Source organism: Neopelma chrysocephalum, unplaced genomic scaffold, assembly GCF_003984885.1.
Source record: "Neopelma chrysocephalum unplaced genomic scaffold, ASM398488v2 Primary Assembly neopelma1_26, whole genome shotgun sequence".
In the NCBI taxonomy this organism is placed as follows: Eukaryota; Metazoa; Chordata; class Aves; order Passeriformes; family Pipridae; genus Neopelma; species Neopelma chrysocephalum.
In genome coordinates this window covers 9,862,262-9,934,350 of record NW_020897695.1, presented here as the reverse complement: position 1 = coordinate 9,934,350, position 72,089 = coordinate 9,862,262, and positions in this window count along the sequence as shown.

Genomic DNA, 72,089 nt, shown 5'->3' with positions numbered 1-72,089 from the left:
GATTTGTGCCTTTTAGTATATTTTCCAGTGTTTTTCTAGCCTAGTGCAAAATAACCCAAGATTTCACTGGTTTCCTTAGGAGAGGATTTCATAGTACAAGAAATCTCTCCACAAGGAATGATTTCTCATGCCTTCATCTGAATTTTCATTTGTGCAGTTTCACCCATTTCTCCCCATTATACAGTTCCCAGCCTTGCATGGCCCTGGGGAATCTTCTCACTCCTAGGTGCCCAATCCTTCAAGTCCTTGGAGTCAGCAATTATGTTACCCCAAGATGTCATCTATCTGAGTGATGTGTGTTTAGTTACTTTAATCTTTCCCCATAAATCAGCTTGTTCAACTTTCTCTCTGTTTCTTATTTATGAGTTTTTCCCTCTCTGGCATCTTTCCAGGCATCTATAAGTGAATTTAGCATCATATTTTCAGCCTTGTGGGGGAGGACCATAATTTTCTTGAACAATGAGATGATATTTACTATAGGAGAGGTATTTTCTGAGCTATACGACTCACAAGCATCATACTTCTTTTTATATCCATTATCACAGCTGGGTCTCTCTTTGCAGTACAGATTTCCTATTAATTACCCACCACCAACAACTTCGCTCCTGAAACTGGACAGCAGGTTCTGGAATAGGTACTAAACCACTTTTTTTGTGCCCTACACCAGTCTGAGTATTAGAGAACCATGTGAGCGGAAGTAGAAGATTGTTAGACATCTGCTCTTGGTTTTCTTATGCCTTACTTTGAGGCATCTAACGCCAGGCTTGCCTAGTGTTCCATCTCCAACGAGGTTGAAAAATTTGGCAGTTCCTGTGATCTTAACTGAGATGACTCTTTTCACAGACAAATCCACAGTCTTTTTTTTTTCCAAGCGCAGAACTGAGACTGCAAAAAGGTCCACAGGTCACCATTCCCCTCAGCTACAGACTGCTTGAAATAGATGCTTAGTCTGGAAGAGTCCACCAAAATTCTAATATGTATTCACACAGGACAAGGCTCACTCCATCACTGTGGCAAGCACAAGACTTGTAGCACAGAAGACCAAAAGCTACGCAAATGGCAATATGCTTCAAGTAAAGAGCGATGAAGGACACTACCAATGTCCTAAATCCCCACACCAGCAAGAAATTTGTCAGCTGAAAATGTCCAAATGAAAGATGGATCTACATCCTTACAGTATTTCTAACTGTTCTTCATTGTGTTTTGCCCAGATGACTTCAGTTATTTCATAAATCACTGCAGCTCCACTGAAGACAAGCAAGGCATCAAGACATGCCCTTGTTCTGAGATGAGCAATACTGAGTTGTCACTGTTGGCGCAGAGAAAGAAGAAAAGACTTTTTTGATCCTCTGTTCAAGGTGGGAAGTCTAAACTCATGAACTCAAACCTCCACAAGGGCATCAGAATAAGTGACCTACTCTTACTCTGGTAACACCCCTCTTACTTTGTGACCCCACTTTTTAATGCCCTTATCTAGCAAAGCACATAAACACCTTACACATGAGCACAGAGAAACAGAAGCAGGTTGATAAACATTAATGGTTCAGGGTCTACCTATCAAAATGTGGTTGTAAATTTGCTACGCTCTAATGGACTTCATGTCTGAAGTCTCTGAAATTCTATACAGAGCATCACCATTTTAAGCCAAGTGCTTTACATTTTATAGGTACAAAATAGTTGCAAACAAGTATGATGGAAAACAGATTATAACATGAAATTCTTGGGGCACTGACAAAAATGAAGCCCTTTCTGTGGAAATGTGGAATCATGGCTCACATAGTCATTGTATCATAGTTTAGGTTTCAATAAGCCCAAAGGACATGGAATAACAACTTGTGTCCTCTTTTGCAGAAAGGACTCACTTCTTTCCACAGGAATGCAATCAGTAGAACAATGAAAATAATTCATCAGATTAAAGTACAAATAAATCCTGTCCTGACAATTGGATGTTATCGTGTTCAATTTCAACTTAATTATTTTTGTATTTAATTACAAAATGGTTAATTGCTTCATTTTAATTATGTATCTCTTTTAATTAGATTGAGGCTTAACAACATGATAAGGCTGCTGCCACCCCACAGCCCTTCCATTCCTCATTTTATCTCACACCGTAGGAGGTCCTCTCCCTTGCTTTGCTGTCAGTTTCCTGTGCCAAGTCTCTCTCAAGTCCCATGCTTTGCGTGTACCTTCACTTTGGCAAAGCCCTGGTGTAAAAGCAGTGTGGCAAGTGCAGGAGCCTGCCTGCTAGCCACAGAGACAGCATGCCCATGCTTGCACAGAAGTATGTGTTGGGTACAGGGGCTTTGCTTCTGCTTTCCTCCCACATTTTCTGCTGTTGTGCAAGAAGTTACAGAATGCCTTTTTTTAAGTGTTTGTTCTGGTGGATGGCTGAGAGAAGTGTTGTCCCCCTTTCCCTGATGCCCCCATCAGGAATGTCGCAGACTGACCATCTCACAAGGCTGAAGAGCCCGAAGGAACGCACTGGCCTGACCCCCTCTTCCCACCCTAACCAGTGCCATCTCTGCCTGCCCTGCTCCCAGCCCTTGCATTCCCCACACTGGTCAAAGTTAAGTCAACAGGTCTCTTTGCATCACTACAATAATTAACAGGCCCTTAAAATCAACGGAAATGTTTAGTATAACAGAAGAACTTGGCCTCCCATGCAATTCAACGTGCCATCCACACAGTTCTGGTTGGTACCCAGTGAGTGGAGGTGATTTGATGCAATGCAATTTGATGCATTGTGTTTGTTTGAGTGTTTTTTTAATCTCAGCCCATCTGGGTAATTCTAATATCAGAAGAATTGCTGAAATATTTATGCTATGCTTTTGAAGATATGCACCTTACATTTAGAACTGCTCCAACTGAAGTTTATTCTAACTATTTAAAGTTCCTGGCTTCTTCTTTGGCTTCCTGCTACAGGAAAGGATGAGTTTCAGAGATTTTGCAATCTCCCTGGAAAGTCTCTGATGGTGAATCGTGTGGGTGGATTTGTGGCCATGGGACAGCATCAGCGGTATGCACCTTGTTCCCACCTCTTCCCTATGGTTTCTCCTGTTCTCAACTCCGAGACCAAGCTAAACAGAGGCTGGTCTGGCCTGGCATCCCTGTCTTAGATCTTTCAGCTTAGCAATTAAATCATAGGTGGGGCTGGAGTATTATTTGAGTAAAACTGTACTTCTGCCTCATGTTGGTACTGTCATGACAGCTGTACACATTAGGGGTACCCAAGCAGCAGCCTGATGGATTGGAAGTATATATATATATATATATTTATATGTATGTATGTATGTATGTATATGCAAATACAGTCTCACAATCTTCTTCAAAGGGTAGTGGATGATTATAAAAGCATTCATGGTGGAGAAACCTTCCTTTTCCACTGGACATTCCCCCTTTGCTTTGAAGGTGATAAAATAGTTTTTAGGTTTTAATACGAAAGCCCAAAATACCTGTGGTGTCACCAGTTAAAGCTTTCAAGAAGGCACCCTGGGCTGGGCAGGAGGAAAAGGGGAATTGGGGCAGTAGTGGTGGCAGCACTGGTGGCAGCTCTGCTCCTGGGCTCTGGCAGAGCATCCCTGAGCTCCCAGCATGCACAAATGAAGAACAATAAGCACAAAAGCCAGGCTCGAGCTTAAGCTGTGTTTTTCTCTGCCAATTCCCTACCATCATGCTGGACTAAGCAGAGCGTCTGACTATCCCCTGCTCATCACCACTGTTTTGGGTCAGCCCATCCTGGAGGGGAAGGAAGGAGACAAAGTTCTCAACTCTTGACACATAAGTGCATTAGAATTTCATATTTAAGGGGCCTTCCCTGGTGAATTGACCATCCTCTCTTGTGATATAAACCTTATTGCAACACGCAGCTCAGTACAGGGTTGGGAACTGAGAACCTGGTTTTGGAGATCAGAGGTCATATTAACCCAGAGGGGCTCCTTCCTGAGCGGCTTGAAACTGCCTGTGCACAGGTGGGATGGCATCACAAACAGCTGTAATCCAATTAATTGATGTGACATGGGGGGAAAATGGAGAGAAGGGGGGAATAGGGTGGTGTCATGAGAGTTTGAGTGAAATATTTTTTAGCCACCCCTTCAAAGGGCTCCTATCAAGTGCTTTATTTTTAATGCTTTAATTTGCTTTCCTCTTCTTGATTGTAATACCCTTCTTGAACTTTGCAAATAAAATGTGCTTTCCCTTTTCATTTTTGTCATCATCTCCCTGGCATATTATCAGACTTTTAATTCTAAGCCTCCCTTCCACCCCTCTCTTCACCTAGACTACCAGCAGGGCAAGAAGTTAATAAAGTATTTCTCCTGGATTTCCTGCTCTCCAGTGAATCAGCACTCTGCTCACAGCCCTGGACGAGGTAGGTTAGATCACTTGTACTGCCTCTTCTCTTCAGAAGAAGAGAAATCAGATGTTAACCGAGGTCTGGGACTGGATAATTCTGTTACAATCTGGATTATACTAACCTCTCCTCTGTCAAAAGTCTTCTCCAGCAGAAGCAAGGTTATAACCGAGTGTCTGTTATGCAAAATGTTCCTTTTCCACAGGTATCTCAAATGACTGGAAGGAGAAGAGGTGCCTTTGGAAGAAAATAGGCAGTGTTGAAAACTAACACACAGTCCTTAATGACAACCTACAAGGAAGTCATAAGTGCCTAGATGCTATCTATATAGAAACCACAACCTAAATCAAAACTAAGGACATTATATTCTGGTCACTAAAAAGAATTACAATAAACAAGATGCTCCAGAATAAGACTGGCCAGCAGAGAAACAGAGGCAAACTGTGCAGCTTTTCTCCTGGCCATGGTACAGAGAGGAAAATGGCTCTTCCTCAGGTCTCAGCCACCACGCCTGCCCTGGGCAGGCCCAGCTGTCAGTGAGGATCCCTGCCCAGGGAGCCCCATCAAAGGCGCTTCTGAGCAAGGTTATCCCAAGCACTTAACAAGAGTAAAACAGCCACAGGGTACCGGCAGCTGGGAAGGTCATGTCAGAGATTTAACTCACTTGGTGGTGGTGACACCTGAACGTGATGCTGGGTATGGTACAGGCACCTGGTCCCCACATCTTCTGGGGTCAGCAAGAAATAGGAAATGGTGAAGCCACCACAGCACGTGTCAGTCAGAAAACTCCACGGGACATCAAAGGGAGCAAAGTTGACCCCATCCCCACAGATAGTTTCTATGGGGCCAGGGAAACAAAACTTTTTTCTCAGGAGCATGGAGATATCTGTGAGGGCAGTTAATTGAACCAGTGTCACTGAAAATTATGTGGGTAATGACAGATAGTGTCAGCTCGTGCTGCTGTTTCAGCAGAAGAGGATAGAAATAGAAACAAATGAAAGAGAAATTTCTAACAAAGGTCAGGAAGGGGGTTTTATTTTCATCTCTCCACCTTTCCTCATTCAGATAATAAGCAGCATGTGCCACCAGAAAGACCCTGTCAGATACATAGCATTGGCACTGGTGCTATGCTGAGGTCCTGGAGGTCCTGGCATGGTGTGTTAAACACCCACCATTGCTTTCCCAGAGCCTTCCTCTTCATCCCATACCTAACTGGAGAATGAGCAGATACTGGGCACAGGCTGCCATGGCAGCACCGAGGGATCCCTCAGAGAAGAAGCACCGAGGACTGCCATTGGTATGCTTGCAAAACACTCACATCTAGTGAAGAAAATGAGGTGACATTTGATCTCTGCTGTAACCACTGGGTAAATTTTCTCTGATTTCTGAAGGACCAGGGTTTCACTCTGGGAAAATTGCATTTCCTTGGCTGACAATCATTCCATATGTGTTCATTTGCCAGTTATTTCCATGCCTTGAGAAGTGATGCTGAAGCCCAGGTGTTACCTCCAAATGAAATAGCACAGAGAGATATGAGATAGCACAAACCCCCAAGGACTCTCTCTTGCTCTCATGTGCTGGCTGTGCTGTCCTGGAAGCCAGCTCAAAGGAGACGCAGCCTGGGTAGGAGCAGGATGCTCACAGCATGCTCCTGAGCTGCCTGAGACCAGCAATGGGCACATGTACGGGAACAAGGGAAAAGCTAGCTCTGTCCTGGGTTGGCTTTGCTGTACATGGCAGAGGACAGCCAGATGTCCTTGATGGAACCTGGGCCACAGCACAGCTTGCCCATGGGACCCTGCCCAGATGCTACCACTGAGACAGAACAAGAGAGTGTCGAGAGCATGTGAGTGAAGGACCTCGGTGCTTTCAGTGATGCTGAGGGTTAGCCTATTTCTGGCTCATTCTGTGATAATGCAGCTTGTGTTTTGGATGCTTGCTTGCACTTAAGCCTTTTAATCACTTGTTCATTAAGAAAAGGTTTTCAGGACACCTTGCTGAGAGGCAGCATCTCATACACCTCTGAGGAGAAAAAAAAACCCACTTAGTCAAACACTCAAACCACTCAGATCCTAATGATAGAATAGTAATGAGGTTGAAGGATATTATCAACTTAATGATAAACTAAGAGATTTGTTGCCTGTAACATGGGTTCGCTCTTTAAGCCCCGTAGGTGGTTCCTGAAGGGTATGTGAGATGCAACCGGTAGGGGCTGGAAATTGGGTTTTTTGCTGTTGGGAACTGGGCCAACTAAATTGCATTTTAAGAATGGTTTAGTGATACACTGGAGGAGCGGTGCAAGATGGTAAAAAAACAAGCCTAGACCTTCCTTGTGGTGATTCACGGAATAACAGAATCAGAAATGGAATTTACAGAGGGAAAAATCCTGATGAGATGTATGTTATTTCCTATTTACCCCTGTGCACATCAATCTTGATGTGTAAATTGACATTCCTTAACTCGTGCTGGAAGAAATGATAGTTTCAGTGGCCATGGAAGTGAAGTCAATGACTAACTCCACCTTGTCCACAGTTATCCAGGACTCATACTGTGAGCTGAACCCTTCCTTGAGAAGCCTCCTTTTGCCATTGCTAAATGCCACTACTGGAAAAACTGGCAAAAAAACTCTCATTTGAGGGTCATACCACTGCTGTAATTGCAATAGATACCTTTTTTTTTTTCTTCTGCAAAACCCTCTGAAATCGAATGTATCAGTCTTTGCCTGTTCTGCTTCTGGATCCTCACTACTGAGCAGCCAAGGTGCAAGGTATGAGATTGCCTGTCCTGCACTTACTGCAGACTTTGCTCTAGCTATGGTGAAATGGGGAGAGATGGCCATGACATCACACCTACATGAATATTGCATTTGCTAGGAACTGATGCAGCTTTACATACTTATATATACAAACATATTGATTAGTCAAATATAAAGCACAATCTAATGCAATGCCCACTGAAGCAATTTGCCATTGTTTTAAAGGATCCCTTTCCTGACAGAGTGAATCATTTCTAATCCACATAGACATGGGCCATTTAGTGTGGTTTACCTTAAAGAGAACTCCTCAGCTTAGCCAAAAGACAAACCAGCTCTGCTGCAGGCCCAGGGAGAACACACATGTACCAGCAAATCTTGGTTTCAAAATCTTTATCTCCTCAAATATAGCGCTATTTTTGAGGTGAGGTGATCTCCAGTACTTGGAAGCCTGGCCCAACCATTTCTGAGCCATCCAGGCAAATAACATGCCGTGAAATAACACATAGGAGGAACAGCTGAGGTGGAGAAGCCATATGAGGAGTGCCTGAGGTCACTTGGCTTGTTCATCTTGGAGAACAGAAGACTGAGAGGAGACCTCATTGTAGTCAACAGCTTCCTCACAAGGAGTAGAGGAGGGGCAGGCATTGAACTCTTCTCTCTGGTGACCAGTGAGAGGACCCAAGGAAATGTCCTGAAGTTGTGTCAAGGGAGGTTTAGGCTGGATATTAGGAAAAGGTTCTTCACCTAGAGAGCGTTTGGGCACTGGAACAGGCTCCCCAGGGAAGTCATCACAGCACCAAGGCTGCCAGAGTTCAAGAAGCATTTGGACAACACTCCCAAGCACGTGATGTGATTCTTGGGACTGTCTTGTGCAGGGCCAGGAGTTGGACAAGATGATCCTTGTGGATCCCTTCCAATTCAGGACATTCTATGATTCCATGAAATAAAACCAAGACACGTACTGCACCTTCCTGCATGCACTATGCATGAGTGCATAGGTGGCTGTTGAGGATGGAGAGGGATAGTCAGGAGGGGGTAGGCTCAATTGATTTTGAAACAGACTCCCAGCACGAGTCTAAAATTCTTAGCATAACTCTAAAATGCTCAGAGAACTGCATTTTTTTCCAGAGAGGGTGTTTAATTTTTGCTTGAACTGTGTGGTTTCCAAGCCAAAATAGACATTATGAAATTTCTCTGATTGGGGGAAAAAAGCACATTTCAGTCAAACCCAGCCTCCTGCATCTACAGAGATGGGTGGCTTTGGAGAAGCTAATTTAAAGCTGAGGCTTCACCTCAAGGCCCCTGATTTTTAGTCCCAAAGGAGTAGATATGTAAATATACCCCAACAGATTGTACTAGATTGCATCATGGGGCATCAGCAGTGGCTCTCATCAGGCCCAGGATGGGCCTGATTGCATGGAGAAATGCTGCTGCTTGTGGCAAAGCTCCTGTGGGAGGCCCAGGTACCCAGGAGCATGGCTGGCATCCTCGCTGGGAGATGTCCTGCATGGTACCCGTGTTACTGGAGCACTGCTGGCAGCAGGGGTTGAGCACATCAGTAGCTGTCACACCAATACTTGTCTCCTGAGACATCTTCCCAGAAAAATCATTGATGCCCCACAGCACCCTGTCATCTCTCATCTGTGATCTACATCTTGCAAAAACCTGACCAGTAGCAGAGGGATGATGTGTGTGCACACACTACCAGGTATCACAGGCTTTTCTCCAGGCAGTGAGTGCCTCCTTCTTGGGTGTGCTGTTCCCACCAGCTCCCAGCACTACTTCCTTATCTGAGCTCAGGCAGATACAGTGCTACTACAGCACAGTTCTGGGGCATCTCATCACTTGTTTTCGAGGTTTGGAACAAAATTTGTCAGATAAACACAACATTATTGTCATTAGTAGTAAAAACAATAGACAATAATTTCATTCTTTGAAAATGAAAGGGCACCAGCTTTTACTATGGTCTTTTTTTCCCCCTCTCAATCTCTTGCATGTCTAAATTCAGACCTCTCAAAATCAGCTCTACCTGTTCTGTAAATCACTTCAACAGAAGGCTTAAAAATGCTTCCCACCATCATGATCTATGGGCTAGGGTGCATTTATCTCCTCCACCAATGTTCAGCTTCTGCATACTCTCTGAGGTTCAGAGGTTGGTAACAGCTATAGGCAACATTTTAAAGAAAATACATGTCAATGAGAAGGGTGGGGGTTTTATCAGTTTCTGTCCTATTTGCTCTGTTGTAATTACTGTTATTAAAGACTTTTTAATTGTATGTTGTAGAACTCCTCTTTCTTGTCTAGTGCGGATCTGTCACCCTGAAGGAGCATGAGCCAGCCAAGGCAGTTCTTTCTGTAGTAGTGGGATTGTTATTCCCTGCAGCAACTCTGAGTCAGCTGCCTGAACTGACACTATGCTCTTGCTGCTAACCTGAAAGCATATTTTCCAGTTTAAAAATTTGAATTAAAAATATTAGGTGCTATTACCCAGCCCCTTTGCTGGCTGCAGGGTGTGTGCATGAGAAGAGAAGGACGGGGCACACTGCAGGGGCATGGGGAGCCACTCACACCACCCGCTAGAGCAGTCTCCAGCCTCCAAGTCCCCCCTGTACGAGACCTCCTTCCAAAATCACAGAACATAGAAAACCCACAGTTCAGGTCTGCTTTATGTCTGATGTGTTGCTGCTCTTTCCTTTTACAAATAAATTAGTGGAGCAATAATTAATGAGCAGATAGGAAGACGATTAAATCTGGAGCAAAATCCCAGTTTAACTGAAGCCAGTGGGGTATTTGCTTCCTGTGTAGCAGGAGTCCACATGTCAGCAAGGAAACAAAATAGAGGATGAGGCAGCAGTTAATTATTCTTGTGTTGTTCACTGTTATCAGTGTGCCAGGGACTCCTCTCCTGCCTTTCTCTTTGCATCCATGGTCCTCCCTTGCTGCTGGAGGCTCATCATGCTTACAGACACACAGACAACCCCCTAAGACAGGACCCTGTTGTGGGATGCTGCAGCCTAGCAAGGAGTTTCTTTATGAAACAGATTGCTCAAACGACAGAGGAATTTTTTCCTTCAGAGGCTGCTTTTCCATTTCTGGTCACCAGACATAAGATAACGGGAGAACAAGGGAAGGAAGAACTGCAAGGTAGATGTGCCTGGCACTAGGCACTGCTCTGTGCTCTGAGTGTTGGTGTAGCAGGAGATACCCACAGAGAATTCGTTCCCCCATCTGTTCCTCTGTAGATCACTTTAAAAATTAACTTACTCTATTAAAAAGAAAATGTGATTGTTACAGTTAAGTGGCTGCAGTGCTAGAGATAGTTTGTTCTCCCCCTCTCAAGCTGTATCCAAAAATGCACAATTAATAACACATTAACTTAGTCAGAAATGAATAAGTTAAGATTTTGTGAAAAATGCATTTTATTTTGTGTAATAAACAGGATTTTTTCCTGACCTATAATGTTGCAGAAGAGATAATTCCTCTCTACAGCACATTTCACACTTTCCCAGTTTCAGACAGATTAGCACAAATGACATTTCGTGCTCAACTCATCTGATTTTAGAAAGCGCTCCTCCATCAAATTACACTAAGTTCAGATAATTATTCTATAGAAATATTCTTAAACTAATTGTATGACTGGAGCAAAAATACAGCCACATCAGCCAGACACTCTCTCTATACCTGAAGAAATGCAGAGCACAGGGAGCTGCCAGGGTCCTTCCACTAGTGGAGGGAGTGGACAGCTGACAAGGTCAATATTTATGTACAGTTCACATGAAAGAGAATAATCATTAAAATCAAGGTAATACAAATAAAAATAAGTATTAATGTTTCAAAAAGCTCAAAGGAGACTTATAAATCCATTAATTCTTCATCAAGACTGAATCCATCAGAGCCCAAATCCTTCTTTCTAATAAATTCAGTTGTCAGACTCTGAGTCCTTTACTGCAAATGCTGACAGTGCTCTCTCAGTACCCAGACTAGGCTCTGCTTTGGTAGAATTTTCTTTCGTTTTCTTTAAATTGATCGTGTGATAAAGCCTGCTGCTTGAGCAATGGGTCTTACACCAATTAAACCACCGAGTTTATCTTTCTTTTATTTCACAGTAAAAAATAATAAATGGCTACAGGTAACACTTTGTTGTCTTCAGAGCTAATCTGGGATCAGTTCTCTTATGAGAAAAACACTGCCTGAAATAAGATGTGAGTTCTGCCTTGTTACACTACAGAGCACAGAACAGCATAGTAGTGCTCCGGAGAGCCATTTTCCAAAACAGTTTCCTTGCAAGTATTACAGTGATATCTTGGGCAAAGCAAAATGTAGAAACATCTTTGTGAAGTTATCGGTAAATATGACCTTGGAACACTGAGTTCCTGTCTCAATTTCACCTGATATTTTCAACACCTTTGGGTAAGTCCTACAGGAAGGCCCCCAGTAATGCTTGACCTGGCTGATGTTGTATTAAATCCTTCTCTAAAGATTTTTTTGCAAGATGTCACTGTAGTTCTGTGTTTCTAAATTCTCTGATAGCATCACTTAGATACTGGTAGAAAAGTCACAGACACTAGTCCTGTTGGCATCAATCCTTGTCCTTCATTGGGATTGCAACCTAACTTTCCACAAATTAAAAGAAATAATAGAATCATAGGATGGTTATAAGAGACCTTAAAGACCATTTAGTTCCAGCGTCCCTGCCATAGGCAGGAACACCTCCCACTAGACCAAGCTGCTCAAAGCCCCATCCAACCTGGCCTTGAACACTGCCACAGATAGGGTATGCACAGCTTTTGTTCCCAGGTGGTATCTCACCACCCTTGGAGGGAAGAGTTTCTTTCCAATATCTAATCTAAACCTACTCTGTTAGTTTGAAGACATTCGCCCTTGTCCTGTCATTACATGCCCTTGTAAGAAGTCCCTCTCCAGGTCTCTTTAGGCCTCTTTAGGTACTGACACTGCCATGAGGTGTCCCTAGAGCCTTCTCTTCTCCAGGGTGAACAATACCAGCTCTCTCAGCCTGTCTTCATAGGAGAGGTGCTTCAGCCCTGATCAGCAGCCATTAGCAGTCAGAACAACTTTTCATTCTGCAAGCTGTAAATAGCCGGGAGTTTGTGAGCATTCCTTTTCTGCTTTACGATTGTAGCTCTGTGCCAGTGCATGGGCTGCTATGCTTCACTTGATGGTTCATCTTAAATCCGGTTAGCTGTTTAAGATGGTGCAGGACCTGATGGCAGCGGCCTTACTGTAAGCAGTGTCTGTACTACAGAAAGCTATGCTGGCTCCCTTGTGGCTTCTGTGGAGAAAAACTTAACTTCAGAATCACCTTGGCATTGGTTCAGCTTGGGCAACATCTGAAAGTTCAGTCAGTGAAGATATCTGGCACTGAGTCTTCAGCCCACCCAGTGCAATAGCCAAGCTCAGTTAATTGCCCCAAAGGCACACAGGAGACCTGCGGTGAGACAGGCTTCGACTGCACCTTTTTAAATTTAGAAAAACACATCTCCTGTTAGTCTTAATTTGACTGTTCATGGTGTCTTTTTGCAAAAAACAGCAGAGGCATCTTCACAGATCCACCTCCCTCAAACCCACAGCTCAAAGCAGCCCTAACTCGGATGACCTGGATGGACAGACAGCCCTGTCCTCTCTCTCACCTTCAGCCTCCCTCCAGTGCTTCTCTGTGTTGTCTGGTGGGTCCAGAGGTTCCCAGCTTCCTGTAGCCACCACCATGGCGTTCCCTGTTTCTGCACATGGGTGCAGCCCCCCACCAACCCTCCTCCCAGGCTGTGCAGCATGCAGGCAGCAGCCAGTTTACATATTATATCCCCAGTCATTCAGGCAAGGAGAGTGAAGACTATTGGGGTAATAAATACTGAGATGTGATGTATATGTATATAGTACATTCAAAGCACAAATTACAGGTATTCTAAAGTGTATGTGGAAATTATTATTATTCAGCCTGTTCAGAAAACGTATAGCGAATAACTCTAATAAACGCTATGTCAAATAAAGATGTGAGGGAAAAAAATTCCTGTGAATTTTTAATCTGAGAAATAAAGAACATAGTGTTAATATAGCATAATTGTTTCATTAAATATTTAAAATATACCCTCCATACTAAATTTGTATTTTAACAAATATCTATTCCACTTATAAACTTGTAACATATTTTATGAATATTACATACAGGCAGGAGATGCTTCCTCAATAAAAAGAACTTAATCCTTACATATTCAGTCTCTTGATCAAACATTTCCCTTTTATATCAGGATACATTTGTATAATTCATTATAATTTATAAATTTTCTACTTAGAGATAATGCAATTACAAATGTTTCTTGCAAATCTTTCTTACTGCCCTTACATACCATTTCATTTAAATATCATTCTGTTATTTACAATTGCTTCATTTTAATAAGAAAAGATGCTCACAACCAATTATTTAATTGAATGGTGCTTCTCAACACACTATTCATCTTTTTCAAAACAATTTGCATTTTGTGCATTTGGAGCAGATACTGGAAAACATTATTGTAATTTTCTCAAATCACATTTTTGCAACATGCCACTACTTGGGGCAAGAGCTGATACAACAATGGGAATCAACAGCCTCATCAACCTTACTAGGGTAAGGTAAGGCTGATCCTTTACCAGATGGAATAAATATCTTACTAGACACAACTTCAGTCAGCAACTACTTTATGCCCCTGAAAACTAAGTAGACAATGTTAATTTGCATGGGGCTTATACATGTGCCTCATTTTTTCCTGTTCTCAAGAGAGTGGGCAAATCCACCAGAAATTCTTGCTGGGATGGAAAGCTTCTCAGTCCCACCATATGTCAGTAAAGACATCCATACAGTGTTCCTTTTTATTTTTTTTCTCTTTATTTATTTTTTCTTTTTTCCTTTTTTTCATTCATGTTTAATAAAAGTCCAAGTTGTTCAAGGAGAAGAAAAGGAGCTAAACAACGAATGAAAATTGTCTGTAGGCAAACAGTACACCCTCCCACAGAATTTTGGCATGGGTTTTTTTATGGTGTGTTTTAGGGGTTTCCCCATTTCCAAACCATTAAACTATGTTTGAAATAGTAGTTGCAGGAGGCCATCTAGCATTGGCTGGCAGACGTGGTATTTGTGCCTTGATGCTGCTTGAAACACAAGTGTCAGGTTTTCATCTGATATAAAAGATCAACATTGATGCAATCGTATTTTCTCAGACCAAGGGGATGTGCTCAGACCTCACTTCTGCAAATACCAAGGCAATTGGTGAAGGGTATTACACAAGATCTCTTAAATGAGTGCTTAATTTTGCATGGTTGTCTGAGCAATTTTTACCGCTTCCTATGGGCACATGGATTATGAAATGTCTTTAATTAACTCACTATACTACTGAGGTTTTTTTCTACTTGACCCCTCCCTCATTAATTGCTCCTCAAAATCCTGCTTGTCCTCATCATCAATGCATGACTGTATTATTTATTGCACACTGCTCACACCCTGCTCTGAAAGCAGAATTGTTCATGCCTTCCTGGGCTTTGCTGCAGCGTGTGGTATCAGCGTTTCACAAACATTTAACTGACTCTCATGCTGATTCTGGTGAGATCAATTATCAGTGGAGATGGTTCTGCATAGACAACCAAGACACTGAGCAAACAGTCCAAACTACTAAGTCAGGGTGGAAGGTTTGAAATGCCTAAGGCTTATCATTTCATAGTACATCATATTTTCTACAGTACTCTATAGGTTCAGAAAATAGCTTCTATTGATTTGAGATGTGACTGTGCATGCCAAGTACTCCTGCAAGCCTAGTCCGAAGACTTCAAGCTGGGTACCACAACATGCAAATTGCCATCTCTGAAAAGCTTGGTTCTTGTGCCTTTCCACAAACCCTAAGGGATTCTGTGGCAGCAAAAAGGCTAGGGTGAGATCCTAGGCAGGGATTTGGCTGTACCTTAGCACAGGCTTTTCCCTGCCCACGGCGCCGTGTCCCAGGTGCAATCCATGTTCAGCCTACGTAAGAAATGAGATGCAGAGAACTGCTTATCTTGCTTCACAGCTCTGATCAGGTCCAGAAGCAAACCCACGGTGTGCAAAATGCCAATACATTGTATTCCACAACCCAGTTGTCCTTTAGAGAACACAGTTTGGCCATAAGACACTGTAGATGTACCACAGGCAAATGAAAGTTGTCTGGACTGTCTTAGTTTGGGCAGCTTTCAATGTTTGAGGCATTTCCTTTATTAGCTTTAAGACACTGGCTTTTTCACGCAGTCTTCTGCATTATTTTTCTAAGAAAGATATTAAAAAATTAATCCCATCATTTAGCATCAGATAACATCCTTGCGGTCCATTTACATTAGTGAGAACTTCTACATTCACAACTTAAACCTGCAACACTGGAACCAGCCAAGTAACTGATAACAGTGACAAGATTTTGTGGACCCAAAGTAGGAGAGGTGAGACAGGTGAGGTTTACAGATGACGAACATAGCCAGAGAACCGCAGAAGTCATGCTTTGGGAATACATTGCAAGCTCTGGATGCCTTAGGGGCCAGCTACAGGAGCAAAGCTACTGAGAGCACTGCAGAAAGACACTTCCCCCTTTTTGCCCCATTTATATAGGCACTCCAGGTAAGTGTCAGACAAAGTCCATCACCACCAATGTCCCTGGGCTTGGGAACACTCAGGTGCTCAGTCACGAAAGTCCAGAAGATGGGAGGCGGCACTGCAACATGATGTGTGAAGTTTGTCCCTGGGAAGATTTTTAGCTGTTCAGTGGGACAAGCAGTTAATCAGCAGATGCATCCCACAATGGAGGGTTTTTTACATATTCTTGTTCTTTAAACAAGTCTGGAATGGGGATGGTAAAAAGCATGTCCTTGACACAAGGTCTTGCCTGCAAAAAAATTGTCAACCCTCATCTTGAAACTTTCAAATTTCAGCTGAGAGATGTGTTTTTCCCCAGCTTCATTCTGAGGAAAAAAAAAAGTGAGCTGTAAACCTACAGCACAGAAAACTGTAATGCAAATGCTTAAAACTTTTTTGTGTACAGAAAGGAATGTTTTATCACAGAAAATACCAGGTCTTTTCAGTAAAAGGTAATGACCCCAGTGCCTTCTGTAATTAGAATAACTTCTAAAGTACCAAATACTTATTTTAAATAATAATATTTTCCAAGTAATTTTGATTGATTAAATAATGAGCAACAAGCAGGAATCTAGAAAGACCAATGAATTAGTGGTAAGCTATTTGATATGCAATCCTAAGACTGTGAGCAGGTGAGTGTGGCCCTGTTTTGGAGCATGAGGCCAATGCCATCCAGAAGCATCACCTCCAAGTGAAATCTGTCACTGAAATCCTTTTAATCTAATATTTCATCTTATACTTTTCTTTATGGCCATGGTTCTCTGACCAACATGAAGCTGGATTTCCTGTAGACACACAGCACAGACAGATGCTGGTGTCATCGACATGATCTGTCTTCCCTTCCTGGTCCCCTATTTTCATGCAGATTTGTGGGACATGCCTGCAAAACCTCTGGCAGATTTTGCTAGTAAAAGTTCAAAAGTTAAGCAGAGAGTGCAAATTGACATGAGAAGGTCATATACACTTTTATTAAGGAGATGGAGCTTGGAGGGTGTGTGCATACATGATCACAATGTGCAGAAGGGCACTGTATACAGAACACAGCTGGAACAGCTGGAGCCACGCCAGTTGACACGAGCAGAAGATTTGGCACATAATTTGTGTGGCGTGCAGAGAGCCCAAATGGTTTGCTTTTCTTAAAGCAGTGCAACACTTGAAGTAGATTTCTAGGGCGTAATTGCTGTAGCTACTCCATGTATTTATTATCTTTGCACAATAACTGACTCCAAGGCTTAATAGAATGGGATATCATTTCTTGCACAATAGTGATGTCTTGTTAAATTATTCACATTATTTATTTGACAGATACTAATCACCGTTATTTGGTATTCAAGAGAGAGACAAAAATGGCTATTTGTTACATTCCTCCATTATCTAATATTCATAAAACATATGTGATGTAAAATGTCTTTCTGATGGATGGCCGTCTAGGATGTGTTTACATGTTCTGTTTTATTAAGAGAGAAAACAGCTACTGAAACTTATTTACAACTGTCTCCCTGTGCTCAGGCAAGAAAACTTGATTTCTATTCACTGAGCCTCCTTCTTCCACATTCAGAAAATATCCTGATTTGGACCATGTCCCACTCCCACAGTACTCTTTGGCCTTTCCCTGTGTGGCTGCCAGCCTGATCTCACGTCTGCTAAAATGTGGGCATTGGATTCATGCTGTGACCCCTCTACAGAGGGCTGAGATCCCTCAGGAGGTCTCACTTATCCCAGAGGTAAATTGATGCTGACATTTGCCTTCAGAGAAGAAAACCTATTATATGAACATTGGCTGTGTTTTCCACCCCAGCCGATAGCCCACCAAGAAACCACACCACACATAGGCTCAATTCATATGACAGAATGGGCTGCAGGCAGGATTTATTTTCCCATTGTCAGTTCCCATTGAGGCAAGGGGTATTTACATGTGTTAATAGACATTAGTCATGTAAATCCCCAGTTCATCAATAGGAAAAAAGGACTCTGAAAATTGTTAAATCTGATTTTCCAGAAGATTAGAAACAAGCCACGCTTAATAGGATGCTGCTATCACTATTCCTTTTTTTGTTTTTAAGAATGTTATTCTGATTATTCAGCTATAATGACCCAAATATATTCAGTTATGCAGAACAATGAAGGGAAATCAAGTGTCCTTGATTCCCTGACGTGCTCCTATGGAAATAACTGATTAAATCTTTCAAAGCAACATATTTTCTCATCCTCCATTTTAATCATCACATTATATACACTATATATATTTAAAGGTAAAACCAAAAATTTAGTTTTAAATGCACATCCAGCAGCTTCCTTGTTTGATTTAATCTTTTAAACCCTGCAAACAAGTTATCAGCTGAACCTACAACCTTGAGCAATGGGCTCTCACTCTAATTAGCAAACAGGAGCAAACAAATCCTGAAAAAGAAGAACCAGTCCAAGTTTCCTTGCCAGTGCAGTCCATTCAGGGCAAAGCAGCCAGGCTGTCAGGTCAAAAATTGGAAATCCTCATATTTTCGTTAATAACTTAGATATTTATTTTACTTGCAGATAAGCCCAAACTAAATGCGTTTACAAGTTGGCTGAAGGTTGAGATTAGAGTTCAAAACTAACTTGGTAACCCCAGGATCTTTTCTTCAGCAGGAGACTCAATCCAATAAATGCAAGAACAAGAAAGGAATAATGCACTGTACAAGCAAAGAGTGGCCAGGCAGCAGTGCTGCAGAGAAGGATGTGGGCTTGAAGGGGTTTTTCAACCCAAATATTAGCCCAGGTGCTGTGCTCTGTAACAGCCAAGACATGAAACCACCCCTCATAGAAGAATCAAATCCAGTCTTAGATATTGTTTCTTAGCTTCTACTGTTTGTTATCTTAAACTACAACATTTACGGGGTTTGTGTTAAAGCTAAGGCAGCTTTAACTAAAGCTGTCAGTGATGAAGATGATGATATTTATGGACTCCACCTCCCCAGTAGGAGTCCCAAGAGATGGTGAGGTTTGCCCAAGTGGGGCATGTGGGAGCCACAGGTCAGGTGACCTTCCTCTTCCCCAGTCCCTACAGAGCTCAGTCCAGCTCACACACAAGGGTGAGAGCAAAGCTCAGAGTATGTCATCAAAACTACTGCTACAGAGACAAATCTGTGTGCTTTCCTGAACACTAAGCAGACAGTTTCGTGAAAGACCTGTCATCACCTTTGGGGAAGCCAAATACGCTGTGTCCAAAGAGTCATCCTCATCCACAGCCATACCGGTTCTTCTAAAGGACTCTAACAGACCTCTAGTACCAATTCAACCTGTCTGTCTGGTCTTTTTTTCATCACACTGCCTGACAATTTACTTGGAATTGAAGGCAGACAGACAAGATTGTGGTTTCCCAAAGCTCTTTATTTTTAAGAGAGTATCCTATTTACCACCCCCATTTCCTGGCACATGACTGATGGAAGGCAGGGCTTACACATCGCAGCCGGTAGTTTGGCAGTCTTGTAATTGAGTCTCCTCAGGAGCCCAGGCTGAACTCTGGCTGGACCAGGTGATTTGTTGCTATTCGTTTCATCAACTTGCTCTAAAACCTCCTCTTCTGACAGTTCAATCTGAGGCTGTTTCTTGCTCATTCCCTGTCAAAAAAAGCTGTGGTGAAGGAGATTTCCTGAGGCTCCTCTCCAGCAAACACCAGCACAGAGGGCTCATCTGCCTCCACTCTTACAGCCCTGTCATCTCTAAGTACTCCCATTACCCCATGGTCATCTCTTGTCCCTATGTGTTTGCTGGCAAGTGGCCTCTGACTGATGTAGTTGAAAATTGTTTTATTATTGGGCTTTTACTACAGGTTTGCTTCTGTTTGCATAGCTTATGCTCTTCTGTTTTCTCTGGTTTGGATACAACCTACGCTTCTTAAGGCTATCTTTGACTGCCTTCTTTATCCAGCTGCTCACTTTCTCCCTGTTTTACTTCCTTTTTAAAACATTTTCTGATAACTGGAAGTACCTTGACTGTGACCTGGTAGTAAGGTGCCTTTTGAGATAATCTTCTCACCACTTGCAAGCATTTTACCCTCTTGGCTGTTGCTTCTAATTTCCTTTTAACAAGCTGCACATCACACTGGTCCCTGTGTGAACTGCACACACTGGTTTCTCTCAAGCACCCAGATGCTCTACAGGTTGCATTGTTGCTGCACCTGGTGGACACCTCCACCAGACATGATAACCCACCTATCTGCTAAACAGTCTGAGGATGGACACCACCACCTTCCCGCTGACCTCCCTCCTTCACTCTGCTGTACCCATAGTCCTTGGAGAAGGGTTTGGGGAAGAAGAGAGAAGACCCTGTTTCTTGTTTCCCTACCCTACTTTAATCCATCTGATATGGACTCTGGAGAGTGAAGAACTCTCCTTTTCTGGAGTTAAGGGATGAAGGCTCCTCTCACCCTTTCATCATTACTTCGTCGCACTCAGCTGAAGCAAGTGAAGTGACCAAGGCTGCCCTACAGTGCTGTCCTGCTCCTCCACAGCTCCACGACACCATGGCCCAACAAAGGAATGAGATGGCAAACTGCACTGCATACAGAAACCAGCCTGCTCCATTGCAAAATCTGTGGTCACAGCAATTACCCCTTCACAGCCTCTAATTTTGACTTCTGTAAAGTCTTTTATGATGCTCACTCACTTAATATTAATCTTCAAAAATGCAATGGCTCATTTCTTAATATGCATGTAACTAGACTCATCCCTGTGTGCAGGAGTGTTCAGTGGCTTCCTGTGCATTTTACAATGCAATAAAAAATCTGCTCCCTGCTCTTAATGACTTTGTGATTTATTGATTTGCCTGTCTTTCCTCACTTCAGCTCACTGAGCTTCATTTATTCCTTTTATACATCAGTTGGGGGAAATAAACAGCACACACTTCCTTTGCAAGCAAACAAATGCATGATGGTGGTACAACAACAACAAAATCATCGTTAAGAAAAGTCCTTCCTTCAAGGTATTCACATTCACTACTTTTTTGGCAGCTTGTATAACCAGGTCTACTAAATACTGAGTAATTAGCCCTGCTTGGGATTTCTCCCTAGTGCCATTATCACTAACAACACTGGCAAAGATTTTGCTTCATGTACAGCCTTCATTGATTGTGTAATCACAAACATATTCATGCAAATTGTGTCCTGGATGTTGGAAGAAATGTCAGTTCTGATCCCAAACCACACTCCCAATTATTTCCCTGAGATCCAAAGACCTAACCATGTCTGAATTCACAAGTCCGACAAAGTCCCTCTAGACTTCTGGGAAACCATGTTTGTTCAAGAAGTGGGCGATGTGGCCATGGTGCAATGCTCTCTGTGCTCGGTTCTGCTCTGGCTACTTATTCATTTTTTGTATGCTAGTTAGTCTCAGGCAGGAGAAAGGGAATTAAAAAAAAAAAGGTGTTAATACACGCCCCCTAGTAACCCTTTTTTTTCAGACTATAACAAATACAAAAAAAAAAAAGACCAACATTAAGTACCAGGACAACTCACTGAAGGGTCTTGCAGGAAAGACTGGGTGAGCCAGCTCCAAAACTGAAGGAAGGATCTGTACCCTGAAAAAGATGTGGCAGCTGCGTGGACAAGCAGTGCAAGGTGAGGTGCAGTGTGATCAGATGGGTGACAGGGCTGATACATCCCCTGGTTAAGTATGAGACAGATGAGAGAGGGCTCTCATTGAGGCTTATGTGCCCATATCCTGGTTTCATCCACGTTTCCCCAGCTGCCCTTGTGTACACCACACTTCACCAAGGACATCAAAATGGTCGGGGGAAAAATAACATGTGGGTACGCATGTGACAGTTCAGATGGCTTGTACTGGAGGGTCCTTTTCAGTAACATGAAACAAACTTAGAAGCAACAAATGCTGGTTGCTTCTAGAAAAGATGTCTGCAGCCTGGAATGGGTCCTTCAGAGAAATCCAAGGACCCCAATGGCCAAGGACAAAAGGGTCACTTTATTAAATGAAAAAAAAAAAGTAACTAAGCATATCTGTATGCAGCATTGGTGAAACCAAACTGGGAATAGTGAGTGTACTTCTGACACCCATGTGACCAGAAGTATTTGGAAAGAGTCAGCAAACATCTAAAGAAGAGAGCCCCAAACCAGCTCAACAACTAGAGAGCTATTCCCTGGTGAAAGGTTGGGAGTTCAATCTGTTTAGCTCATCAGAAAGTTGACTGATGAATGATTTGATAGACAGAAGATAAGCACTCTAAGGGAGGAAAAATATTGGGTATATAAGAGCTCTTTTAACCTCATGGAGGAAAGGGACAGCAAGTATTGAAGACTGGATAGTGAGATCAGACCTGTTTAATAGGAAATATGGCACACACTTTTAGCACTAGGGTTGATTGGCACTGGGAGCAAACTGCCACAGAAAGTTATGGATTTTCTCACCCTTAATTATTTCAATAAATTATTAAAGTCTTTCTGAAATACCTGCTTCAGGCAAACATGAACATCCCGTGCTTCATACAGAGATTAAGTGTGTTACACTGAGGGGCAGAAGAAGCAAGAAGAAATGAGAGTAGCCTTCTGTCTTTGGACACAACCACCAAGACTAACCTCCTTCATGCTCTTAGGGGCTCTGATTGCCCCCTCAGAGGAGGAAGACAAATTTTTCTCGATGGCAGGTGAGACCTGGGGGCCTGTTTACGTCTTATACAGGGGGGCTCTGATAACTTTGCTCCTGGACTTACTTCTGTGCTTGAAGACCTTTGGCAGCACTGCACAAGGCAGGAGACTCATCTTTTTATTTGCATTTGGGGTATTTGCAGAAATGTCTCTTCAACTAGCCTCCCCTTCTGACGTACATCCAGTCAACTGTCACTGATTGAAATACTGCCTTGTGGATTTTATTTCCCTTTTTTTCTATTAAATAATCCACCTTGTGTATCTGGTTCTGTAAAACTAGCACTGTTTTGTAGGACTTTTGCTGGTGTTTGCTTGATTACCCTTTAAAACTTTCCTAACCACCAACATGCCAAAACTGGTGATCCCAGGCTGCAGGTTTCTGTTGGATGGATACACTCAACCAACACTAGCTGGCAGCACTAGGTTTGCTGGATACATTGGCATATTAAGCCTATACAGTTATTCATACCAAAGTGCATTTCTGCTATTCAGTTGAAATCCTATCATCTTTACCCTTGCAAGGCTTTTCTTGGCTGAAGATGCAGTTGTTTTTGTCGTTTCCTTGCCAGACACAAAACAAAGGCCTTATTGACTATTCTTGCTGGAGTGAAGAAAGATACCAAGTACAGTTTTGCTTACCTTGTAGGCTTCAGTGCATAAAAGACTTAGGTTGATACCATTTTCAGCACAGTGGGAGCCAGGGCTGCTGAGAGCCTGGGTTAGTCATATTAATTTTTAATTTTTTGTTATTGCACCTACTACAATTCATCCATTGACAAAAATAATTCTTTGTACACACTTTCAATCCTGTTATTTTCACCTCTGGGCAGCCAGTGTCCACAACTCTGGGAACTTGGAACCACCTCTGGGAAAACAATTTTCCCCTTCCAAAAGGCTGAGAAAGCTGTTCCTCACCAAGCTGAGGAGGACCCTGGCAAAAGGTGTACCTGAGCAGGGGACACAAGGCAGCAGACGCCCCACAGATACTCTTCGGGCTAAAACTCCAGAGAAGACACCTCTTTTGCACAGGGAAGTATGCTCTGCATATCTTGCAAGCTCAGCTGGGGACTCTTGCACTGCCTGGCAGCTGGCATGTGCTGGGGACAACCCCAGCTGCACATCTCTGCTGCCTCTCAGATGTTGTCCTGTACAACCTCCTGATCTATACATAAAATCACCTGGCTGAAGCTGGGTGGCATTTCTGAGCCAGGCTAACTGGTCTGGCCAGGGCATTTGCTTCCAGCTGAGCTGGTAAGTAAGCAGGTCACAAGCACCTGCATTGTGCTGGTCCCTCAACACCAGCACGAGGATGAGTACGAGTTTTCCTGAAGGCAGGAGGGAAGAGGAAAGCTTAACGTGTGGCAGTTGGGTCAATATATGCCAAGTCCTGATCATTTCTTGCCATTTGCTTACCAGGATGTAGCCAAATGAAAATACTCCAACTTGGAACTGGGAACTGCTGAGGTTAGCTCTGAACATGGGGACAGACATAACATGTCAGAGGAAGGTGCACATGGCTAATGGCAGAAGAGCAATGTAGGATAATGCTTCTCCTTTAGACACAACCTCCAGACAGCTCAGAGGATACCTGAGGTTGAGGTGCTGCCTTTATATTTAACAGCCTTTGTGAGGACTTCTTCCCATCAATCTACTTTGGAATCCGTGTAATTTCAGAAACACCATGTCCTAATTCTTCTGCTGGAAGAGGCACTACAGGCATAATTCTTGCTTTGTAGGCAAACCATACCACCAAGATCATAAGCCTACAGCAAGCTTTGGCCCTTCCAACAAATCAGGTGGCAGAGGAAAAGGAAATTGAGACTCGTCTTTGACAACCACCTTTATTCCCTTTGCTGAGCCGCCTCCAGCTTTGGCTGACAGTCAAGCTCTGCAGCACAAAAATTCTGAGACCCGGTACATGTAGCTCATGTGAGCAGCTCTTCCTACAGAAAAAGTCCCTTGCAAGCCAGGGAGCTGGCCCATGAACAGGTTTTCCTTTCATCATAAAAGGTTACAGGTTCAGGCTCTAATTTGTTTGGTAATTTTTTTATTGTGCTGGCCAACATGCTAAGAAGAGATTTATTCATGAAAAGGACAGCGTCAGCATATATTCCTTGTGCAAACAGATGAGAAAAAAAATATCTGTAAACAGCAGAAGTAAGACAGAAAGCACGAAGAGCAGCATACTAAATTACCCCTGCCATGTGGGTCACTTTGGAGCATGTTTTTATTTTATTAAACAACTTCTGCATGAAGTGTGTTTTGCTTGACTAAGGCATCGTACATTGAATATTAAAATGGTGCTGAGGCTCTTAAGTTCTGGGCACAGGGGGAGAGTCGATACACCCCTTTTATTCCTAGAGTTATTGTTTTATAAATAAAGCACTGCAGTGGTTTGATAGGGATGATCTGTAGCTGAAAATCCAGTAATGCAGACAGTAGGTGAGGCAAATGTGCTGAAATGTCAGGATGTGGAATGCTAGAAGAACAACCCTTAAAATAGTTGCACCAAAAATAGCCTCTGTGGACAATAGGAGGGGGGTTTGCCTTCATTTATTTCTATTACCAGTTCCTTGACAGGTCGTCCCTCAAGCACTTCTGGTCACAGACAGAGTAGGAGGCCAGGCAAAGGGTACTCTTGCATCCCACGCGTATGTGCCACTGCTGCAGTTCATGTAGGGATGGGACCACCCACCAAAAGGCAAAGCCCTCCACTCCTGGCATGCTGGGACTGCCACAGCTAGGGGAGGAAACAGTCGCCTTGAGTGTCTGGCAAATATACTAGGTAAAACTGCACCTCCCCAAAAGCTTCAGAGCAGCTCTCTGTAAACAGCAGCAAATTCTCTGACAGAGCCCAGAGGAAATAAATTGAATGGTGCCTGTGAGCTGGCAGGGTCTGCATAAGAGGAGGGGACAAGCAGTGATGGTGCAGCTCTGGTGGGGAAGCAGACTCCCATGCTCCATCATGCTAAGCACACCCCTATTCAATAACCTGAAAAAAATCACCTCTTCTCAGCATATCTTCCCTGCAAATCTAGACCAGCCATTAGGAACTGCAGGTGGTGCCTTCCTTTCTCTGGGAAAGCACTTAGATGGTTTTGGAGGAAAACCCATCACTTAAGGCTAAATCAGCATACAGCTTCAGTGTGACTCCAGAGATGCTGAATGGCACCGGTGTGATCTTAGCAACACTTAAAGGAAAGGACCCAGCAATGTTGTTGAACTTCCAGGTACATGTCTCAGCCATATCTTACAAAATAACGAAACCTAGAGTTCAACTAGATTTCCCCACCCACCTTTGGATTCTGCAGGAGAAAAAGTCCAAAAACCAGGTGTGTAGGTAAGAACCAAGTCACCATGTGTCTCTGAGCATGATGGTATGAAGACTAGTTATGCCAGTCTTAGCTCTTGGTGCACATTACAGGCATGCCCAAGGCAGAGAGGGAAGCCTCCAAGGAAAAGGAAACCATAGGACAAACTCACATTTTGGCATGTGGTGAAATACAGCTACGTCAGCAAAATTCCATTTGCAATACATGCAGAGAACATAGGTGGGAATTCAGTGCCTGGATTTGCAGCCGGCAGCTTACAATTCAGTGTGATGACTCAGGACTTTCAGTTGCTCTGCAGGCAAAGGTTGCTCAGACCTTACTCAGGCAGAATTTCCATTTTTCATGACAAGAGGCCATGTCTTGCTCTCCTAGTTCTTTTCCTGATAAAGCTAATATTGCTAACTCACAGCATTTCAGAGATTTTGTACGCAGTCATCATAGCCCTGAAGAGTTGTAACCATTGTTTTTGATTTTATAGTCACTTTTTCCATGCTTAGAAGTAATTTTGTCACATTCTTTCTTAAACCTACTGATCTGACACTCTATCTGCCAGATCTCCCTGTGATCAGGACATGAAATAGTCACTCCTGCATTCCTCTCCCTCAGGATCAAGTGTTAAAGTGTTACTTCTGTGTAACGTGGCCATGGTGTATTTCCGTATACCCCCTGTGCAGCATCACCCTATGCAAGTCCAAAGGGTTCAACCTCTCCTTGAAGCAGAGGGCATCCAACACCTCTAGTGTTTTGCTTACTTCTAGGTGACAGCGAAGATGGGAGTAAGATTTATGCCTAGGTCAGAGGTAATTAAATAACACAGGATTTGGAATAAATGAAGCATAAACAATTCAAGTGTTGGTAAGGATGATGTGGAAGTAAATCTGAGTGAAACTTTGACTCTTTCTGGAGTTGAGTGAACACAGACATTGCAGCATTTGGGAAGGTATAAGAAGGAGGCAGACTGTAGCCTTCAGAAGCATAAATCATAGACCATATCTATCTTCTCCAGTCATTAGGAAAAAAGAATGAATGACAGAAAAAGAGAAAGGAGAGGAGGTCAACAGAGAAGGGTTAAAGGTTAATTTCCAGATTGCTGGGATATGAGAGGTAATGGCCCCAGATGCCTGTGAATTTCCTTTCAATAGAGGCATCATCATTTAATGCACTCTTTTATTGCCCCTTTCACATCAGCTTCCTTGTGTTCCAAAATACTCTTTTCTTCTGCTATTGAGCATAACATTTCACATACTGTGGTCTCCTGATGGGACTTGACGATTTTGACATGTTAGGTAAGGTCAGTAAATCTACTAGAAACATAACCTACTCCTGCTAAAGGCAATGGGAACTTTGGCACTGATGTCTATGGCGATGCAGAAGGTCCAGTTCTGATGACTAATGGCATTAGTCACATTTTTACTGGAACCTCTTGTTTATGAACAATTCCAAAACGTTTGTTCAAAGAGCTCAGTTTAAATGCAAACATTACAGCTTTTCTTCCATTTTATGATATCATGAGCTCTTGAATTCTGGTTTGTGTCATCTGTAGTCTGGGGGCAGGTAGCATACAAAGGACTTTTTCTTACAAACATTGAACAGTATGGGAAAGCCCAAGAAGCAGTACATGTCTTAAACCAAAGGTTTCATGGTTGAAAGGTTACAAGCTGATGGTGGGAATCCTGGTCCCTCCCTGGTCATTTTCTCCTGCTAAATGAATGGGCAGACTCATTGGTAATGACCAGTATCAACTCCTTAGATTCAGTCAATTCATCTCAAACACCCTATAGGAATAATAAATTAAATTTTTGTATGCCCTTTGCTATGGGCAATGGCCTCAGCTCCATCATTCCCCGATGGAGGGTTAAGGACATGACAGAGGATGTCCCCTGGGCCACTCTGCAGCTGTGTAGCCATATGTGGAAACCTCTCCCAGGGTTTCCCAGGTCCTGCCCCATAGAGGATTGCTGGACTCACATCACACACATGAATGAGAGTCCAAAAAAGGTCCTTTCTGGAGAGAAGTGGAAGTAGGAGGGAAGCAGAGGGCTGTCACCTCCCTAGGCTCCATGGGCAACTAGCAAGCCCATGAATGTCTGAGCTGCAGTCTGCTGCTTTTAGCACTGCTCTTACTTCAAGCATGAGGCCCCACATGGATACTAGATGGGCAAATCATTTGTGCTATGCCTTGACCTCTCAGCTAAGCTCAGGGCCCCATTTTGTATGTGATCAGTTTGTGGTCACAAGTGTCTAGGACCTAAATAGCAGACCAAGACAATGTTACCTCTCTATTGCAGGGGAAAAGGGTTGGTGGTAGACAGAAGAGCAAGGCAATGGTACCCACAGCTCAGGACAAGAATTAAAATTGAAGCTACAAAGTCTTGCCCCCAACACAACCACAGACTTACCCTTCCTCTTTTTAAGGCTTTTCAAGTCAAGCTCCATTGCTCAGAGACAAGAGTCCACAGGACTATAATGAGTAAATGGGGTTTACCAGCTTCTAACTAGAGTAATACAGCACTTACCCTCTTCTCATGTACAGTAAATAAATGAGAGTTCACCTGCTGCTTTTTGGAGAGAAGCTTGAAGTGTCCGGTTAATCAGAAGGCAGCTCTGAACACATTATGAGGGTTGCCCGATGGCCGAACTGCCACATTTGCCTGCCTGCTCCCAAAGGATGTTAAAAGCAGATCCAGTGCATGCAACTTACTTTTGTATCCTCCAACTATGCCAAAGCACTATTTTACACTTCAGCAGAGAGCCAGTCTCTACGTATATAGGCCACTAAACACAATTATGTGGTATTGGCATTTCTCAGAACATCAGACACAGATATTGCCATTTTTCGGGATGTGGGATGTAAAATGAACAGATTTCATACCATGACTTCCAAGCCTCCATACCGCGACTTCTGATCAACTGCCCTATTCACCACAGTTATGGAAGTTATTTATGTTAAATAGATTAAAGGCTGAGCAACTTAGATTTTCTCTGAGTGATGTGTTGTTTCAGCTTCTTTTATGTTAACATCTGTTTGCATTAGTGTGGAAATACCATACTCGCCTTCCCTTGAGATAAAAATTTGCTCATGGATTCAAGTTTACCTATTTCTTGTTAGAGTAGCAATGTCTTCTGGTGAGGGGTCAAATGTGCTGGTTCCTGGTGGACGCTACTTATCAAAGGACTTAGTTCTTTACACACCTTGTAAGGAGATCTCTATGGCAGCAGCAGTGAGAAAGACTCCATCATCTTCCATAAAAATAATTCTAACACATTTTCAGCCCAACTCTTTTCCCACTGAAGTCACTGGCCTAATTCCTAGAAATGTACCTTAATGGCAACTTTATGTGCTGCAAGTTGCAATACTCAAAAGTAACCAACTCTTCCTGTTATTTACAGCTTTGCTATTTGTTGAGATTAAAGTCTGACTCTTTAGAAACACTTTATAGCACTGTTCAATTTTCTGACTTTCAATTTTCTGTTTTATGTAATATTACCACTTGGTAGCTTTTGTTCAAAAATAATTCTGCAAGTATTTTTCTACCATAAGTATAATGGGATGATTCCATCACTACAGAAATTCTGGAAATTTATACAAATATGATGACAAATTTTCTCTGTTTGAATCAGGCTTTCTCTCTGCCTGCCCCGCCTCTTGATTTGTGCTAGTGATGTTCTTATTTTGTTCTTATTTTGGAACAATTACCAAAATTTTTGTAGTCCCTCTTGCAAGAATCTCTGAGGCGGGGGGGGGAAGCTAAAGGTGTATCATACTCAAGCAGGGATGCAGCTCTTGTTCTTCAGGGCCTTTGCCAGGCTATGAAGCACTGTGTCCCCACCATGGGCAAATGTTTCATTCTGCCAGCGATACAGCCTGGCTGGGACCATCTGGCCATGGGATGGGGAGAAGAACTGGCAGATGGGTGTTTCACGTGAAGGTGAGCCAGAAGCTTTACCTGAGTACTGCCAGAAGCAAAGGATAGCAGAGGTTTACATTATACTTTGTAACCTGCTCCTCCTGAGCTGTGCTGCTTCTTAGTAGTGCTAAGGGTTTAGAGTATCTGTGCACCAGAAAGCTTTCCTAAATCAATAGTCTCCTGCAGCTACATAAATAGCTAACTGGAGCAAAGATGTTTATTTTTGAAGTGGGAGATGTTGCTCCTGTGACAATGTTTTATTATAATGATTTTGATCCTCAACCTGCAATCTTTACACTGAGACAAGGCTCCCCTTGATTTCAGTGCAAGCTTTGTCTGACTAAGGATTTCAGAATTAGCTCTTTGCTTTTATTTTTATTGAAAAACAAGCCTGCACCTGACAAGGAAAAACAGTAAGTGGATCATGTCAGGGAGACAAGTTCCTATGAGAAATTTCTAGCAGGAAAAGCACAGCTTTACAATTACATGGCAGTAAGCTGCAAGGTTAAAGCTTTAAGAGTTTTCGAGGAGAAAAAGATGCTAATGCACTAATGTGAAGGTACCTATTCTATCAGGGAAAAAAGGTGTAACCCAGCACATGCCTCTGGTACCTCCCTGTCAGAGACTACACAAATGAGTAAAGGTTGTAGCACTGAAATGAATAAAATACAAATATTAAGAAAATGTTTCCATGAAAATACAAAACATCCATGGAAATAAACACATTTTGATCTAAGGATTTGTTCTGAAGATTACACATCAGTCTAAATATATTTTATGCCACCGAAAGGGCCCTAATCTCAAGGGGGCTATAAGCCTACTCAGGAGTGGCAGCTCTGCACCAGCATGCTTCCCTTCATGAGAACTACCTAAAAACATGCCATTTGCAGGGAGGAGCCTCATGGCAACCAAACCCTGCAAAGATGGGGAGTACATAAAGCTCTACAGCTAATAGTAATTGCAAAGACTCGGAAATGGCAGCAAAGGGACTGGGGTGGGCCTGCCCATCGTGGGCGGCTGTGCCATGCAGACAGACAAGAGGTACTGCGGCAGAGGAACAGGGTCAGGACATCAGGGACACTGGGAATGGGACAGGCAAATGCAGAATTGGGGCTTCACTCACCACTGCTCACCTGCCCCCCTGCCCCCTGGCATCGCTGAACCCAAAAAATAGCCTAGGACAAAATGCCAGCAGGATAGGGGCATCTACTGGCTGATCCATCAAACAGGAGCAAATGAAGTGTTTGGATGGGTTTAGGTTTTGGGTTGGGGGGTTTTCTTGGGGGGGGGGAAGGGGGCAGGAGAGGTGCAGTTTCGGAGTCATGGGGTTTTTTCTCCTTTAAACAAAAAATTCTCACTGAGAGCAGACAGTTGTGAGTGCATTGCTCAGCCCACAGCTGCTTGCTGAGCCCTGGTATGTGTTTCAGTGCCTTGCTGATGTGGGTGGGTGCTCCCAGAAGTTCATCCCAGCCCTCGTTTTACCAAAATCGGGGGATTTTTGTTGCTGCAGGCACAGACACAGCAAGGTGGAATGTGGGGGTGCATTTTCCGGGTGGGTGGGGGTGGTGAGATTCTACAGTAAAGAGCGACAACCCGGTTGCCCGGAAGAGGGGTACAGGGGCCTGAATTAAGTAACTCAGTGTTCTCAGGCAACAGATTTCAAAGGTGGGGAGCAGAGGTGGCCACGTGTCAGCCAAGCCTGCTGCTTTTCCAGCACTCCGCGTGGGCAGCAGGCAGGACACAAGGACCCTGGCAGGGCGGGTGTCCCCCCTGCAGGAGGCTGCACCAAACACCGATCCTCAGAAGCAGAGGTGCACCAGCATCTCCCTGTAAAAGCGAGCTGTCAGCTCATCCTTACCGCAGGCTGACAGTCCCTTTCAATGAGACTGTGCAGCCACGCTGATTCTGCTTTTTAAACAGAGAGAACTCCGGGGTCAGTGTGTTTAATGAAACTCATCCAACCATAGGCGTGGACCGCAGGCACTGTCCCCTGGCCAGCAGAGCGCGCGGTGCGGGGGCACAGGCGGCTCCTCCCGCCGCGCCCCCCCGCACACCCGCAGGACCTCTCTGCCCACTTCAGAACGGCCTGGACATGCCGATTTTTATTTCCCCCCAGCTCTCCCGAGCCGCGGGTACCTCCAACCTCTCACTGCGGTGGCGCTTATCAAGAGATCGGTACCGACCCCCCGGGGGGAGGCAGGGCCAGGCAGGGTCCCCGCGGGAGCGGCACCTCCGACGGTGCGGCCCGGAGGATGCTGCAGGGGGTCCCCCCGCCGGCCAGGCGCGCGTAGGAATGGACGGGGGGGATCAGGGACCCGGCGCTACACAACGGAGCCGCTCCCGGTCCCACCCCCGCTTCCCCCGGCATTCCCGAGCCCCGCACGTCCCGCTCGCGGAGTGGCGTGGCGTGGCGTGGCGTGGCGCGGTGCTCCCCCCGCCGCCTCCCGCGGCCGCCGCCCGGCGGGTCCCGCCCGGCTCCGCAGTGTCGGGGGCTGCCCCGTCACCTGATCGTCGCCGTCGCCGCGCACGCACCGCACCGCACCGCACCGCCTCCCCTCGTCCGTCCCCCCCCCCCCCCCCCCCCCCCGCGAACGGGGGCGGGGGTGCCCAGTATATACGGCCCCGCCGCCCCCGCCCCTGCCTGCCTCCTGCAGTACGGGAGGCTGCGAGCGCCGCCGCCGCGCCGCGCCCCGGCAGGTGGGCGAGCTGTGCCGAGCCGGGGCTGCTGCGGGGTGAGTGCGCGGGCGGTGGGCGCGGGGCTTCGCCCCCCCCCCACCCCATCCCATCCCCTCCCCTCCCCGTGGGGGGCGGGGGAGCGGCGCCGCCGCCGCCGTGGGAAGGTGCCGGGGGGCGGTGGCCGCCGCGGGGCTCGCCCAGGTCGTACCTGTTGCGGGGCTCGGGGGGCTGGGGGCGTGGGCGGCGGCGGGGGTGCGGACCTTGGGGGGGCGGGCGGTGGTAGCTGTACGCGCCTCCGCCGTGCTCGTGGGTAGAGCCCGGCGGACCCGCGGCCGGCCGGGATGCGGAACGAAGCGTCTCGTCCTGCCCGCCCCGGGGTCGCGGTGACGGTGTGGGTGGATGCTCGCCCAGGGCCCGGCACCTGCACTACGGCAGTCCGCGGGCACAGCCCCTGCCCGCCCCGGGCGCTTCCCGGAAAGTTTCTAGAACTCCTCAAAATGGGAAGTGGCATTAACAAAGCCCCGCTCCCGGAGGCCGGGCTGCCGCGCCGATGAGGATACTCGCGTGGGGGGCTCGCCTTGGCGACCTGCCCTTCCCGCACCGCTGGACGCGGGGTGGCGCCGGGGGAGCCGCGCGTGGCCCTGCCTTGGCCGGCTGCGGTGCGGGGCGATGCGGTGGGTGCTGCGGGCACGGCGCAGTCAGGGCTGTACGGCAAGGGGTGGCAGGACCCGTATCCCTGAGAGCAGCTGCGGGTAAAAGGGTACTGCTCTACCTCGGTTGTCGGGGTGGGTGTTTTTGGTTTTGGTTGGGATTTGTTGGTGAGTTGTTTTTTTTTAATTCAAATCCTTCCGAACTTATGCAAGCATCACATTCTAGCCACTATTTACCTCAGGAGAAGCAAGCAAAAGCACAATTAATTACTCTAAGGTTTCGTTGGGAAATACAGTATATGAAAAAACTGATTACTGGTGTGTTGGGAAGAGCAGACACTCTCCAGAAGTGCGCTTTTGCTAGGCAGATTTTGGGATGCAGGCACTGCGTTGGCATGCGCTGGAAGGTTCCAGAACAGCAGCGCTGCTTGTTCCCCCGGCAAGGGAGCGCCCCAGAGTGCCCCACCTCTTCCTAGGGACTGCGCGAGGGGAATGAGCAATCAGGCTCCCACACCGACACGGCACATCTCACTGTCACCCGGGAGGGGGGATGCCAAGGTAAAGCTTGAGCGCTGAGTGTTTGGGATGAGGAGAGCTTGGCTGCCCTCGTGCAGTCGTGGTTTGGTGACCAGGCTGTAGCTCAATGCAGTCACTAACAGGGAACCACCAGGAAACGCCTTTGCTGTGCTACTTCTGCTGAAATGGTTTTGAGAAATCCAGGTTGCTACAACCTGAAAGAAATCTAAAAGGGCAATAGATGGTGATGCTCCCTTTTAGCAAGCCCTCTCCCCCTTCAGTAGGACACTAGCTTTCCTTTTAGCATATGCTGCAGGATGGGTTCTTTTTGCTTTCTCACAAACTAGACCAATTAAAAAAATAAGCTGAGAGGGGTGACCTACTTGGAGGGAGAAGAGGAAAAGGAGTGTTTGAGGATGAGACCTTGATTTCCAACATCACCTTGCATGTCCTACCATTTGTCCTAACCAAGCAGAGTTGTTACCTCTGAAGGTGTGAACAGAATCCTTCAAAGGCTTGATTTTTTAAAATTTTTTTTTCCCTTTTTGCTTCAGCAGAAAGGAAATAGTTACTCATGAAAGTGCATTTCAGGTGTTTCTTAAACATTCAGCTGTAACATCAAGAGGTTAAAATACCTAGAACATTTCTCCTTACCTTGTCTCTCACAATCTGCATTTAAAATTTGAGCAATAGCAAAATCGTAGGTAGCTCTAGGGAAGCGGGGGATATTTTATGGTTGAAAGTCACAAAGCCAACAAATAACATCTTCACAAATACCTGGGTCTTGCAGGTCTTCAACATGGCTGGCACTGAATCTACTACCTTCCTCCATGAGGCTCAGTGCAACGTGTAAGTACAAGAGGTATTTCTCTGAATTTATGTGTGTATGTATTTTGGTAGATTAATGGTTTCTTCCCCTGCTTTAAATAGGCGTGTTGATTGCGACAAATGGGGAACGTAGCATATTGCAGATGTTTTTGGTTGGGAGGCATCATGGGTAATATCCGAAAGGCTCCGCTTTTCATACAAAAAAAAAAATAGTAAGTAGAAAAGAATTTGCCTGTGTTTCCAGTGCTTGCATTATCAGCACCTATCCCCCGTTAAAGAATGAGATATATTTCAATTAATTTGTGACAATGTTATGGCCTTTCTTGAGCCATTAAAATGTTGGAAGGTAGGTACCTCGAGGATTCCATTAATACCACTCAACAGTCAAAGAACAGATGAAAACCGCAAAGCAAAACTAAGTTATGGTAATGAGTACAACTTATTTAATGTAGAAATAATGTTTTTAATGTAATAAGAATAAAAACTGTCTTACCAGCATGAAACATCATTGTATGAAATACCCGTTCAGAAGGGAAGAGTTGACCGCATTTCACCACAGGTTAAGTAATTGTGGGTCAATAGGATTCTGTCAAATACATGTTGAGAAATATTAGTGCAAGAAGTAAGGTTTCTTCTTAATATGCCTGTATTTTACCTTGAAAAGAAGACCACATTTCTGAAAACTCTTGCTACTGCATCTGTGTGTGATGGCCGTCTGGAGATGTAAAATAGGTTTTAAAAAGATGCTGTGGACCAGAGAAATAACATAAGATCAATTTTAGAAATAGAAGGGAGGGAGGAATTGGGCCTTCCCATGAAAACCGTGTCCTACCTGATTATTTTCCCTTTAATCCATCAAGCTAAAAGATGTTCCATTTTGACTTGTGTTGGCATAATATTGTTGTTGGCTAGTCTTAGTCAGGCTTGCATTTTAAAAGATATATGAGGATTTTAGTTAAATCGAGAGTACATAGAGAGACTTGGGAGAATGTTATATTACTGAAAATTGTTTTGAAAACAGAAAATGTTTTCTGTGCCGTAGCAATGTCTTCAATATTCTCTCACAGTGTGTACTTTGTATTTCATGGTAAGGTATGGCTGCTCAAATCACGTAAATAGGGATTAAGTAAATGTGACATTCTTTCCTGATAAACTTGTCATTTACTATTCTTACGAAGGTGGTTAAATTCATTCGTTCATTGAAAATCTCATAACTTGAATTTCGTAAGTATATAGTTTTTAATATCCTTTTCACATAACCGTGCATTTGCGTAGTGTCAATACATATGCATGGTGCAAGGAGAGAAAACGGTGCTATTTACTTCATCTTATTTTAACCATTACATTTAATACATCTTATGCAGATAGAGTGAGGTTGATGCAGCATGTGTGCGTGGAAAAATCCTTGTTCTCAAAATATTTTTAGGATAAAAAATTGACCAATATAGGCTTGCCTGGTTTTGGGGAGGAGTGAGTGCTTTGAAGAAGGGTTGGGTTTTTTCCTTCTGGTAATTAATTTTTAAAGAACTGGTTTCCTAGTTTAAGAAACCAGCAAGGGAGAGAGAGATGCAAGATGTTATTACAAGAAAAGGTCAGTACTATCCTGTTCCTTCATTGTTTCATTCATGGGGATTTTCCTCCTTGTGTCTGACCTGCCAAAAGATTATTTGGGAGGGAGGGAAAGAACAGTGTGTTTTTAAGGTAGACACATGTATCGGAGGGAATGCTTAATTAGGAAATTGTAATACAATCCGATAGCCTAATGGAGTGAGAAGATGACAATTCTCAGCCAGCTGGGTGGGGCACAATGCAGTGCTAACTGTAAGCCTTTTGTCTATAAAAATGTCAGAAATAAAGTGGTTGACTGGCAATCAGCATCTCATTGACTTTTTTTAAAGCCAGGAAAACAAAGTTAATGAATGTGTCTTTCAGTCGACACCCTGTATATCGGGATTTTTGTGCATTACTTGAGAGCCACGACTCTTGCAGCTTTGGTTCTCATTGCAGCATGGCTATTCAGAGTTTGAAAGATGATTTGTGTAATAGTGCCTGTTGAAATTATTAAAGCCTCGAGTAGAAGAAAAGCCCTGTATACAGCTGCTAAACTACTTTGCCTGTTTTAAAGGTTTCTTTTCTTGTCAGTTTAATGAATTAACTTCACCAGAGTTTCACAGGGTTGCTGGAAAATACAAATCTTGCTATTCCTAAGCTGCGCTTTAAGTCTCCTGTATTACCGAATAGTTGGAATTACTAGATAATTACAGAAAACCCAGTGCATTATGTAAGTTAAATGTAGACATTGTTTAAAACCTTATTTTAATGAAGTAAGGCATTCCTAAATGCTCTTGCTAGAAAAATGATTTTGAGCTTTTTTAAAATGCTGAACATAGTGCATGATTATTGAAGAATTTGTAGCATTTTGTAAGCAGGATACTGGCAAGATGCTGTTATTTTTTAATGCTCCAGAATGTAAAATCAAGTCTAATAGTCCCAGATATGTGTAAGTAGCTATTTATGTGTTGCTAAATTTGAAACGGTATGAATTGTATAGCTTGTGCAAGACTCTAGGAAGCCTGAATCTATTGAAAATGGTGTTGTACAGTAGTCTGTTCTGCTGCAGATTATCAGTGTGAGGGGAATTTTATATGGTTGTGAGGTACCTTGGAAACAGAACTAATATTTGTGCTGGTTTGTTAGTACATTAAATGCTTAATTACTTCCTTTGAACACAATTGAGGAGGTTCATTTACAAATTAATACTTGTTTTTAATGCTAGGTGACAGTATCGCCACTGAAATGCAGAATTCTCTGTGGTTTACATTCTCTGTAGAGACAAACAATTTAATTTGCATGAATCAAAAAGAAAATGGTGGCTTCTCATCTCTTGGTGAACACTGAAGAGAAAACTGATGTGGTGATGTCAACATTGGGGCACCATTTTGCAAAGAATAATCTATACGCTGAAAACTGTCATCATAAAATTAGACAAACTTTTTAATGAGCAGTGAACGTTTTGAGATGCAGTTCCTTTCTGCTGCACTTAATGTCTGAATGTTATAATGGATGTCTGTGTTAATAGAACACATTCAGGCTTATGTATTGTGTTATAGATAAAATAGGGAATAGGCTAAAGAGGGGAAAGTACTATACAGGAACTGATTTTTCTTAAGCTTACTGTAGGATATTCAGTTCTAAGATGAAAATGTGTAAGTGGTAAATGGTACATATTTATCATCTGAGCAGTATTGATCTAGATGAAAAGAAAACAAGTAAAAATCAGCATTTTAAATAGAACTTAAAAATGAATCTCTAAGACTTTGAAACCTGTAATCAATGTAAATTGGAGGGGAGGAGAAGGAAGGGCTTGGGGGAACAGTTGCAGGGAGTAGGGCATGTGCTCTACTTCTTCAGCTTTGTCTGAGGAAGTAGGTATCATGATGAAGAAGATAAAGCAACCACCTAAATTTACTGGATTTCAAATCAACTAGTAGCACTTCTGAATTATACGGGGTATTTCTGCAAATCAGTGTGTTGTGTCTGTGCTTTGTTGGAGCAGCAGACCTATTTGCAGAGCTGTTTGTCACACTGTCATTTTTATTATAATAAGGCTTATATGGAAATACTCCTGCAATGCATCTAAAGAAAAGACAAATGGCAGCATTTATAGAAGGTGGCAGATTATACTGCAGTGTGTGTGTAGGGAGGAGGGGGTTGGTGTCATGTTGTCCCAGCCCCGTTACTAAAGAGGGATTGACATTACTTTGTTTAATTACAGGGCACGTTACATTGGACTAATGTAAAGATTAACACAATAGGGCCCTTAACCTGGTTAAGGAGTCAGGGTCCTGCCCCAAGGTAAATAATGAACATGAGTTTGTTTGCCCAGTGGGTCTTACTGGGTGGAAAAATAGCTGGGAGTCTGTTCTTTTTTCTTTTTAAATGTTTGTCTCGCATATAAATCAATTAAAATTGGGGGTGTTTTGGAAAAAGTTTGGCATTTCTAACAAACCAAGAGACTTGGATTTTGTTGTTTTATTTCAACTGAAGGGCCTGATACTATTTTAATATTTTTATACTTAAAGAGCAAAACCATCAATTTCAAGATAAAAAAATAAATGGTGACCCCTTTAGCTGATATAAAGCATCTCCTGTGGACTCATGCTTTTTGTCCTGTGTAGTGAATGTGATCCTTCATAATTCAGCAATATGCTGTTAATTTTTATAAATTTGGAATTTATTTTTCTTAAAGCGTAAGAGGGAAAAACATGAACAAGGAAGATAGAGATGAGAAAAAATGTATTTTCCTCTTTGTGAAAAACTGCTTTCCCTGCTGAATAGATTTAAATTTTTCATCGTTCTTACATGAAGGTATGCAAGTCTTGAAGGAAGATAGAGTCTTAATGTGCAGGAAGGTGCAAAGCTGGACCCTAGTTCCTTAGTGTCCTAATGGGTCACACCTTCCCCCTGTGGACCCCACCTGGGGATGGATAGGTCTGGCTGAGTTTTTGGCTGCTCTTGATTCTGCTGAAAACCAGTGTTTGTCTTGGAGGCTGACAAATAAGTAGTAGGTAATTTTAAGGATTTACTAAAGTGTGAACTTAAATTAGAATGCTTCTGAAAACAGATGTAATCTAGATTTAGAATACCACTGGAAAAAAAAAAGGTTGTAAATTATTATTGTTGTTAACTATCGAAGTATCGATACCGCAGACAGTTTTGGACCATGTTGCAGGAAAATGGCTGCCTTCAGTTTTCTTGGCTGCGTTTACAGCAGTGAGCTCTGCCCCAAGTCATCACTGCTGGCTTGTGGTCCCATTACCCAAGCTGAGATGCACCTTGCACTCCTGGCATCCTTAAACAGCTCTGTTAGCACAAGCTCGGTGTTCTCACTCACATTGCCGGCAGGCTATGGGCTTTCATCCTGAGCTGCTTGACTAATCAAGACCTCTTAAAACAAATATTAGCAAGGCAGAGACAAAAGGCACTGGCATCGCTGCAGCTGGGAGAATGATGCTATTGACTGTAGTTGAGCAGAGTCATTCCCTGCTGGCGGCCACGTAGTGGCTGTGCATCCCCTTCCCCTTGCACGGTGTCCTCCTGAGAGAGTCTGCAAAAGGCACCATGAAAGAGTCTCTTACTGCCTGCTTTCCAATTCAGAGTTAGATAACTTACCAGAACAGGGTTACTCTAGCCTAAAGAAAGAAAAGTCTCTGTCTAGCAGTTAATGACTGATGCCGCATACGTCACACTGGTGCTCATAAGCGATCGTCATCCTCGCTGTTCCAGAGTAGGTACTAGTTCTGCTTGCAAGTCACCATTGGGGGCTTTAGGGTTTACTGGAAGCCAGTGGAAACACTTTTGCATGCTGTGGTAGGTATCATATTGCTGAAGATGCTGGTGACTGTATTTTTAAATCTCTGCTCTTGACTGATGTGCAGGTCCAAGTGAGCCAAGAAAGGACCAGACAGAAAACTGGACAAAACCCAGGCACTTATAGTGTGAGTGATGCCCTGCTTTCCTCCTACCCCAGGTCTGGTGTATTACTGGTTCTGAGAGCCTTTGAGGATGGGCACAGCCTGAGGAGTTTGGAGCTAACACTGGCAGGGTAAAGCTTATTCCCAAAGGGGAGGATGATGTTGCAGCTGATTTCAGAAGTACAACCTCATGAGATCTTCTAATGAGTCTCCAGCTAGGCTGTAAAAAATTTTTTTTTCCCTTCAATGATGCTTCTTTAAAAGTTAGAGGCACTGCTTGGCGTCTCATTCTAGGATTGAAGCCTGGATGTGCAGGGACTTAAGACAGCTCAGTCTGTCACAGATGCCAAACCTGACCTTGGACACATAGAGAGCTTCCCTCTAGCATTGCTTTTTCAGCAAAGAATTTGGTAAGATGGTAGAAATGGTGTTTATTGACTTCTTCCAAGCATGCTGTGAGGTTTAATATTTGCAAAGATGTTTGCGATTCTTTGGGAAGAAGCGCAGTGTGCTTCTGGCTGGCACTCCTGCTTCCTCACCCCCTTTGGTTGGGAGTGAGTTGGGAAGTGTAGTTTGAATCTCCGCTCCTCAAAACCTGCTTACCAAGGGCTCCTTCAGAAAACAGGGACAGCTTTCCTGGATAAAGAGTTTGATCCCCAGAGTGCTTGAATGCATTATCCATCTGCCTGTCAATATCAGAGCTGCTGAAATGGGAAGTGTACAGGGTTGCATGCTGCCTTCTTTTGGAGAAAGGAAGATGCTTTTTTCCTTGTTTTGTGTTTTAAGTGAAAGCAAAGTCTGCTGGCAAGAGGAGACTGGGAAGCTCTGTGTGTTCTGTAGCCAGCAAACGGGGCTTTGACACTGCTTGGAACCAAGAAACTGGAGCGTGGATGGGATTTACTGCTGTGAGTGATGTGCCCTCTTCCCTCCGCAGTGTGCTCAGTGGGAAGGCTCTACATCTGCCTGTGACTTTCGTCCCTGGACAGCATCACTTGCTGGATTATGGAGACTGTCATTTATCATCACTGTCTCTGACTGTAAAAGACAGTCCGGCGCTCCTGACAAAGCGACAGGAGGATTGGGTATGGTCGAGAAACAGCTTGCAGGCTTTTTAAAGTAGGAAAGTGATTTCAAAGGAGGAAAAGGAGCTTGGGAGGGAGGTAAAGACCCCCAAAGACCTGCAGCAACAACTTTACCTTTGTACAGAGAGTTGAAATGTTCATGAAGAAAGAAAAGGGGTATAAATAAGTGTCCCTGAGCACAATTTGAGATGGAGATTATCTAAGAAAATAAAGAGCAGAAGGTTTTGTATTCAGAAAGGTCAGCAGGATTAAGATTCCTTCCAGGGAAAGCCGGTGGGAGGTGAGTAGAGTTTTCTGGGAGGGAAGATGCAGTGTATGTCAGAACAGGGAACTGGTGGGTCACCTGGGTGCTGCAGGGGACTCACTGGGGCTTGTGAGTGCCAGGTACAGGGAACCTGGGAGCATCTTCTTGTTGTCCATGTACCAGGAGGCTGGTATCCAGCTGGGCAACAAATAGCCTGTTAGAGGTTGCAAAGGTTGAATGGTAATGGGATTAACGGCACATTTGTAATCTAAAAACTAACAAGTCCTGGTACTTGTAGTTCAATTCTACTACTCCCATTAAAATCTACTGATTTTTCTTGTTTTGGTTTCAGCAGGTACAACTAATACACTGAAAAAGTCACCTCACAATGGATAAACTGCACAGGTTCAACATTAGCATCTCTTAGAAAGGTGCTGAGTATTCACATACCTCTTTATATTGAGAGCTGTGTTGCTCTGCTTTTATATTTTGGGGCTTGTTATCTATTCATGCAGTGTCAGTACTCTGGAGACCTCTTGGTTTTCCTTCAGATATGTTTTCAGCGACATGAAAGTGACTGTGTAAAGCCCATTTGCCTAAATTTTGAGTGGGGTTGATAATCCAACAGTGGCTCCATACCAATTCAGCAAACACTTCCATTGGAGTGCAAAAGGGCATCTAGCAGGGTGCATTGCATGGATGAGTGCATTGGGAAAGTGCTGCTGCTGTCTGGTGGCTGTACTGCCCCAGTGATACATCCAGCACCTCTGGTCACTACCAACTGTTGGGGAAGAGAAGCTGCTGATTTTGTGCCATGTGTGTCCATTGCATATTAAATCCTCGTGAGGCTTGACTGAAATATGTGGCAACTTGCAGTGGAGCAAGCCTGTGAAGTTGCGGTGTGAGTCCCTCCTCCCGTACTGTGATGCCTTCACTACCAAGGTGCCTTTAAAAGCCACTAATCTGCTGTCTCATGAAAAGTGTGGGGGTTTTCACGTTGGCTGTCAGATCCTGCCCAGTTATATCAGTGTCACATAATCTGCTGCCCGCTTGTTTCTCAGTTGCCATCCCAGTCCTGATGACTTCCCGTCATGGCTCACCTTGTTCTTCCGTGGCTGCTGCTGTGCCTGCAGCAGATCTGGATGCTGTCACAGGCTAGCATCCATCCCCATGCAGTGGTGATGCAAAAACAGATGGCGCAAGAAACTTGTGTCTTCAATGCATCCCAGAAGAAGTGCAGAAGCAAGTTCAGGCTCCTCAGGAGCAGGGATTTCTGAAAACACCTACCCGATTAGCAGCAATGGCGGCAGCAGCAGTAGAAAGCTTTAGTAGGTATCTCCACCCACACCCTATTTCAAAATAGTAACAAGAACATTCAGCAGTTGGCAGTCTAATGTGTCCAGGGATATACAGATTTTTTTTTTATAAAGCTGGCTTTGCTGGTTATTCAAGAATCATGTGATCAAAAGTTAAAAGGATTTTATTTTTCTGCATCTCAAAGGTTAAAGTGGCAACAGTTTCTTTGATTCTGCGTCAAACAGTTTTCTGTTTGACGTAGAATCTAGCCACAGCCCAAGAGCACTGCGGCTTCCCCTTGGTGGTGCGTGGCTGGTGGATGATAACATATCAGATACCAAGGAACAGTTGAACAAAAGCTCTTTTTAAAACAAGAGAGCCCTAGACCAAACCTCACAGACGCCATAGCATTGTTCATTCTTAAACTGTTTTGGCCGGTTGGGCTAGGATTGGGAAGCACATTGGGTGCATGTGCTCTGTCAGGGAAACACTAAAAATGAGTAAACCCTCTACTTACTGCTTGCAAAAGTAATCCAGGCTAAGTCACACCATTCCTTAACTCCACCTGCCCCGAAACTTGGGGAAAAACACCACTGCTGCTAATTTTATTAGGTCAGAAGGTGTAACTTTGACTCAGGAAATGCAGAGGGAAGGGGCTGCCTTGTTGGTGCTAAGGATGCTTAGGGCTTACCTGCTGGTAGGTAGCCACTAAAAACACAGTCGAGCTGTTGCTACACCGCATAAGAAGGTTGTTGAGGGCAGCGTTAGAAGCTGTGGTGTTTGATTGCCTCCAGACTTTTTGGAATAGAAAATTGAGGTGATGGATGAAATTTTTCTGACAGGCGGAAAAACAAACGTGAGTTGCTTTGCAGATACTGATTCTTGCATTGTCTGAATCTTGCTTTACATTGCTTATTTTCTAAGTAGATCAAGTCAGGAGTGTGCCCATTTATACAAATCTGCAAAAAACATGGTAGGTTTCTGGGTGTTGTGTAGCTAACCTGCAAGGGATTTTGTTCTTGTATCTGATTCTGGAGAGACCAGACACTGTGTTTGATTTGCAGTGCTAATGGGAGTGTAGGAGAGAAATGAAAGGCAGAAGGGTCCTTGTGCAGAGCAGTGGAGGAACAACGACTGGGCTCTCACCCAGACCAAGAGGAGTTCAACCTTGCAAACTCCCAGCTATTGGAGGATTTGAGGGGTGAGATAGGAAACACATGGTTTGGCAAATAGCTATTAGGGGTTAATGCTGCCCAGAGCATTTTGACCCCACAGACAGGTGCCTGGGGCAGGTGGGAAGAGGAGCCACACAAGGGGCTTCCCCTCATGTTTTTGCATTAGATTGGTTTTTTATTATTATTATTTTGGGGTTGGGCTTTTTCTTCTTATTTTATTATTCACGTATCTGCCCTTGAATACTCTGGAGGCTGTGCCCTCTCCCATGACTGAGTGAGCAGCCAGCAGCATCCCAAGCAGGGCAAGGGGAGTTAGGCTGCAGGGTGCTGAGGCATCCCAGCTCAGGGACTCCCCACGCTGTGGGAGACGCAGCAGCACCCGCAGCCTCCCTCCCTCCCGTAAAAGTAAACCTGTAGGGGATTCAAAAAAAGGTGAAACCCAGCGCAGTAATTCTAGAGAATGGGTATTATTTTATTATTGGGAAGAAATGGTCTCTCTGTGTGAGTAGGAAAAAGGAGAATGTGAGAAAGAGCGTGTTCTGCAAGGACGCAGGGTGTGGCTCAAGCATCAGTAACAAATGCTGGAAGAAAAAATGCTCTTTGTTCTGCAGTCAGGTGGGTTGACAACTATTCTCACCCACCCCTGGCATGCATAACACCCAATGCAATTAAAAGATCGAGGAAGGCTTGACATGCTGAAACTGCTGCAAATGCAGCAAGCAGAGAGATTGAGCTTAGAATCTGCTGCTTTCTTTTTTTTTTTTAAACAATTAAGTTCCAAAGGCTGTAGGTATCAAAATCAGCATATTTGTTTCATACAGCCGCATTGTTTTAATATCAGTGTTTTGTGTGCTTAATGCTTCAAATGGTAAGTTAAAGCTCTCTCGCACTAAAATTTATATTGGGCTACATCTGACTAGAATTGGACCAAAGTGTGCATTAAAGTGTATTAAAAATGTGTACATCCATATACACATGCAGTACAGCAAATTGACTTGTAATGACAGTCTTGCTAATTGGAAAATAATTTCAAAGCTATTCCTTTTAAACTACCCTTGTTTGTCTCGCAGGTTTAACACTTTTTATTTTCCATTTATTTAATTAAAAAAAATTCATAGTTGCTTTTAGAATGCTATAGGCTAAAACAGTATCTTGAGCCTAAAAAAAACCTATTATCCTCTTTTCTTATGCTTTGTTCATTCTGCTCTGGGTTGATTTGATTAAGTGACTAAAATGTTGCTGTCTTTTCTCCCCTTAAGCACCGGAACTGAAACTTGGTCTCATTGCAGTTGCTGGCAAGAAGTGAAAACCTTGTGCAAGTGAAATACTGTGAACTTGTTCATAGGCAGGCAAGCGGGACTGACTGTGTAAAGCAACAAAAAGATGTGACCAATATACATCTTCTATCTTTCCATTTTAAATAAATTCTTCTAAGTTCAGGGTCAGAAATTTGGACAGTTACTTATTTTGTGTGTCTGTATAAATATATATATTCATATCTTCTAAAAATGTCTTACTTCTTTTTCTGTGAGGATGAGAAATCTACTTGCAAATTTACATCTTGTGACATTTCCTTACAACTGCACACTGGCGTATATACTGCTAGAGGCCAGCCCATCATTTCTTGGTAAAAAGAACCTTTCAGCTCGGTTACCTCCTGTAGAGAGCTAATTTTCCAGCAGTCAGGCTTGATCTGGATAAATAATTAGAGAGCGCGCGAGAGAGATGAAGATGATCACATCAGCGCTGTCTGTAATTCAGTTAATACAGCCAGACCCTGTGATTTCGCGTCTGCAGCGTACTTGCGTGGTCTCAAAAGCCGCAGAGGCAAGCAGGCAACAAAGCCAATCGGTTACATTTGTCTTGGAAGAATTAGCGGCACTTTTCATTCATTTGTGGGAAGCCGGCAAACAGCTGCAGCATGCATCTGCAGCACAAGAAGGTGATTCTTGACATGTTTGCTCTCCCCAGCCCACCCTCCATATGCAAATATTTCATCATGCAAGTAATGCTGGGGTATTTCCATCTTTAAGGATAGCTCTGTTTTCTTTTTTTTTCTCTGCAGTTTGAGGCGTTGAGGTGGTTTTATATTTGACTTAAAATTGGTATCTTGAATAGCGGAGTAAAAGCTGACTAGGTGAAGCCTAGTGTTTTGGCATTTCCTGTTTGGTTTTTTTATTTTTTTTTTTTTAATCTGGTCAAAATTATCTGATAGCAATGCTGAAGTGCAGAGAAGACGTGCCTGGCTCTTTGAAACATCAGTGGAAGAAATCCAGTTAAAGCAAACTGCATTCTTGTACAGTCTTTGAGGGTATGTTTGTTATTGATGTGAATTTGTTCCTCCTGTATACAGTGCTATAAAGGGGTTAAAAATACATCTTTGGTTCACTTTATTCCCAGTGGTAGCTCCATTGCATTTATACATGGATCAGATTAAAATAGGTCAATATCTTTTGTGGAAGGTCTTTTGACACTTTGGTGCATGACTGCAGTACACCTACCTTGAGGATGAATGGACCCGGAGGAAATCCAGGCATTAACAAAAACACAGCCTAGGGATACTTTAAGATCACATTCCTTTATTCATCAACTAAATCAAAGGCTTGACAGAGGATAGTTTGTCATCAAGTCAGTCTAAATAATACTTTTTGAGGTGACAGATAACTTCTACTGAAGAAATAAACTATGTATTTAGATAAGCAAGAAAAATCTGAATGGCGTGAGTTTATGCTGTTCTTTACCCTGTATCATTTACATTAGAATAAATGTATATACTCTAGCTGAAAAATTTCAGAACCTTATTAAAAAGAAAATTGTGTATTCAGGAGTTGCCTTATGGCAGGAAGTCTTTGTCTGCCTGTTTGCTTTATTGCAGTTGTTTACTGCCTTGAATCGATTTTGTCTACCAAATCAGTGTATTGAGGATGACTGGGGAAGGCAGGGTGAAGGGAGGGGGGTGCAGCTCTGCAGTTTGCAGGACCAAGAAGCTGTTTGCTGCCTCACGGTGTGTAGGGTTTGTTTTTTTTTAATTTAAAAAAAACCCAACCACACCTAACTTGGAATTTCCATATTATAAAGAGGAAGAGGCTTCTTTTCGATATAATGGCGCCATTAACATCTATTAATAATGCAGACAGGGTAAGTAGCTGGAGTTGGAGCTCCCTGGGGGCCTCGTAAAACAGATGTGCACTATATCTTCCCGGATTTGATAGCTGCTGGGGTCGAGGGGGTCGCTGTGGTTCCCGTTTATTTCCTCTGGCAGCGGTTTTCTAATTTAAGCACCTCTGTCTCCTGGCTACAGTTGCCTGCTGTGATGTGGAGGGGGTGTTCGCGCATTGTCATGCCTGCTGCCGGAAAAAGAGGGGCACGAGCAGAGTCGCCCCTGCCTTGGTGCTGCCTGCTGCTCGCTCGCTCTCACCGCCGTCTTCTCAGATGTGTTTTTTGCTCCAGGTGGTGGAGCTGGGCTCTTTTGTTGATTTTTTTTTTCCCCCCCCAAAAGAAATTAAGGTAAGTGCTTCCTCCTGTGCAGCTATTTTTTTGTCATTGGAAGGAAGAATATTTCACCTTGCGAGAGCACGTAGTGTATCACTTGAGGTGAGATCCAGCTCCTGGTGGGAAATGTAGTTGCCGTATCCCCTTTTTCAAGATTACGCTTCTCAGTTTTAATTGAATGTGTTCATGGTGCTGCCTCTGAATAGATAGCGCTGTGTGTTCTTTCTGTAGCTGTCAGCATTTAACTCAGAGGGTGTGTTATACCAGGAAGACTTAAAATATTTCATTCTTTATGCTATTTTTTTATTTGCAGGTTACTCTGCAAAAATAGTGATGAAATATTAGTGGTCATAGTGTATGGCTAAAAGTCTTTATAATCGGTACTGTGTCAGATGTATTCATATCATAGAGGTCTAGAATTGCCTTCAGTCTAGTATGAGATGTGAACTTTTGTCCTTGTGTGCACTCACATTGCAACATAGCCTTGCTATTTGTATTTAAATGTAGAGGTATGCACTTTTGCTAGCTTGTCACAGACGCGAGGGGGAAAAAATCCTGGAATTGGGTCCAGATCCTTTTCAGCTCCTTCCACCACCTGCATTGTTACAGTTAAAAGTTCAGAAATGGCCAGAAAGGTAATGTAATTCCTTGGAATGGAAGAGACAGAACAGCTGTTTCTGCACCTTTTTATTCTTTCATTACCATGTATGCAGATGATCAATAGTATCTGACTGCGAGGAATACCGTATTATATAGGGAAGCCTAATGTCTGCTGTATACCCTACAGAAATACCTTCAGCTGATAATCAGGTTGCATCTGTCTTTTCAGCAAGATAGGGGTACATCAGGTAGAAGGAAACAACAGAGATGTGAGAAGGGTTTTTTGGGGAGTGCTGCATAAGCCAGTTTATGGGATTTCAGTAGGCAGCTTTCAGAGCAGGGTGGTTGGACCTTACTCTTCCCCCACATTCACTGAAAACTTAAAATACAATTTGCCTCTGACTTACCACATGCTTAAAAACCCTTGCTGTACTTCTTTCTTCTTTTTATGTACTGAGATACTCTCCTTGTGAATGTGCACTGACATACCAGGTGTCTCACTTAAAAGGATACCGTGAGGTTTCTACTTGACCTGTATTCAATTGGGCTGTGAATGGACATGTTAATGAATTGACTATCTGGCACATTTTAAAAGTGTAAATATTTATAACATTTGTTCCTCAAATGTTTTCTTTCTCTGATGGTGTCCAGATCTAGGAGGCAGAAATTAAATAATTTTAAAAATGTATGTGAAACTTGGAGAAGGAAAGAAATACTTAAAAGCAAAACTACACTTTTATATAAAACTTTGTTCTTTTCCCCTTTTATTAGATCCAGACTATACTTGCAGATAGTTGTCTTTTTTAATATAGTGATTTTTCCTCTTATCTTTCTGTGAGAATTCCAATGTAATGCTAATACCCATTAGACTTCAAATATGAATGTGCAGATTTTACAAAATGTCTAAATGAAGTAGTTAAATGTGTGTAATTTTAAAATGTGAGTAAAGTTGCAAATAACTTTTAAAAACAGAGTCAGTTTTTTCTGGGAAAATTTGCTGTCAGTTACTTCTGGTAATTTTGTTTGCTGAATAATACAGAACATTTGCCCCCTCGTTACAGAAGGGGTCAATAAGGCTCTTAACTGACGGGTTCAAAAGAACAATAAGATGCCGTGTGTTTTTAATCAGATACTTGAGTCAATGTTTTTTGTTGATATTTTGCTAACTTATAGTCTCTTCAGTAAATTCTGTTACGAATGTGTGCAATATTTGTATCATTGAGGCCCCTTTTTATGAAGGCGGTGTGTGAAGCTATGACTGCTGTTAGTGCTTAATGATTCCTTTTCTCCTGGCTCTGTAAAATAATCCCTTCAGAATTAATTGAAGATCTAAACATTAACCAGCATAAGGAGAGATGGTAGGACTGAGCAGTAGTTTCTGCACAAAACCAACAAACATGAAACCAATTTTTTTTTGTTTGTGGCATGAATGGCTTATTTGGGCCTCTTTTGGATTATCAATGGCAAATTTTACATCTGAAATGTGGTTCAGATGCATATTTGGTGGTTTGGTATTTGATGACTGATTGTGAATGAGATTATATATAATTCTCTTTTACCCTGGTAGGAGTTTCTCTGTGAGATGAAGTCAGACTATATTGATTTTGAGGTGTTGGTGTACATTTTTATGTACATTTTCCCCTATTTTTCTACAAGGGGAAAATACAGACACAAATACAATTAGTAATAGGAAACAGAAATTTTAATTACTTTTATACTGTGATTGTCTTCTGGATAATTAAAACATAATTTTTTTTAAGGTACAATAATAAATAAAGCTAGAAGTAAAATTATCCGTTTGGGGAACTTCGCTGAGTATAAAAATACATTGCCAGAATTCAGGCTTCCGCATTCTTCAGGAAACAAAGGAAAGATCCTCTTTCCTTTGTTAATGGTATTTATCATCTTTAACTCATTAGTTGCTGAAGGCAGAGATGAAATGTTGGAGGGATTGGAAATGATCCATTGATAAAATTCACACAGGTTCTTTGAGGAACACCTGGGTGCTGGTATTTTGCAGTTAAAATACACACACAAAAAAATACATAAGCTACAGGCGTTGCTCCTCTTTAATGCTGCTTAAAGAACATGGAATTTTTTATCCTGTGTTGATGTGTGTTTAATGCCTTCTAAATAGGGAAGAACAATTGCAGGATTCCTCTTTATCTGAACTTCGGGCGCGCCCTTGTGTAAAATGTAAATGCTTTGTGAGGCATCCACGAGAAGGGAACAAAGTAGAAGGCAATATGGGGCTGCTTTATATGAAAAGCTGCGATTTGGCCTCTTTTGAAAATATATCATTGTAATTTTGTCTCTTAATTGCCCTCTTAATTTCTTGAAAAGTTAACCTTTTTTAAGTGATTGTGTACAAAGCAAGATCGACTACGGGTTTATGTAGAGCAGTATATAAAAATATATATAAATATATAGATCTCTTACTTTTAAAATTATCTTGGTTTTCCTTTTTATTTACATGTTGAGGGAAAGGTTATGTCCAAAATGTGAGGAATATTTTTTTCCTTTTCTTTAGGTAGGTATAGCACTTTCGCATGACACATACTCTTTGCTTTTTCCAAGTCCAGGGAGTTCTCCTCTAAATTAATTTTAAAGAATGGTGTTTCAGTGGATGCTTCACTATATTGTGTCTTACATAAGGTTTACAAACCCCCAAGTAATTTGCACCTCTTTCTTATTTATTTATTTATTTATTTATTTATTTATTTATTTATTTATTCCCCTCAAATCATATGTACATGTTCCTTGAACTTTCTGTTAAGGGGAAAAAATAATTCTTCCTTCTAGTGTCTCTTATGTTTTTATCTTGCAGACCTCTAACCAGGATCTGTACTGTAGCTGCTTATGATAACTGCCAGCATGTTGATGTGAGGGGAGGAGCAGAAATCTAACAGCTCACACTCCAGACACCCACACTGATTGCAATAGAGGAAACTCTGTACAGCAGCAAAACAGAATAGTAAATACAGAGTAAGAAATCATGAAAATGTGGCAAGTTATAATTACAAAGAGGGGACCTACATCGAGCTGAATACTTCTTTTCTGTGTGTGATGCAAGATTTGTGATTTATGAGATTTTTTGCAGGGGGAAAATCCTCAAAATTGTCTGTTGTGTTTAGTTTTTGTAAATGTATGTTTTGTGTCTCCTGATTTCTAATTGACTGACCTCCAAACAAGGACTGCTTGTTCTCTGGATTGTGACTGGCTTCATACTCCTAGAAGTCAGGACCAAGTACAAAAAGAGGCAACACTGGTGCTGGGAGCTGAAGAGCAGCATTGATTTCTGAGGATACAATTTTCCCCATCTTTCTCTTCTGTTCAAGGCAGATATACAGAGTCTTACATGTATTTCTGTGTGGCCTTGTACATGTGGCAGAATGGCTGTGAATGCGCCTCAGAGTCTGCAGGGATTCAATGTGCAGGTACCAAGGATGTGCAAGGCCAAGTGCTTTCAATGCCCTTTTTGAGTTTGCGCAGTTGGGAATTTGAATGACTTCTCCCAGAATCTTCCATAGGGATAAGATTTTTTTGGATTGCAGAGGGATATAATTTAGTTATTGAATGTGCCTTGGAAGATGAGAGGCTGCATTTGTGTACAGAATAGGAGACAACTGCTGATTAATTATACTATAAACCACACATAGATTATAAACGTGCGCATGATAAATGTTTTTATCATACACCCCTGTCCACTTTATCCATGACCATTCATTTGTCTCCCTGAAGACTGCTACAAATATTCAAAACACCCATCCCTTTTAAAATAAAACTGGCCAATGTAATGGTTTTTTTTCTTTCTCCTCTGTGAAATAGTGAATTCACCCCTCTTTGTTTCTCATAAGAAGTTTGAAAGTGATTGGCATGCTGTAAGCAGCCTGACCTGAAGGAGTGGGGACAGGGACCCCCAGGCTGGCACAGCCTTTGCCTCTGCAGGAGAGATGAGCACTGGGCTATTTGTGAGAAAGGACTGGGGACAATGCTCTGGGTAGAGCCTCTCATTTCCACCTCTTCCAAGGCCTCTGCTCTTGGTGCTCTAATGGGAAGGGGAATGCTGTGTTTTGGGGTTGAAGGAGTTAAGAAAACGTGACTTTGTACCAACTTGCCTTTCGTGTCTGCATTTACTAAATTGCATTTTATTAAAAGGCAAAGTCACTTTCCTGACACTAGCTTCTTTTGCTCTGACCTTCCCCCAAGGGCACCTGTTATCCCAAAGGTATGGTTTTCTCCCTTGAGGAAATAACATTGCTGTTCCTCCCTCCTGCTTGTTTTATGCCCCAACAATTAATTTTTGTAAGAATCAGCATATCTTCTTTATGTGTTTAGACCACGAACACTGCGTAGGGAGATAAAACTGCTGTTCATGACAATTATGTGTACATGAAACTCTTCATTAGCCTCTGTACTAAAGAAAGGAGAAAATAAATGTCACAGAAAAATTTCTGCCCAGTTTTGCTTCCTTGTGAGATGAGTGGGAGTGTTGAAGTACCACTTCTGACTCCAGAGTGTCAGCGTGCAGGTTTTCAGGTTTTCAGGTAAACCTCATCTCCAGGGATAGATGATCAGGGACTGCAGCATGCAGCCAGGTGGTCCTGGTTGTGCGGTCAAACAAGGAGCTGGGGTACTTACTGAGTGAAGGAGGTGTCTCTGGGCCTGAGCATCTCCATGCCTCTGCATTGCTTTGTCCATGACCCTTTGCTACCTCTGAAATTAAGCAGCAGAGCCTGATCCTTCATGAGAGGACTCAGGTCTTGCATTCATGTTGAGTCACTGCTAAAAGTCCACTGTGGCTGGCATGCAACTAACATTTTCTGCTTCAACAGTAGAGGGGTTTTTCTCAATATCTTGCATACTGCTCACTCTGTTGGAGTTGAACTTTGAAATGTTTTAAATTTGTAAAACATCTAGGAATATGCAGATTTTTGTATCAAAAGTCAAATCCAAGAGCCTATTAAATACTATAAGTACTCTATAATTGGCTTGATTAGTCTAATATTAACTCCAAGTGACACTTAAGTGACATCAGCTGTGACAACAGAAGTGACATTTTTGAATTGACTTATTTTTAGGGAGAATGTTGATTATGTTTTTTTCAATTGTCACTGTGGCATAATGCTCATAGACCAACATATTTCTGGCAAGCGTGACATGTCCCTTCTCTCTGGTTGCAAGGATGTGGAAAGTGAGACTTGCTGCTTCTCAGTAGGGTTCCTGCCCTGACAATATGCATTTGTGCCAACAGAAAACCATGGATTTGTTAACCTATTCAGAATTAAAAGATTTCTTGAGAAACGGTTCTTGTTTAAATATCAGTAATGTTTAGCAAGGCAAGGAGGGGGAAAAAGACCACCAGTGTTAATGATAAAGCCTGTGAAGCAATGGCTTCAGCAATCCGAGTATATGGTAAAAGAACGCAAACAGTGCAGCATCCTTTCTTTTTTCTCCTCAGCATCAGACTACATGTTGTTGATTCTGTTTTAGCTTTCAAAGGATGACAGTTTCTAGTACTTGGCATCTAAGAGGGACAGTTCTTGCCTATATCCGTGGTCCCATGTAATGCTCTGGCTCCCAGAGTGACCTTCTCTGCAAAGTGCTGTGCATGTATTTGCTAAGCCCTGCTTTAGATCCTGAAGGTTGTGTTAGCCTCAATAGTATAGGACGGGACCCCTGGTGGCCTAGTGGTTAGCATGCAGGACTCTCACCTCTGCGACCCAGGTTCGAATCCAGCCAGTTCCCCGGGCAGATGGAGCCCGTTAGCCCTGTGAGGCCATCCATCTATGAGAAGGTCACTCTAAACAAACCTACGTCCTGAGGACCTCACTGCCATTGTCCAAGCTTGCTTGGCCCCGGCAGATGAACCTTAGGATTAAAGGGTGGGCTCAGTTCAGCGCACGCTGTGTCTCACCTAAAAAATCCATTGCGCAGGCTGGAAAGGTAAAAGACCTTTCCCCAAATCTTCGTTCGCGAAGACTGGCCATTATTATTATTATTAATAGTATAGGCCAATACTGTTCTTTGAGCTTAAGTCCTGGCAGGCTTCAATCCCATCAATCTCTAAAAGTGTCCTCTAATCAAAACTCAGTGACTGTAGGTAATCTTTTTATTGAGGTGAAACTTGTTCTCTTGTGATGATTGTTTCACCTGCATTTATAATCATGCTGAAGGGGATAGATGCAGGATAATTCTAATCATGAGAGAGATGGTTTAACTAACTTCTCATCTTGGTAGATTGCTGTGCTTGGTGGCCATTTCCCGAAAGATTCAATGCAGAATTTCTGATTGGCTTGTCATGTAGGAAGTGCAACATGGATTGTAGCTAAGCAGATTGAGTACTGTCATTGTCTCTTCTGACTGACTAGAAATAACAACATCCACTGTTTTATTACTCAGTTCTTTTCACCTGGTAAGTCTTAACTTTGAAGACCTTTGAGATACAAGCTTGCATTTTTTCAGTTCATTCCCTGGACAATGGAGCCTTGGTCAGTTTGGCCGATAAATTCTGCTGTAATATATGTCATAAGCCTGGGTAGGAATCTAATTAATTTGCCTGTGCTTCCCTTTTGCTTCCCCTTCAGTCATTGATTGGACTCTTATCCAATATCTTCCATATAACTTGAAGGAGTGGAGCTGTCTGTACAGAACCTGTGCTGCATTACAGCACAGATCCAGCTTTGTCCCGTGTGCCCCACTGTACATGCAATAACTTAGCTTCCTATCCAGATCCTAAGTACATTTCCTTGCTTGATATATTTTACACAAAGAACATTTACACACTAATTATTTTTTCTATGTATTCCTGTTGTATTTATTTTCCAATGGGCTCATTGAAATTAAGCTTGTGATAAGTCTGTCACTTCTAAAAATCTGTCATTTTCATGATTACATGAAAATGAAATCTGTAAAAGATATATTTACCACATACTTGGTTTGATCCAATTACTTGGTTTTGAAAATGAGATTTTTTTTTTCTCTTCATAGTTTTTGTGGTCTTAAATTCAGACATTGAACATTGCCTCCTTCACTGCTATTGCTGATGGCAAAGTGTTGTATTCATAGTTTAATATTTTCTATGTAAGCATTCCCAAGCCTCCTTATCCTTAGTGCCTTGGATATGACAGGGTGAAGTAGCATGTGACTAACAAGGGCAGTATGTCTTGTTGCATGCCTGTCCAGTGACACTACCTACATTCATCTCATATGTTACAGCTCTGAGGCTAATTATCCAAGAGTAATAGTCACAGTTAGTCTACTTGCATGTGATGGGAAGTCTGTTCATTTTTGTTGCATGATCTTCCAGAAGACCACTTTCTGTGATAACTTTGTAATTTTAAAATTGTTCCATGGCTTCGTAAAGTTGAAAAATCACGTGTTCTGTGTCCTACTTTATTTGAAACATTTTTCTTGCCTAATCAGTGAATTTATTTCACATGCTAATGTAAGGCTTTCCTCTCCAGTTTCCACCACAGAACTGTGCAGCTTGGAACATCATTACAAGTCGAAGAATTGTTATCTGCTAATTCCTGGAAATCTGTCTGTTATTCTGAAGTCAGGGTAGTGTAGTTCATGCAAAAAGAAACAAGAATAGGAAGTTTTTTGCATAGTTTAACACTGCAGTGGACGAGGAGCCCTTAGTTTAGTTGTGTGTTGTTAGATAGACATGGTACGTTTGTCTTTTGAGATTAAATCTTTAAGGATTTTGCATGCAGCTGTATTTATGTGTGTTCCTAGCAAAGATCATTAGCAATGTTACCTACTATAAATGTGGGGGATTGTCTTGAGAGATAAGAGCACCCAGAAGTGACTACCAACCCAGAAGAAGGCTCTTGTGAATTCTGAGTTCCTGTTTTCAGGACTGACCTGTGTTAGGATAATGAAAGGCTGCTGTTGGCTGAGTGACTGACAGGTCTAAACTCTGTATTGTGTGTCCCTGTTATCCAATTTAAAAATTTCTTTTAAGCATTACCATCAAGGATTCTGCTTAAATGTTTGTTTGGTTTTTTTTTAATATATGTAAAAAGAAAAAAGATAGGTCTGTCTATCTTTGAAATGATACAAAGAGTGAGAGAGAAGCACATGGATTAATGGTTACCTGGACTGGAACATCTGCTAGATGTTCAAATGAAGTGTTTGTCTGGTTATTTCTATTGACCAGGGCTCACAAAGGGTTTTCTGTTCCAGTTGTAGATCTGTAAAACCTCTGACCATGCAGATGATCTTCTTAATGTGTCTGGTCAGTTGTCCTGGTTTTGCTTTTATCTGAGAAAATCCTGCAGGAAATAGTGGTAGAGCTGGGCTCCATGGTCATGCCCTAATACTTCACTTGCCGAACAAAGCAAACCCTTAATTACAAACTCAACCACATTAAAAAAATTGTTGAGGGCTGACATTTGTGCATGAATTAAATGTATGATGTGTTTGTTGTGGAGGCATGAGGTTGTAATTAGGGTTTTATATGATATTGTAAAAGGAGATTAATGTATAGTGTGTCTCCTTATCAGCAGGAAGCAGGAACCAGTTCCCTGTGACAGCACAAAGATGGTCCCTGTCCCCAGACGTGTGCCATGCAGGCACAGGCTTTAGGAGCCTGTTTAAGGCGTTTCCATTAAATAGAGTTTGAAAGTACTGGGGAGGCAGAGGTTGGTGACATAGGACTTAGGAGTGCTTTTTGAGGTTAGTTCTAGGATTTCATAATTTGCTAACGTAGCAAAATGCCCCCTGTCTGACCAGGATACAGTGCCTGGCAGCAGCAAGGAGGTCCAGACAGCTCTTGGGCCAGGTGGGAGCTCCATCAGGAAGCTGCACAGGGGCCCAACTGGGCAACTTCTAGTAAAGTCCATCTGTCTTTTTTTCTTCAGGGATTTGCTGTGATACCCAGATTTTGCTGCACTGCAGAGCTCACAGAAATTCCTGTTTGAGCACTAACCATCACCAGCTGATTTTTCAAAGCAATTTGTTCATTCAGCCATCTCCCCCTTCCCACAGCAGTTTTTTTAATTTCCTTCTTGCTGCCTTCTCCCAGCTTCTTCCTTTATGAACTGAGCTGCACAGCAAAGGTGGTTGTGAAGTCTTTTGCATATGGGCAGGATTGATGTTTTCTACCTCTGTCCTCTGTTGAGTTAAAATGATGTTTTTAACTTCATCTGCGAGTCTTGCTTTTTGTGTCCAACACAATGGACAAGACAGGCCCAGCCCTCTGCTGTTCTTTCTCTCCCTGGATGGGAAGCCCCCATTTCCTCATCTCGTTGTCATAATTTCAGGATTCTTTAAAGCCACCCACGTGCGTACATAAGTGCTTTTCTGAGCCGTGCATAATGTGGTCACTTGAATGCTTCTGGAATGCCTAGGTATCATGTGAAGATAATGATCCATATAAATGCATTTCGTAGCAAGAGACTCATCTATAGATGGTGTGCGTGTAGGTTGCCTTAAGCGTTGAACTGCTTTTGTGTTTTGTTCCTCTCTCCACTTGTTCAGCTTTAGATCCCTTTTTTCAGCTTTATATCTTTAAAAAGCTTTGCTTTTGTTAGCTGCATTAGAGATATTAATTGTGCTCACAGAAAGCCACAGTTAGGTGCATATGTATCAAAAGGCACTGTGCTCTTCATCTGGGGGAAAATTGCAGATTGTTTTCTTTAGTGATTTGAGTGGTTGGTTGCTGCTCGGTGGGAGAAGAAAGTGGGACTGCTTTTCCTACAATTTCTACATTCTTTCTTTATTGTGTGTTTGAGGAAAAATGTCAGGTTTTTTACATGTGGTTCATTCTGAGTCTGCAGTCCTCCAGAAAAGTTCTGTTCTTAAGGATTATAGGAAAAAAAAGTATCAGTTTGCAAAACTATTAATTAAAATCAGCTCCAAAATACATTTTTCTCTTTCTTTCTCAGTGAGACAACTAAGATACTTAACAGTTTTAGGTATTGGCTGGTGAGGGGTGGAACTTCCTTTTCCTGTCTGTATGTATAAAAGCATGGCTTGTCTTTGATGTGCCAGAACCTTATGGCTGAGTCATCTCTGTGGCCCTCAGTCTTCTTACTCCAAGACTTTGTGTCATCTTTCCTTCTGCTGCACAGCCCCATCATTTCCTGCTGACACTGTGAAACATGCCATTCAGATGCCTGAAGCTGGAGAGCAAATTTCTGCATAGAAATTCTATGCAGTGAGCATAGAAAGTAATATTGCCCTCGCTGTGGCCTTATGAAGACTGCAATCTGATGTCATGAGTCAGTTCTTGGAATGGAAAGAAATCAGATCTTTGCTTAACGGAGACTGTGGATACCACCAGCATGGTCTTGTTAGGGCTTCTGTGACGGGTAATGTGCGATGGGCCTATCTCAAACACATTTTCAGTATTTTCTTATTTTAGTCTCCATATTGAACTCCTGTGAAACCTGTCTTGATTTGTACCTTTAACCCTGTTAGTTAGTGAATGCTGAAAGTTACCGTCTGCATATTCCACATCTTAGGCGTTGAGTGAGAATGTGTTAGCTACAAGGCATACTAATGGGTCGTTAGATGTCATTAGTCTGGAAGTGCTTTACTTGAAGCATATTGCAAAAAAAAACCCCAAAATTAGACTGGTTCTTGGTTGGGAAATCCATGCATCCTCTGATCACATGTTGACAGGAGAGTTCAATGACTTCTTTGTATGTTTTAAGAAAAATCTCATTACAGACATGAACTGGAGAATAGGAGAAGATTTAAAATAATCTCTAAAGATGTTTTCTCAGTTAAAAATGAAAGAAAGTAATTTTTTATCCCCATAATCTTGCCTTCATTTTGAAACAACATAGCCTATGAAAGTAAGCCTGCTGGTCACAAACTAATGCTTTCATAATTGTTTAAATTAAAAACAAAACCAACACTATTAACATAAGTGTGATCAGAAATGAGAACAATAACTCAATTTAGAAAATCAAGTTAAGAGTATTAATCAAAATACTGAAGGCAGACTGCTGACAACACTGATCTGTGTGCAGCATATTAGTGAAACAAGGAGAAAGGCTTGTATTCTGAGATCATCTATATACTGCAAAGCCCGGATGTATCCATCATGTCACTAAATGTCATTTATAATCCATTGTAGAATAAATTCCTGAGTTAACACTTTTGCACTGCAGGCTGCCAGAAGAAGCAAGAAAGCTTCTTAATGCTCTTCAGATTTGAAAACATTCAATATTTGGGATAAAGTTAAAAATACTGATAGAGCATCCCTATCAGAGTTTATGAATGAAGAGGATGCGCCCCAAGAGAGCCCCTGCTACACAGCAGATTATTGGTTTTTCAGGAGGGTAAATGGATAAGCTTTTCTCATAGCCAGATAGCCACCAAGGCATTCTTCCTGGGCCTGAAGTGGCACTGGCATGAAATCAGTTTCTAAATCACATTGTATATCACAATGCTACCTCTAATTATTATATGTATTCTAACTTCCAAATAATGTCTTCTCCAGAGTCTTCAAATATTGCCTTACCTAGTCAAGCAAGACCTTTTCTTAATGATTCAGCACGTTCACATGAGTAAAAGGAAAGCTGTGACAGGGTTTTGTGGTTCCTGAGCAGGCGGTTTTCCCTCTGCCAGCTGACCCAGGAACATTAAGCTGCTGAAATACCCAACCCTTCCTGCCTGGCAAACCCCGACTGTGTTTGTTCTGGTGCTGCAATGTCAAATTTATGGCTTCTCATTGGAAATAAAGGTAGTACTGGAAAAAGGTGCCTGCCACAGACCAGTGGCAGGATTTTGGTATCTTTTCTTGCTGAGGGGATAGGGAAGCCATGCCAACTTCTGCTGGTTTGTTGTGCTCTAAAGAGACTGAAGGGACAATGATTTCCATCTTCAAACAGGCAGGTTTTGTCTTGTCTGCCAAGACTGCCAGTGGTTTTAGGGGCAGGGCACCCATCCCTTGCTAGTGCATTAATCATCCTGCTGCACATGATAAGCCACCAAACAGCTGGCATGCACCAGGGACTTTTAGGTTCTGGCAAAGCACAAGAATTGTGCCTTACTAGGTAAAAGATTCTAAGTTGTCATCGTGGGTTTTTTTCTTCAACAGCTCTGTTCAACAGTTTTTAACATAATCTGTGTGAAAGGGGATAGCTTTTTGACCTTCTTCTGTATTGTGCCAGTATATTTATTATATCATACCATGCTATATTTATGTCATCAAACATGCTCCTCATTTTCATTTTGGTCTGTGGATTCAGAACAGAATTCTGTGTCCTTTTGGATTTGTTGCTAATTTCTTTAGTGAGAAAGTAAGGCCACAAAATTCAAGGTAAATTTTGTTATCAATGACACTTGAAGGAAAACTTAAAATACTTCCTTCCAGAACACCTTTGGGATCCCTGTAAGAGACATAGTGATTTGTTCAGAAGTACAAAGATGTTATTCAAATGGTTGACATGTGATAAAGTACTTTAGTGAAGGACTCTTATTTGGTTTCATCACATCCCCTGCAGTTTCCATATGTCACCTGCAAAAGGACAGGGCCTGAAGTTAAGCAAAGCATACTCAAGTAGGTATGTTTGCAAGTTCTGTCACCGGTATAGATGCTGGCACTCGACACCTTTGTTTGACCATCTGGTTTAGCACTTGCAGTGACAGGACTTGCACAAACCACATTTGTAGGAAATGAATGGGATCTCCCAGTGATTAAATTACCTGAGCAAGCAAAGATATGCAAGCACATAAAGCTTTGTGCACTGGTCAATGTTTGTGTTACAGCTAGAATATCTTTACAAGTTCAATTTTTATACACTTAAATAAGGAAATGGATCTTTCTCATGAAGCAGATTCCAAGTCTGTATCCACTCCTATTGAAATTGCCAGGGATTTTTCAGTTGGCCTTAGGCCTGTGTCAGAAGAGATAAATGTGATGCAAAAGAGAGTGCTTGGATTTTCAGGGGCGAAACCTTGACTTCTACAGTTAAACCACAAGCAGTCATTTCTGTCAATTACTGGCATTGTGGAAGAAATCCACAACAATGAGAAGGTTAGCTAAAACAATGCTATCTGGCTTTTTTGTAATGCGTGTTAAGGTCCTAAGTTCTTCAGATGGTTTTAAATTTGGGTTGAAATACTACTTTGCAATAGGGCAGATATTTAAAATTATGTTTTCACTTTATTTACATGTCGCTGAGCTAGAGTTCAGTGTCCCTTTTTACAGCTGGCTTCATCGATGTCACTTAGGCCAGAATCCAGACATGTGGCCCCCATATTACCTACCTGTGACATCATTTTCAGTTGCTAAAGAAATGCAGAATCTGAAATGGAGGAGGAGGTGGAAGGGATTGCAGGCTCTAGTCTATAATTGGGAATCTTTACTTTTATTAAAAAATGTCTTAGCAGAAGCTTTGTTGTTCATCTTTCCGTATAAGTGGATATATTCTCATTGTCTGCTGTTAAGAGGAATATTTTTAAGAGCTATTGAAAGGTCCTTGGGGTACATGTGTGTAATAATAATTTTTTACTTTTAAAGGAAATCATCTGTAAATCCCATTAGTTATCATTTTTCAATTTTCATCTTTCTAAGCGTGATTTAACTTCAAGTGTTGCAGTTCTTCAATCTAATTAAAGAATCGCCTTTAGTTCCCATCAGAAAGTCGACCTACTGTAGATTGTTTGATTGAACGTTGGAGATGAACAAATTAAAGCCCGTACCCATTCTGGTACGAGAGAACTATGGGGACATTCCTAGGCTGTAGAACAGGACTGAATGTGGCTGTCCTCCCGCGGGAAGTGTAGACCTGATCTCATGCCAGTGGGGCTACAGGAGGACCCAGTGGGACTAGCAGTGGGTAGATGAAGGAGGCACCATTCTCCTGATGCCTTCCTGGAAGGTGATCCCTGCTAAGGGGAGAGGGCCACAAAACCAGCCTCAACTCTGCCCCTTCAGCCAGGGTCCCGGTGGGCAGCAGTGATCCCTTTCCCCATCAGGACAGTGTGTGGCCTCCATCTGCTGCTGCAGCCCCACTTTTTGCTTGGCAATATCTGATAGCAGCAACCACGGAAATCACTGCTGACAGTGGCTTACAAAAGATTTTGTTAATTAAAAGATGTTTTTAAATTTTAATAAAGTCACCATCTTAAATCCACCGTGGATATTGCAAATGGTATCCCACTCTGCCATCACTCTCCAAACCTGAAATGCAGCTGAAGTGCCCCTTTGCATCCAGTTCACATCTTCTGTTATCTTAGCATACAGTCACAAGGCGTGTATGAGTATTAAAATTTCTGTAGTTGCAGCAGTGAGGACTTGACTCGACTCTGTGACCACCCATAAACTTTCTTATCTGTCCCCCAATTTAGCAGTGCAGGGTTTGTCCCAGCCCTTAGTGGAGGAGGCTCTGCAGTGGAGCCACTCTCAGAAGAACAGGGAAGATAGAGAGGAGCAAGCAAGAAGGGAATGAAGCTCAATAACCTGGAAAACAGAACAGAATCCCTGTAAAGTGGATGTGAGAGTGAAGATTAGACTAAATTCACACAGATTGAAGGGAAATAAAAAACTAAAATCTCATGATAAGCTTGTGGGTGATTGAGCTGAGGAAATGCTATGTGTGCTGAGTCTGGGGGGGGGGGTCTCACAGGAAGTAACCAAAACTGTCTTTGTGACCTGGATCTGAGCTGTGTGTGACTCCAAACATGGTTTTCTGCCTTTTTATGCAGGAATGACACGGTGCAGAAGGGTTGCGAACCTGAGAAGTTAGCAGTCTTTGCTAAAAACAGCTCTTAGTGTCACTAAACCAGCACCTAGATGTTATTCTTTAAGAAAAGATGTTCTCACTACATGGAACAAAGAGAGGGAAAAATAGAAAGCCAGTAAGGGACATTCTTTGGGCTAGAAGGGTTGATGGAGTTTGAGTCTCTAAACTGATCTCTTCCCTAGGACAACTAAAGGTGGTAGCTGTAAGGTTACACGAGGGACTGGGTTGGCAGAAGTACCAGCACTTCTGTAGGAGCTCACTTCCAGAGGGGTCTGTGACATGCCAGACTCCATGTAAACTCTGAGGAAAGGGTATTTGGCATTCTTATGGACACACAGATAGAAGACTTCAATCCCTGCTGTTTCAAGGCTCCTTTATTAACTTTTTCTTTTTTTTTGCAGTTGTCCCTTTCCATCAATGAGTAGGCTATGAGTAGTTTTTGCTAGTGTAAGTTAGCTCTGGTAGCCTCTATTCAGACTTAAAAGATTAAATGTGTGGCATCCCGAATAGAGAGAATTAATTTACTGGTGTTTTCTGTTCGGCAAGACAATGATAATTGCCTTTTTAAAAATTATTATTAGTTTCCCATATAAACGAGTGTAAAATAAAGGCTCTATTTAAACTTTTCAAGGAAAATATTAACTTACTCTAAGGTCAAAATTTCTCAAATTCTTATCCTTGTTACTTCATTTTAATTCTTATCAGAAATTGATCTTTTCTCCCAGCAGAAATAATTGGTTCTGGCCAATAGCAAACCCTCATCTCGATTTCATTGGCTTGTATCTCAGGCAACACAAGAGACATTCTGTAATGGCTCAAAATATCCCTGCTGGATAATGTAAGTAGACCACCAAATTAATCCAATTAAACTTTTAACCTTTCAAAGTTAAAACCCAACACTGCCCTAAAAACAGAACAAATGGAACTAAACATGCTCAAACCTTTTTGTCGCATGTAATTTTTCCATATTAACATACATTTAAATAAAAATGCAATGATCTCTATTGGTTATTTCTGTTTACTATTGTTACCAAGTAATTATTTTATAGTTAAAGTGAACGTATTGAAATAAAGAACTGCACCCCAGCAACATACCTGCAGTTCTGCAGTGAAACTATATTGCCCCTCGGTGTGTTGAGGATTCAAACCAGTCAATTTGTAATTTGTTTCCTAACCTCCAGGAGGAACAAAAATGAATTGTACAGAGAAAGAAAAAGGACAGAACTCGTATTGGCCTGTCTCGCTGAGTAAAGTGATAGATAAAGGGTAATTCTGTGAACAGCGTAACTTATTTTATTGCAGAATGAAACAACACTCTTGGAAAATGGTTGCTCCCTCTCTGGCATGGTTGTTCCACATCTGACACCTACCAATGCCCCTCACAAGGGCGCTGATGGCAGCTAAAGGTTGCATTAAGGAAAGCATTTCAAGCTGACTCATTTCAATTAGTGAACAAAATCCCTGGATCATCTGACAGTGGCACATAAAAAGTGGGTGTTTGTGTTTCTCCTTTGCTAGCAATGTGAAGTAAGATTACAAGGCTTTTTCCAAAACTTTCCTCCCCTCTTTTATGCAATGGGGTTAACGAGTGGAGGAAGAGAGCAGGGAACTCAGTAGCAATGCCCTATGTCAGCCTGATGCAGGTGTGGGAGCCTGTTGTCTTCTTCCCTATAAAAATGAAGCTCTCAATCAGTAACATAATATTCCCCAAAAGTGTAAAAACAGTGTGTTTGTGTCATATGCAAGTGTTTATGTTGCTTTGACTTGGTTTTATCAAATTTAACAGAGTTTTTGATTACTTTTTCTGTTATTTCGTGTTACTTCAGTCCCATTCAGCAGTGCTGTTTCAGATATGAGATACTGCAGAGAACTGTTTTGCTACAGGCTCCAAGCAGAGGAGACTCCCTCAGCACTGTGGCCTGAAGAGGAGTTTGCATTTCAAATTCACTGTAAAAGTCAGATGCATGTCAGAAGGGGGAAGGGAAAAAAAGCCCCAAGCACCTAGAAAAAGAAAAATCCTTCTTTCCAACCATCAAGACTGTGTTTTGGGAAGGGCCAACTCTAAGCCCTCCGCAAAGGCTTATGCCTGAAGCAGAGACCAAATCGCATAGGTCTCATTTTCTGGTTCCTGGGGAGATGCTGAGCTGTTCAGTGGGAAGCAGTTGCTTTGTTATGAACATTTGCTGGGTTGTTTCATGTCAGTGGTTGGGGTCAGGTTTTGTGGTTGCCTTTCAGCTGTACTTGCTGTGGCACGAGAGGCTGATGGTGAAAGGTGGAGTTAAGCACTTTTCAGAGCAGTCCCTGTGGGTGAGGTGGCCCTACCAGTCCTTCCCCGGCTATGAGTACTTGGCTTTCACTTGGCTGTTGTGGAGGATGAAGTTCAGTGGGGCTGGTGAAGAGGGTTGTGTTTAGGCCACCCAATTCAATGTCCAAACAGAGGATGGATGACTAAGGGGAATCTCATCTGTAATCTGAAAGTTAGAAAGTGTCACAACCTAGATGGAAGTTGACAGTGACATACTTTTTCAAGAAGATGACTTGCTGGATGTGAACAGTGTTGCATATATGATGCATGGGTTAATCTTTTAAGGTATCCGGTCCTGATAAGGACTCAGCTGGAGCATTTGTGCGTCCACTTTGGGGCACAACCCTTTAAGAAAAATATAAGGAAGGGCAAAGGTTAACAACAAGAATGACAACGTATTTAGAAAATAGGATGTGAGACAGCAAGCTGAAATAATGGAAGTTTTCCCTGGGTCTCTTGGCTAGGCTATGTGACCCTGGAAGATATAAAAGCCTGCTGGAGAGAAGGAATAGCCTGTTATCTGTCTGCTGTGAGTTGGATAAAGAGCAGTAAGTTGTAGCAAGAAAAATGTAGGTCAGATTTTAATGAAAAACTTTGCACCAGGGAAGGGAGAGAAGCACCAGAGAGTCTGCTTGCAGCAGCAGTCCTGGGATCTCCAACACCAGGGGAGTTTGAGAAGAGCTGGATAAATGCTGATCAGGAGGGTCTAGGTCACTGGTACTGCAGACAGGAGATGGGACGGGGCTCCCCACAATCTGTTTGAGCCATGTGGTTCCCTCATTCTTATTTTATGATAGTTAACATTGGAGAATTACCACTGCAGATGTGAAAAGTGGGAACATGCCTGTGTCTGGCAGTGGATCGGCTCTATGTGCATGTGAGGATGTAGGTGGGCGATGTGGGAAGGCAGCTCTCCTAAGCTGTTCATCCCATCGTAGCAATTGCAGATTGCTGCATTAGTAGGTAGCTCTGCTCCTCCTGAAGATATCCCCTTCTTTGCATATAAATAATTTCTTAAATTTTTCCAGTGCTTTTGATTATGGGATTTTTACTGATGGCCAAGTAATATTTGTATCTAATGTGTGCTGCATAGAAATAATATCAGCGCATCTTCCAGCCTGGATTCTGCATTGCCTCGTTGGGGTTTTTTGTCATGTGTCAGGTCACTAAAATCACTTCAGTAGGGTTTTATAATTGCATTTAATATGTCACTTACTATGCACGCCTCAACTGATTTCTATGGCACTAATGAGATAATTTATCTTTGCTGGGTTGCAGTCAGTTGTGTGTTGATAACGCATTTAATTTTACCAAGTTACAAAATCTTGGCTGATTTTAGAGAAGAGTCAGAGCCAAGATAATTTTGTATTTTAAAATACTTATCAACTCCAAACCTTTAATGTTAGCTTTCTCTTTGTCTTTTCAGCTAGGGCAGCTCCAGCCTGTATTTTATTCAGAGAATTCATAAAACTTCTCCTGTCTTTTGAGTGATAGAGGAAAATATGATAGAGAAATTCTGTGCTAGTGTTTATTACCTGTCTAGGGCTCATTTAGGGAGGGGGAAGATGGCAGGGAAACAGAGCCAGTTTTCATGTATCAGAGCTACCAAAACAGCAAGACTTCTTACCTTGCAGCAATAAAAGGCCAGCAAACAAATTAGTGGGTGGGAGGAGTATCTTCCATTGGTTCTTTTTTTTTGGTTTGTTTTAATTTGCCAGGAATATCTGAAGCTGTATTCTGTCATTTTAGCCTAAATAAGGCATATCATATGTAGAAATAGTTTTAGATTTTAGCCACTTTTTCAAGTTCTGTATTCTACTCCTGTACAACAGTTTTCCTGCGAAGTTAATTGCTCTTTTATTTTACAGCGACCTTGACTATGTTGCATATCTGAAGAAAAATGACATTTGGGTTTTCTAATTTAGAAGCACAAAAGAGGTTGAAAGAGACAGTGTTAGTACCTGATTCGCATGCCGAAAAAAAAAGGCGCTTGTTTTAAATTACTGGCTGCTGAAGCTGGGACTAAAGATAACGTTATTTGATTTTTAAAATAAATACAATTAATGGGACAACAGGGCTATCATTTGGGCCACCTCTTGTGTAGATACCATATTAATTTTCATAAGTAGGATTTCATCATTTAAATCAAGCATGTGCATGCATGTATTTTTTTAAGCTTTCTTGTTTTCCTCTCATTTGGAGATTTAAAATGTCTATAAATGTTCATGTTTCCAAAGTCCACCCTGACAGAATTTTTGGAAAAGGGGGAACCTCCCCTTGTGTATTGTCTGTTCCTCTGGTTAAGATCTGTGAGATTTAGGAGAATACAAGTTATACTTTGTAATGAAAAAAACCTCTCCTGAGATGTGAAAAGAGTAGTCAATTAGAGAATGTTACCATGTTTTTTTAAGGCTATGAAAAGGTAGGATAAAATGAGCGCTCTGACTCGTGCTGAGCTCGTTGGGAGCAGCTGCCATGCAGGATTCCTCCTGAAAACCTTGTCCAAACAAATCATCATTTAAATACAGGAGTTGTCACTTTACCAAACCCTCACTCTTGCAAGATCTTTCACGTCTGTGGTTGAGATGGATGTACTGCGGTATGGGAGCCTACAATACATCTTTCAGCAGTCTCTTAAGCTCAGTTTGGTACAAGGTGAATCAAAGCATAGGGCAACACTCGACTCGTGCTCACTCATGTTTCGCAGTGACTCGAGTTTTGTCAAACCTGTAAAGAAATCTGGAGTCCAACAATGATGCTTTGCCTGCATTGCACCTCCATGTATGGATAGAGATTCTATAAATTCCCCACTATTTTTAAGACTGAGATAAAGGAAAAAATACCCTATCACAAAACCAAGAAGTTTTTTTAAACTTTTAAAAGCACAGACATGGTAGATAATGGGTGGACAGTGGTATCAGTGTGATGTATTGGCACAATTCCCATGTCTCCCATGGGGCCAGCAGAAGCATGTATTATTATGATACGCTATTTTGAGAGAAAAAAAATATTTCAGATCTTTAAATCATCTTTTATGAGCAAAGATCAGAAAAAAATTACTCCAGCGACAGACATAGACATATCATTTTTTTTCCCCCTCAAAACGCTGCAGTTCCCCACTTCATTGCCTTGGCTTCAGCCTGCTGGACAGAGTGCTGTGGTTTCCTTGTGTATGTCTGATTTTGCACCAACCTCCATCACATTTGTGTTGTGAAAATCAGTGTGTCTGTCATGCTTCCCCTGGGAAACAGCTGATTTCTTTGTTTTGGCAAGCCAAAATAAAAGCTGAGAACAATATAAGCACTTTTTTTGAACTCTTGTATGATCTGATATGCTGAGAGCTTTTGTTTATTCTTATGTCTGACCAAGATGCTAATCACCATCTCAGGTGCTGTAAATTAGTTAAAATGGCAAAAAAAGAGAGATTTGGCCTATCTAAAAGATGAAATATTGATTTTTTTTTTTCCTAAGGGCCTATAAACCCTTTAGCTGTTAGCAAGATAAAATAGTTTGAAAAACATCCTAATATTTAACAAATGACCAAAAGCATTTAGGATACTTTTTCACTGTTGATGGAAAATAATATCTTTTAAGCCTCTAGATCCGAAATATTTTCTGCTTGTAACTCCCTGCAGGTGGTAATCAAGTGTGGGTTGAGTTTGAGATGAAAGGAGGTAGACATCCGTCCTGCTTGGGGTCCCTCTCCAAACTGCCATGAATACTGTGTTTGGGAGTCAGTGTCACAGGGAGCAGGGACAAAGGCTGTTGCTCTGGGGTTAGGTGCAATGCGTTCTTCCTGTCTGTAAAGCTCATTGGAGTTTTACTAAAATCGCTTTTCTCTGGGATTGAGATTGCTGCCCAGTGCCGTTTCACCAACCAGTCAGCAGAGCTTGGTTTGCTCACCAAACAGGTTTTTGCTGAGATGGTACATAAGCTCTAAAACCCTAAATGTTTGTCCCTTTTCCAGCCCTTCTTCTGTAGAGAATAAAATAGGAAGTGCAGTTCCTCAATGCATCATTTTATCTCTGTCATCCAAGGATGGATAAAGTATGTTTAAAGGCACGGGCTCCCTCCTAGAATGCCTTTTGAAGTTGGTTTCCCTGCTGCAAAGCTGTCTGCCTTCCTGTCAGCTAAAATACAGTATCTATTCAGGAATTGTGTTTGTAAAACCAGTTTTAATCTCCACATGGGGTGTTAAAACTGCTGTTAACCTCATGAAGGGTCTGTCCCAAGAAGCACAGCAGATTGTAGTTCCATTCTGTAGGAAGTGCTGTCTTGTAGGCACTCACTTTATAAGGCAACAATGCTGAACTTAAACATGAAGCACGAACAGCTTGGCTTTATGATCCCTATGCTGAAGGATCAAGGCAACTCTGGAAATTCCTGTATCTCGAGCTGTTAAATGATATAAAACCCTCCAAAATGAATATACATGTGTGCAAAAGAATCAGCTAAGTGCTGAAAGCAGCATAACTACATCAGTCAATGCCAGAGCCCAAGTGAATAAATGCGGCCCCCAGAGTCTTTCTGGAAGGTCTGAGCTGGCTGACAAGCAGAACTTGCTGTGACCATGCCGCTCACCCTCATGGATCTGGCAGAGCTTGGGCTTAGGCGTTTGCACTACGGGCCTTTGCTCAGTCAAGATGGGTGCTCTAATTTATATCTGATATTTGAAGGGACTGTCTGCAGGGAAACCCTTCAGAGAAACACCAGGGTTGGGACACATCTATTTCCACTCTCTGCTGTCTAGGGTAAAGTGGTTTGCGACTGATGGATATGATGCTTAATGGCAGTGGTGAATGCATACATATTTCCCAGGACCTCACTAGAGGGGGAAAAACGCTAAAATGTAGTACTGTGTCTTCAAAAGAATGTGCTCCTGTGCTTTTTACTGACACAAATGTGTACTTGGAAGGGAAACCTGCCAGGTATTTCTCATTCCAGATACTAAGGTAGTCCTGTATCAGTAATAGAAAAAGGCTCAGATTACCCTCCGTAGAGAGTCTCTCTGTATTTGGGATTAGCCTCTTTTCTTCCTTCTTTCTTTTAAAAAAGAAGCGAGTTAATTTTTTTATTAAACATCTTTATATTCCCTCATATTAGCTGAGTAAGCAGGTATTTGCATCTGGCTGGTCTGTGGCCAGTTTAAGAAGTGTAATCACATAAAGAATTTATCTGGGAACCACATTTAGCTCTTGAGTGTATAAATATAGAAGAATGTAGGAATTTCCTGAAAACTGGTGCATGAAGACATTAAGGAAGAACAGGAGGAAGTTCAGTTTAATTTCTGATAGGTCAAAGTATAGAAATACTTACTTGTATGTGTCTTGTTTTGTAACATCGAAGAGACACAAATATTTTTCCTTATCTAGTATACCAGTCAAATTATCAGCTTGGGAATGAGATGTGCATTGAATTTTGACACCAGTGACAGTCCAAGAAAAGGATTGGTGTCACTTTGGTACCAGGTGACATGGCTGTACCATAGTTTGGCAGCTGGCTTAGTGATCTCCAGGGTAAGAATTTCTTCCACTTCATTGAGAACATCCTCTTCCGAGGAAATCAGTGCAGACTCTTGCAAATAGCTTTGTCCTTTCTCCAGTTGACTGTCCTCTTAATAATCAAAATGAGTTGCAGGCATTCCATTAATTGTCCAGATAATTAGGTTTAGACAATCTGGCATTTCATCTTTGTCTCTGACTTAATCTCAGCTAGTTTTTGTTCAGTCACTGGCATGTGTAATTCCTCATCTATTTTGACATTTCTCTGTCACATTACCATTTGTCATATTTCAATTCCTCTGGACTCGAAAAAGCTTTAATCAATCGTCCTGGTTTGCAAGTTACTTGTGCTACATAAAACACATGCAGTTGTAACTTTTTGCACCCACCGATTTGATAAACGTGCATTTTCTGCTCCCAACACGCGCTCCCAGCCTTAGCTGTCTTGCCTTGTTCATCTCATGGCGTCTCCACATAGGTTGTTAAAACCTTTTGTGAGAGTCCTCATTCCCTGAGTGCATATGTGGTGTTTTAAAGCTAACTTTGTTTGTAATAATCCCTAGAAGAATGCCAGATGGTGAAACACAAGGGTATGCGATAGGGCTGTATGTGCGCGCGCCCATGTGCACACACGCACATTTTATTTCTTTGTGCGTGAGCGCACGGGGTTAGTCAATGTGATGGAAGGCCTTGTTAGACTATAAAGCTGCTTTTTTAAGTCACACAGGTCACTTCACGTGAGGACTGAAAAAACCTGATTGGCTCTGTGCAGTGTATCACTTTATAGAAATGGTGTTTAGAAATCTCTGCTGTTGCTGACTGGGAGCATTACCATTCCCCAGAAGTTGGATGCCTTCTGCTGTTGGGTCCAAATGAGAAAGGAGAAGCTGTGTTCATTTGGAAAACTGTGAACCTCCCAGTTAGTTACATTGGTCCCAAAGTGCTAGTCTGAAACGCTGCATGGGCGTCAGGGGCTAGCTCTCAAATCTGTCACTGGTTCCCTGGGTGTTATGCACTTTGCATCTGGAACCAGTAATGGCGTGGAAAGATTTGGCAGTAAAAAAGAGGAAAATGTCTTTCTGCTAAGTAGATTTTTTTAATTTTATTTTTTTAAATTAGGTTTGAAACTGCTGAGAAATTCAAAGTATTAGAACATGATCTGGTGGAGAGGTGTTGCCTGTGTAGAAGAAAAACAGAATGGTGTTTGTTCCCTATTTGAAAATTGAGGGGGAAATTTGTTCTGTGCTTTATTGAATTTCCTATCCTCAGTTTGCTTTTAAAGGGATATACTGTGGCTTCTTTCCCTAAGGACAGAAGAAATTGCCCCTGGCCTTTGGTGTGTTCTTTTTCTTTTTAAGGACAGCAGCAATCAGGCAGAGAAAACTTTACCAAGACACAAATGCTTTGAAGAGCTGTGTACACTGGCATGGCAGTATAGCAGTGCAGCAGCCACTGTCCTTCAGACTCTTCTAACCAAGACATGCCCATCAGGGTGGAAGAGCCAGCAGTGTTCTGGCATCCCAGCGCCACAGAGCCCTCCTCCTGTGCGCTCAATGATACCACCTCATGCTGAAGCTGCCTCTGACTTTGCAGATTAATTGATCAGTGAAATCATTGTGAATGTCAAGGGTGCTACCTAACACTCAAAAAAGCAAGTCTGCACCTTCCCAAGGAGCCCTGAGGCAAACTGCCCAGTGCTGTACTAACAAAGACCAAGCACTGTGCATCCCAACTTTGCACTAAAGATCCCTAAAGATCATGAAGGTGTTTTTCTCAATTATATCTTCAAGTCTTGTGTCCATTACTGTGTGAGAAATCTGCCTGGTGCTGCTTGTCTTTGAGGGAAAAGTCCAAGGGTCTTCAGAGCTACTGTTTTGGCTGTGAAATGCGAGGCAGTTCACCTTCAAAGCCATCTGCTTCTTAG